This window comes from Macaca nemestrina, chromosome 5 (genome assembly GCF_043159975.1).
Source record: "Macaca nemestrina isolate mMacNem1 chromosome 5, mMacNem.hap1, whole genome shotgun sequence".
Lineage (NCBI taxonomy): Eukaryota > Metazoa > Chordata > Mammalia > Primates > Cercopithecidae > Macaca > Macaca nemestrina.
Genome location: NC_092129.1, coordinates 154,547,423 through 154,618,921, shown reverse-complemented (window position 1 = coordinate 154,618,921; position 71,499 = coordinate 154,547,423). Strand labels below are relative to the sequence as shown.

General features: G+C 44.4%; 2 protein-coding genes, 2 long non-coding RNA genes and 1 pseudogene across 7 annotated transcripts in view; 2 read left to right on the top strand and 3 right to left on the bottom strand.

Annotated features, from left to right (window-relative positions):
- Positions 1-3,701, bottom strand: part of LOC105491564 (ZFP57 zinc finger protein) — a 6,052-nt gene extending 2,351 nt beyond the window's left edge. The window contains exons 1-3 of the mRNA XM_024795965.2: positions 1,879-3,701; positions 936-1,062; positions 388-489 (exon numbers count right to left, since the gene is read on the bottom strand). Coding sequence (XP_024651733.2) covers positions 388-489; positions 936-1,062; positions 1,879-2,301 — 652 coding nt within the window. The 5' untranslated portion in view covers positions 2,302-3,701. The remainder of the gene's footprint in view (positions 1-387; positions 490-935; positions 1,063-1,878) is intronic.
- Positions 3,702-27,853: 24,152 nt separating this feature from the next.
- On the bottom strand, positions 27,854-40,409 carry LOC139355327 (uncharacterized). 2 transcript variants are annotated; one of them, XR_011623890.1, is made up of 3 exons: positions 40,027-40,409; positions 29,774-29,927; positions 27,854-28,969 (listed from the first exon to the last, which is right to left on the bottom strand). It is a non-coding gene; the product is annotated as an uncharacterized lncRNA (long non-coding RNA). The 2 variants fall into 2 exon arrangements; XR_011623891.1 differs by lacking the exon at positions 40,027-40,409 and adding an exon at positions 30,621-36,674.
- LOC105491566 (uncharacterized) lies at positions 31,084-37,238 on the top strand. 3 transcript variants are annotated; one of them, XR_011623892.1, is made up of 4 exons: positions 31,084-31,207; positions 34,307-34,396; positions 34,481-34,631; positions 37,034-37,238. It is a non-coding gene; the product is annotated as an uncharacterized lncRNA (long non-coding RNA). The 3 variants fall into 3 exon arrangements; XR_011623894.1 differs by lacking the exon at positions 37,034-37,238 and adding an exon at positions 34,883-35,003; XR_011623893.1 differs by lacking the exon at positions 37,034-37,238 and adding an exon at positions 34,880-35,001.
- Positions 39,934-43,835, top strand: LOC105491567 (mamu class I histocompatibility antigen, alpha chain F). Its single transcript, XM_071097397.1, has 8 exons — positions 39,934-40,072; positions 40,474-40,627; positions 40,758-41,033; positions 41,280-41,555; positions 42,139-42,414; positions 42,555-42,671; positions 43,123-43,155; positions 43,512-43,835. The coding sequence occupies exons 2-8, from the start codon at positions 40,564-40,566 to the stop codon at positions 43,514-43,516; spliced, it is 1,047 nt and encodes a 348-aa protein (XP_070953498.1). The 5' UTR covers positions 39,934-40,072; positions 40,474-40,563; the 3' UTR covers positions 43,517-43,835.
- A 1,505-nt stretch (positions 43,836-45,340) lies between these two features.
- Positions 45,341-46,415, bottom strand: LOC105491568 (keratin, type II cytoskeletal 8 pseudogene; annotated as a pseudogene).
- Positions 46,416-71,499: the final 25,084 nt, after the last annotated feature.

Genomic DNA, 71,499 nt, shown 5'->3' with positions numbered 1-71,499 from the left:
CCCATCTCTACTAAAAATACAAAAATTATCTGGGCATGGTGGCACATGCCTATAGTCCCAGCTACTTGGGAGGCTGAGGCAGGAGAATCGCTTGAACCCAGGAGGCGGAGGTTGCAGTAAGCCAGGATTGTGCCACTGCACTCCAGCCTGGCAAAAGAGCAAGATTGTCTCAAAAAAAAAAAAAAAAAGAGACCTAGATCTTCAACTTGAAGTCGAGGGACTTGAGCCTATGATCTTAAGCTCTCTTTCAACTCCAAGTCTGACCAGGCTGGACAGAGGTTCACTAGGAGAGCATCTGTAGAGCATTCATCCTCCCCATCAGCTCTCCATCCTTTCAGGGGTTATTCTGGGACCTTTTTACCTTCCTCCCTGCTTGGCAATTCTTACCTGAAAGGCCTTCTGTGTTTGGGAGATGGACAAACTCTCTCCATTGTTCCTCTTCTTGCTCAAGCTTGGTGATTAGCTCTGGCTTATGCAGAAAGATTCTGGCTGATGTGTGGGAATGAGAAAGAGTTGAGTTGGTCCCAGGTGTGGCCCCTTCACATCTGATGGGGACAACAGGTTACCTCCTGTAGCCTTTGTTTAAGAACCATAACCTGGGACATGTAGATGCAGAAAGGAGACATTCAAAAGGTCAGCTGCTAGCAAAGTATCTGGTTCTCAGGAGTGACTTAGTAAATATTTGTTTGATGAATGGAAAAATTTGCATATTTTGAGAACACTGTCATCATGTTACAAGTGTTATCTTTGCCTTCATGCAGGCTATCATTTCTTCTCTTTACCACTGAGCTTAGTGACTCAGATCTTTCACACCTGGAAAGCATAGAACCAGGGGTCAGTGAAACTAACTGTAAGCTGATCTACCTGTCCAGGGAAACCAGATGTTCCAGGGCCCTTAGGACAGGGGGCTTGCTGAGGGAAGCCCAGCCTCTTACCCACAGATGCTAGGTTCTTAAAGATTTCCGACATAACATCCTGGTAAAGGACCCTCTGGCTGGCATCTAGACAGTCCCACTCTTCCTGTGTGAAATTCACTGCCACATCCTCAAAGGTGACTGGCTTCTGGAAGAACAGGAGAGACTCAAAAAGTTTACATAAATATATGTAGGCATGTATATGTGTGCGTGTGTGTGTGTATGTATGTGTGTACAAGATTAACATCCAGTCTCAAGATTCAGAGAATTAAAACCTAAGAGAAAGATAAAACCATGGAAGGAAGAGAGAATTATTAAAAGAGAGACACAAGGCCAGCAACTGTGAAGTATAGAAAGGAAAGGAGGCCGGATGTGGTGGCTCATGCCTGTAATCCCAGCACTTTGTGAGGCTGAGGCAGGCAGATCATGAGGTCAGGAGTTCGAGACCAGCCTGATCAACATGGTGAAACCAGGTATCTACTAAAAATATAAAAATTAGCCGGGTGTGGTGATGCATGCCTGTAATCCCAGCTACTCAGGAGGCCGAGGCAGGAGAATTACTTGAGCCTGGGAGGCAGAGGTTGCAGTGAGCCAAGATCATGCCACTGCACTCCAGCCTGGGTGACAGAGCAAGACTCTGTCTCAAAAAAAAAAAGGAAATGAAAGATGAAGAGAAAGGGAGAAAGATAAGATGTGGGGGAGAGGAAAGAGGATATGCAGAATATAAATAGGAAAGCAAAGCAAAAGAAAAAATGCTGCCACTCTAACAAATTTTAGGAAGTACCACATGAAGGATGCCAGGGTGGTGCGGGAGATGGAGAAAGGTTTTGCGTCTCCTTTTTCTGGATGTCGTTCAGTCTGGAACAATCTGAGATTTCATTTGACCTGCAGGCAGGAGCATGCATGAAAGAGCTCCTGGAGTCTAGGACCTGGACCCCACCTCTCTCTAGCTTAGTCTCCTCACCTTCTTCACCCATGCCTCCCTCCAGCAATCTCTCTTCATGGCTTCCTGCAGGGTGGCAGCTACCTTCCCCACCCATGGGAACATCTTCTGTACAGGTTCGATTGGCTTCAGCTGTTCAAACATCTTCTCTTCTGTGGTGTCTCTTTCTTGCTTTATCCACTCCTGACCTGGCGCCCAGGGCTGACTGGATTCCTTCCTGGGGCTATCTACCTCCCAGTAACTGGGCAGATGGAGAGTCTCAGCAAAGGCCCCAGGGTTTGATGTGGCTTCCTGTGACAAATGTATCTGCTCCAAGAGGCTGTCTTCCTTTTTTGTTCTGCTGTCCAAATTCTCCTCTTCCACAATCGAGAACAACTTTGTTTCCCTCAAAGCCTGGGCCACAGAGTTCAGGGCCCTGGTCACCCTTGGCTCACCAGCTGCCATTGTTTAGTAACACCAGGCTGGGCTAGGTGTCTGCCCTCTGTTCTACCCTGCTTCTGTATACCTGAAGTCAGAGAAAAACAAAACATATCAGCAAGAGGGAGGGTAAGAAACAGCTTCCTTATTTGGTCAGGGAATGCCATTAGTTATTAAACCCCTGCTGTGTGCCATTGGATGCTCTCAGCAATGAGGTAACAATTACTGGCCCTGTCTTAAGGACCTAATGCAGAGATGCTAAATAATTTTCCAAGGACAAGTGGACATTCTTGATCTACAAAAGTTAATGTTTAAACCTAACGTTAATGTTAGACTCAGTACCATTGGAAATCATGTAGCTGGGGTAACCAGGCTAGGATCTGTCACAGATCACCTTGAGTGAGTCTCTTTATTCTTTCTGACTTAGTTTCATCAGAAATGTGAGAATAAAGGAGACACTCTCTAAGATCTCTTCCATGACGAAAATTACACACACACACACACACACACACAATTCTGTGATCTGGATTTTCAATACATGTAGTAGTTCCCCCTTATCATGGTTTTGCCTTCCAATGCTTCAGTTACCCATGGTCAACCGTGGTTCAAAAATATTAAATGAAAAAATCCAGAGGACAGGCACAGTAGCTCATGCCTGTAATCCCAGCATTTTGGGAGGCTGACGTAGGCAGATCATCTGAGGTCAAGAGTTCAAGACCAGCCTGGTCAACATGGTGAAACCCTGTCTCTACTAAAAATACAAAAAGAAAATAGCTGGGTATAGTGGCACACATCTGTAATCCCAGCAACTCGAGAGGCTGAGGCAGGAGAATCACTTGAACCCTGGAGGCGGAGGTTACAGTGAGCCAAGATTGCGCCACTGCATTCCAGCCTGGGAGATAGAGTGAGACTCCGTCCAAAAAAAAAATCCAGAGATAAACAATTCCTAAGTTTTAAATTGCTTGACATTGAGTAGCATGATAGCATGATGAAATCTTGTACCTTTTCTCTCTGGCCTGCCCAGGATGTGAATCATCCATTTGTCTAGCATATCCACACTGCAGACAATACCTGCCCATTAGTTCCTTAGTAGCTAGCCATCTCAGTTATCAGGTTGACTACTGCAGTATAGCAGTTGCCTGTGCTCAAGAACCGCTTATTTTACTTAATCATGGCCCTAAAGCACAAGAGGAGAGATGCTGGAAATTCAGATATGCAAAGAGAAGCCATAAAATGAAAAGGTAAAATTCTTGTTTTAAGGAAAGAAAAAAAAATCATATGCTGAGGTTGCTAAGATTTACAATATACATTATTTTTTATTTTTTATTTTTTGAGACGGAGTCTCGCTCTGTCGCCCACGCTGGAGAGCAGGAGCGTGATCTCGGCTCACTGTAAGCTCCGCCTCCCAGGTTCATGCCATTCTCCTGCCTCAGCCTCCTGAGTAGCTGGAACTACAGTCGCCCGCCACCACGCTGGGCCAATTTTTTGTATTGTTAGTAGAGACGGGGTTTCACCTGGTTAGCCAGGATGGTCTTGATCTCCTGACCTCGTGATCCACCCGCCTCAGCCTCCCAAAGTGCTGGGATTACAGGAGTGAGCCACCACGCCCGGCAATATAAATTATTTTGAGAGAGAGAGATACCATATTCACACAACTTTTATTACAATATACTGCTGTAATTGTTCTATCTTATTACTAGTTATTGTTGTCAATCTCTTACCATGCCTAATTTATAAATCAAACTTTGTCATTAGTATGTATGTACAGAAAAAAAAACAAAAAACCATAGTATATACAGAGTTTGGTACTGTCCGTGGTTTCAAAGTATCCACTGGGGTGGGGCGCGGTGGATCACTTGAGGTCAGGAATTTGAGATCACCCTGGTCAACATGGTGAAATCCCGTCTTTATTGAAAATACAAAAATTAGCTGGGCATGGTGGCACGTGCCTGTAGTCCCAGCTGCTCAGGATGCTGAGGCAGCAAAATTACTTGAACCCGTGAGGTGGAGATTGCAGTGAGCCAAGATTGTGCCACTGCACTCCAGCCTGGGTGACAGAGTGAGATTCTGCCTCAAACAACAACAAAAACAAAATATCCACTAGGGGTCTTGGAACTTATCACCTGTGGATAAGGGGAACCACTGTATACACAGATCTTTGTAAAGAATACTGCTAACAACCCAAGAGCAATCCCTTATTTAGGGCTCACAATGAGCCCAGCACTGGAGTTCCTTGCTCATCCTTGAAAATTTCCTGCTCAGATGCAAAACATAGCTGAATCTTTTCCTGCTGACAGCCACTCACCCACATCTCCCTTACTTGAGATAGAAAGAAAAGAATAAAGACCAAAAAACCCTGTTGGCTATTTTTTCCTTTCACTTTTTGAGAAGTGTTAATAGAAGTGAAAATACCAGCAAGGAAAAACACCCTCGAGGAATAGAGTTAATTGGATCTCCAAAATATTGTCATGAAAGCTGCATTCCTGGGATATGAATTTGATTTCCTTCCTTTCTTCCTCTTTCTTCTCTCTCCCTTTCCTTTCCTATCTTTCAAAACCATTCACACTCCTTTTATGAGGCATGCAGATCTTGGATTATTCTTCCACTTTCCAGCCAACTGCACTTCAAAACAGCCTTAATAAGGCCGGGCTCGGTGGCTCAGCCTGTAATCCCAACACTTTGTGAGGCCAAGGCGGGCGGATCACCTGAGGTCCGGAGTTTGAGACCAGCCTGACCAACATGGAGAAACCCCTCTCTACTAAAATTACAAAATTAGCCGGGCGTGGTGGCGCATGCCTGTAATCCCAGCTACTCGGGAGGCTGAGGCAGGAGAATCGCTTGAACCCGGGAGGCTGAGGTTGCAGTGAGCCGAGATCGCGCCACTGCATTCCAGCCAGGGCAACAAGAGCGAAACTCCGTCTCAAAAACAACAACAACAAAAACAGCCTTAGTAACAATGCCCTCAAGAACCTGGTCTTCCAGTTATCTGGCAGAGAAGACCTACTGCTGCCGCTAGTCTTCAAGATGGCCATTTGCTGGAGGCGGTAGGAAGAGGCCCGAAGTGTGACTCTAACCCCTGTGGGGACTGAATCTCTGCAGCTGTTGCTTGCCCAGGTACGTTTGCCTCCCATGAACTTCCTTCGTCCACGGGGCCCCAGACCTCAGGCCGGCGGGAGGAGGAAGGCGACTGGGCATAACTCATCATACTTTCGACTGTAAGAGCTGGAGGCCGCCTGCAGGCTTATCTGTACCTGGGCCTGTCCCCACCCTTCCAGAATGTAAATCCTCTGAGAGAATGTGTCGTCGCCATCTTTCAGTCCTTTGAGTGCACCCAATCTCTCTCCAACCCAAAACCCTCTATCCACACCACAGCAATTCTGAGAATGAGAATCCCCCTCACCCCTCACACCCCAAACAGCTTCAAGGCTTAGTGGGATTCGCCCTTGTCGTCACCAACCCTGCTACTCCAGCCACGTGAATTTTCCACCTGTCAGTCAAGCAAAATGGCCTTCCTGCAGTCGTGCGGCCCTTGGGTCTCTGCTCAGGGCTTCAAGGACCCTTTCCAGCCATTGCCCTGCCCCTACCCACCAGATCGCGGCCCTGGTGGGCGCTCCTGTTCCGGTCCTCGGCGCTTAGTTTGCCATTGCGCGCCCAGCTCCGGAACCCCAGCCTTGAAGCTTCCGGCGGCCAGGAACAAAGCCGGTTTTGCTAGCTGTTGCCCGGCAAAGCAGGCGCTTGTTAGCACCCATTGAATAGGCTTACGTGCTCAGAAACGGGCCCGTTGGTTGGGATTGCCTTCCCCGATGCGCATCTGCCCAGAATCTTCCTTCTGGGATGCCGACTTTTTCAACACGTGCCAGGAGCCCTTCCTGGGCCCGGAATCCCCAGCGTGCCCACAGTGGAGAGGGCACCTGGCTACACCGCAGACTAACCCACGTTTCCCCGGAGGACCCCAGAGGTTGAAAGCCCCTCCAAGATTAGGGGCGCGGTGCTCCCCTGGCCTGCCGAAGAGTCAGAGGAGTGGGGACAACATCCACCATCAGCCTCTACCACCGCCAACGCGACTCCCAGCCGCCGCGCTACTCACCTGACCCCCGCAGTGGACCGCGATTTAGGGGCGCAGGGTCTCCCGGGAACCAGCGGCTGGAGCGCTCCAGCTCAGCACTCGCAGCCCCGGCGCCGCGGCCCCGCGGCCCCGCCCAGGCCCCGCCCGGTTCTCCTCCCTCCCAGTCCTCAGGCCACCGAGAACCTGCCCCTTGACCCAGCTAAAAGGGTGGGAGATAATTTGACTTACTGTTTTCCAATTTGGATGCCTTTCATATGTTTGTCTTGCCTGATTGCTCTGGCTAGGACTTCCAGTACTACAATTAGTAAGAATGATGAACGTGGGACTCCTTGTCTTGTTCCAGTGGAGGAATACTTACAACTTTTCTCCATTTAGCATGATGTTGGCTGTGGGTTCATCACAGATCGTTTTTATTATTTTGAGGTAAATTTCTTCTTTGCCTTGTTTCTTGAATTTTTTTTTTTTTTTTTTTTTTTTTTTTAGACAGAGTTTTGCTCTTTTTTACCCAGGCTGGAGTGCAATGGCGTGATCTTGGCTCACTGCAACCTCCACCTCCTGGGTTCAAGTGATTCTCCTGCCTCAGCCTCCTGAGAAGCTGGGATTACAGGCATGTGGCACCATGTCTGGCTACTTTTGTATTTTTAGTAGAGATGGGTTTTCACTATGTCGGCCAGGCTGGTCTTGAACTCCTGACCTCAAGTGATCTGCCCACCTTGGTCTCCCAAAGTGCTGGGGTTACAGGCCTGAGCCACCATACCTGGCCTGAAAGTTGTTTTTTCTTTTTCTTTTTTTTTTTTTCTTTTTCACTCTTGTCACCCAGGCCGGAGTGCAGTGGCATGATCTCAGCTTACTGCAACCTCCACCTCCCAGGTTCAAGGGATTCTCCTGCCTCAGCCTCCTGAGGAGCTGGGATTACAGGTACCTGCCACCATGCCCGGCTAATTTTTACACTTTTAGTAGAGACAGGGTTTCACCATGTTGGCCAGGTTGGTCTTGAACTCTTGACCTCAGGTGATCCACCCACCTCAGCCTCCCAAAGTGCTGGGATAGCAGGTGTGAGCCACCACGCCTGATGGAAAGTTTTTTGTTTTTATCATAAAAGGATGCTGAAATTTATCAAATACTTTTTCTGCCCCCCTTGAAATGTTCATTTGGTTTTTGTTTTAAAGTCATTTCATGTGGTAAACCACATTTATTGTTTTGTATATGTTGAATCATCTTTGCATCCTGGACTAAAACCTATTTGCTCCTGGTGTATCTTTACTGGGCTGTTGGATTCATTTTGCTGGTATTTTGTAAAACATTGCATCAACGTTCATTGGGTATATTGGTCTGTAGTTTTATTTTTGTTTTTCTCATGTTCTTGCCTGGCTTTGGTAACTGGGTGATACTGGCTTTGTAGAATGAGCTAGAAAGGAATCCCTCCTTGTTGACTTTTTTTTTTTTTTTTTTTTTTTGAGACAGAGTCTCACTCTGTAACCCAGGCTGGAGTGCAGTGGCACGATCTCGGCTCACTGCAACCTCCATCTCCCAGGCTCAAGCAATTGTCCTGCCTCAGCCTCCCGAGTAGCTGGGATTACAGGTGTGCACCACCACGCCCGGCTGATTTTTGTATTTTTAGTAGAGACAGGCTTTCACCATGTTGACCAGGCTGGCCTCATTGACTTTTTGAAACAGTTTTGGTAAGATTGGTACCAGTGCTTCTTTGTGCATCTGACAGACTTGGGCTATGAACCCATGTGGTCCTGAGCTTGTTGTTGTTTTTCTTGTTGTTGTTGTTGTTGTTGTTGGGAGATTTTTTATTACTGATTCGATCTCACTCCTTGTTGTAAGTTTGTTCAAGATTTCTATTCCCTCCTGGTTCAATTTTGGGAGGCTGTATGTTTCCAGGTATTTATTCATTTCCTCTAGTTTGTGAGTGTAGAGGTTTTCATAGCAGTCTCAATAATCTTTTGTATTTCTGTATTGTCAGTTGTAATGTCTCCTTTTTCATTTCTGATTGTGCTGATGTGAATCTTCTTTTCTTGATGATTCTGGCTAGCAGTCTATCAATTTTGTTTATCTTATCTATTTTTTTGTTTTGTTTTTTACTTTTTCTTTTTGAAACAGGGTCTGGGTCTGTCTCCCTGCATGAAGTGCAGTGCCACAATCTTGGTTCACTGCAGCCTAGACTTCCTGGGCTCAAGCAGCTCTCCCACCTCAGCCTTTCAAATACCTAAGACTACAGATGCATGCCAACACACCTGGCTAATTTTTGTATTTTTTGTAGAGATGGGGTTTCACCATGTTGTCCAGACTGGTCTTGAACTCTTGAGCTCTCAGCCTCCCAAAGTGCTAGGATTACAGACATGAGCCACCATACCCAGCCTTGTTTATCTTTTCAAAGAACCACTTATTTCATTTCCTTTATCTTTTGTACTTTTAAAAAATTGTTTTTGTTTTTGTACTTGAGACAGAATTTTGCTCTTGTTGCCCAGACTGCAGTGCAATGGCACAGTCTCGGCTCACTGTAACCTCCACTTCCTGGGTTGAAGTGATTCTCCTGCCTCAGCCTCCTGAGTAGCTGGGATTACAGGCACACGCCACCGTAGCCAGCTAATTTCATATTTTTAGTAGAAATGGGGTTTCACCTCTCGAACTCCTGACCTCAGGTGGTCCGCCTGCCTCGGCCTCCCAAAATCCTGTGATTACAGGCGTGAGCCACTACTGCACCCAGCCTGTATTGTTTTTTGTTTTTTGTTTTTTTGCCTCAATTTTATTTAGTTCTGCTCTATCTTTCTTATTTCTTTTCTTCTGCTAATTTTGGGTTACTTTTTCTTTACTGATAATAAAAAAAGTACTTGGTGTGCAATGTTAGGTTGTTAATTTGTGATCTTTCTTCCTTTTTTTAAATGTGGACATTTCATTAACCTCTCTCTTAGCACTGTTTTTGTGATATCCCAGATGTTTTGGTATGTCGTGCTACTACTTTTGTGGTATTCCAGAGGTAATTGGTATGTTGTGTCTCCATTTTCACTTATTTCATAAAGCAAAAAGTTTTAAAATTTACATCTTAATTTCATTGTTGACCCAAAGATTATCATTCAGGAGTAGGTTGTTTAACTTTCATGTATTTGTATAGTTTTGAGAAATGCTCTTAAAATTGACTTGATCTCTAGTTTTATTCCACTGTGATCTGAGAAGATATTTGATATGATTTTTTTTTTAATTTATTGAGACTTGTTTTGTGGTCTAATATATGGTCTATCTTGGAGAATGTTCCATGCACTGATGAGAAGAATGCATATTCTGTGGTTATTGGATAGAATATTCTGTATATGTCTATTAAGTCCATTTGATCGAATTTAAGTCCATTATTTCTCCGTTGATTTTCTGTCTTGATGATTTGTCTCCTAGTGTCAGTAGTGTGTTAAACTTCCACACTATTATTGTATTGTTGTCTATGTCTTTTCTTTGGTGTAGTAGTATTTGTTTTATTAACTAGCATGCATCTGTGTTGGGTGCATATTTATATTTAGGATTGCTATATCTTCTTGTTGAACTGCTCCCTTTAGTATTATATAATAACCCCCTTTGGTATTTTTTATTGTTTTTTATTTAAAGGTTGTTTTATCTGATATAAGTATAGCTATTCCTGCTCACTTTTGATTTTCATTTATGTTGAATATCTTTTTACATCCCTTTACTTTCAGTCTATAAGTGTCTTTGTAAGTTAGGTGAGTTTTCTTTTTCTTTTTCTTTTTTTTTTTTTTCTGAGACAGAGTCTCGCTCTGTCACCCAGGCTAGAGTGCAATGGCATGGTCTCAACTCACTGCAACCTCCGCCTCCCAGGTTCAAGCAATTTTCCCACCTCAGCCCCCGGAGTAGCGGAGACTACAGGCGCATGCCACCATGCCCAGTTAATTTTTGTATTTTTGGTAGAGACGGGATTTCACTATGTTGGCCAGGCTGGTCTCGAACTCCTGACCTCATGATCCACCCACCTCAGCCTCCCAAACTACTGGGATTACAGATGTGAGCCACCGTGCCCAGCAAGGTGGGTTTTCTTTAAGCAGCATATGGTTGGATCATGTCTTTTTTAAGCCGTTCCACCAATCTACATCTTTTAAATGGAGTATTTAATTCATTTATGTTTAAGGTTAATATTGGTATGTGATGTTATATTCCTCATAATTTTTTTTTTTTTTTTTTTGAGACGGAGTCTTGCTCTGTCGCCTAGGCTGGAGTGCAGTGGTGTGATCTAGGCTCATTGCAATCTCCACCTCCTGGGTTCGAGTGATTCTCCTGCCTCAGCCTCCTGAGTAGCTGGGATTACAGGTGTGCACCACCACACCTGGCTAATTTTTGTATTTTTAGTAGAGATGAGGTTTCACCACGTTGGTCAGGCTGGTCTCGAACTCCTGACCTCGTGATCTGGCCACCTTGGCATCCCAAAGTGCTAGGATTACAGGTGTGAGCCACCGTGCCCGGCCTGTATTCCTTATAATGTTAATTGTCACTTAGTTCCTTTGCAGTCTCATTTGCATAATTGTTTTCTAAGGCCTATGAGTTTACATTTTTGTGTGTTTTTTATGATGATAAGTATCAATGTTTTTTTTTTTTTTTTTTTTTGAGACGGAGTCTCACGCTGTTGCCCAGGCTGGAGTGCAGTGGCGTGATCTCGGCTCACTGCAAGCTCCGCCTCCCGGGTTCCCGCCATTCTCCTGCCTCAGCCTCCTGAGTAGCTGGGACTACAGGCGCCCGCCACCGCGCCCAGCTAATTTTTTGTATTTTTAGTAGAGACGGGGTTTCACTGTGGTCTCGATCTCCTGACCTTGTGATCCGCCCGCCTCGGCCTCCCAAAGTGCTGGGATTACAGGCTTGAGCCACCGCGCCCGGCCGATAAGTATCAATGTTTAAAACTCGCTTGAACATTTCTTGTAGATGCAGTCCAGTGCTGATGAATTCCCTAAGCATTTGCTGGTCTGAGAAATACTATTTCTCATTCATTTATGAAGCTTATTCTAGCAGAATACAAAATTTGTGGTTGACAGTTTTTTTCTCTAGGAAGTCTGAAAATATGATTCCAATCTCCTCACTTGTAAGGTGTCTGCTGAAAAGTCCACTGTTAGTCTGTTAGTCTGATGGAATTTCCTCTATAGGTTTTTAGGACACTTTTCTCTTCTCTTGCTGATTTTAGAATTTTTTTCCTTTACATTGGCTTTAGATTGTCTGGTGACTATTTGTCTTGGTGAAGTCTATCTTGCAATGTATTTTCCAGAAGTTCTCTGAGTATCTTCTATCCTGGATTTTAAATCTCTAACCAAGGTTAGGGAAGTTTTCCCCAATTATTTCCTCAAGTAGATTTTCCACACTTTTTACCCTTCTTTTTTCCTCAGGAATACCTATGATTCATGGGTTCAAATGTTTTACATAACCGCATACTTCCTGAAGGCTTTGTTCATATTTTAATTCTCTTTTCTTTCTTTTTCGTCTGACTGGGTTAATTTGAAAGACCTGTCTTCAGTCTCTGAAATTCTTTCTTCTTCTTGGTGTAGTCTATTGTTAAAGCTTTCAGCTGCATTTGCAACTACTTTGATGAATTTTTTATTTCCAGGTGGTTTGATTCTTTTTTTAAATATTTATCTCTTGGTACATTTTTTATTCATATGCTGAATTGATTTTTCAAATTTCTCTGTGTTGTCTTCAACTTTCTCTTGGATTTCATTGAGTTTCTTTATAATCATTATTTTGAATTATTTATTTTGTATTTCAAAGATTTTATTTTCATTAGGATCTATTGCTAGAAAGTTAGTGTAATTTTTGGGGGGTGTCATAACATTTTATTTTTTCAGAGTATTTTTTCAAAACATTTTATTGTTTTCAACAGAGAAAGGACTTAAAAAATAGAAAAAATAGAGACTTCCAGAATCATTTCTTTGGTTCCTTCTCATCTGCAGAAACTATCTCTTCTTATTTTTGAATTTATTTCATTTGGGCAGGATTTTTTTTTTTTCCCTTTATGATGTGACTATAATGTATGTTGTATAAGGTCCTTTGCATTTTGTTGTGGGAGCTTTCAGTGGCAAAGACTCTGTAGTTGTTCCTTGGTTATAGATAGACTTTGTGTGGTGGCTTTCTCAAATGCCAGCTGTGGTAGTGATGTACTGGGAGTATGAACAGGCTCACAGCCTCCTGCAGGGCCAGGATGGCAGAGATTTAAGAAGTTTATCTCATTTCCACTTTTGGAAGAGATGAGAAGTTTATTTTGTCAACTGATTTGCATTGAGTTGCGTGGTTCAGCCTCCAGAACAGTAGGTGGGCTTATGCCTAAAGGCCTATGTGGCAGAAGCAAGTGAGTATATGCTTCATCATTGTATACCTAGAAAAGTTCTCTGTTGCCTCAGGAAATGTGCTGGTAAATGGAATGTACAGCAGCCTGGGCTCCCTGCTCAGCACGAGAGAGGGGGCCATAACTGAGTAGAGTTGGATCCCCAAGGCTGCCCCATGATGGTGAGTACAGGCAGCAGCTTTCAGGCAGGAGAGGTGGCATGGGAAGTTTCTGGTGAAACGTGCCTAGGTCTCCACAGATGAGGAGAGGGCTGCCCCAGCTTCATGACCTGGCCAGGCAGGAATGCCATCCATTTTCCTGCCATTCCCCAGTCCTGGCATCGGGACACTCAGATTGACCAGACACTACTCTCTATCTCCAAGCTGCAATGTAGTTGAGACTCATTAAAGATGTCTTCTCCTCAGCTCACCATTTAAATGTCTTTGGTGCAAAGCATCCTCCCTCAGCCCCAAACACATAGCTTTTCAGCTCTCCCTCTCCACTGCAGGAATGCTGGCACTCCCTGTAGAGAGGGGAAAGGGCCCTGTCTTTCATACAAGCCTCACCGAAATGGCCACACCGTCAGTGGAAACACAGTCAACCCCGATAGCCCTAGAAAGGCTCTTGTCTGGCACACGTGTGCCAATTTCCCATGGGAGTGGCCATGCTGTGTCTGAAGCAGTGGTGGAGGGGGAAGGGCAGGAGGAGTTCCCCTTTCCATGCCTGATCCTAAGCACTGGGGCTGCTTGGCTGCTGGGCTGGAACTACACTCCTTTGGCATAGAGCTGAAAACAGTGTCCCCAACTCTGCTGGAAGTGGTGCAGTCACTCAGCCCGCGAACAAGGAGCTCTTGGACACAGAAGAACACATGATCTGGCCTCCTTTGTCCCACATGGTGCCTTTTTTGTGTACTGCAGTCTCCCTTCCTTAGGAGCAGCAATCCCTGCTGGCTAGACCACTGGGAACCCTGCAGCTCCACTGGGTCCAGCCAGCCCTGTGTGGCTGCCACAGTCCAAATGCGCACTGGGGAAATGGCTGCAGGAGCTTCTGTGATGTGAATATAAAAAGGTTGAGGTTCCCTAGGAAGGACACAGTCCCCTGATGGCTACACTCCCAATATGGCACCCTGCCAACACTGCCCAAATCTAGGGGAGGGACAAGTGACCCAGCACAAGTTGGTTGTCTGGTGTGATGCCCTCAAGAAGTTCCCAAATTGCCATGCACATCAGTGTTTGGCTTTGTGAGGAAAGAGGAGCTCTCCGACAGTTCAGATACTGGTGGTCTTCCTTAGGGATGACGGGAGTCAAAATACTCCTATCTTACCTTTCAATGAAAGTCTGTCAAGTCTCTCAAGGTTCCTAGCTGATTTCTTTTTTTTTTTTTTTTTTTTTTTTTTGAGACAAAGTCTGGCTCTGTTGCCCAGGCTGGAGTGCAGTGGCACGATCTCGGCTCACTGCAACCTCCACCTCCTGGGTTCACACCATTCTCCTGCCTCAACCTCTCGAGTAGCTGGGACTACAGGCGCCCGCCACCACGCCCGGCTAATTTTTTGTATTTTTAGTAGAAACGGGGTTTCACCGTGTTCACCAGGATGGTCTCGATCTCCTGACTTTGTGATCCACCTGCCTCGGCCTCCCAAAGTGCTGGGATTACAGGCGTGAGCCACCGCGCCCGGCCTTCCTAGCTGATTTCTGCCAGCCTCTTACTTTCTTCTTTTTTTCTGTCTCAGCTTTTACCCATGAGTTCTGAAACATTCTGATGCGATTCTGACAGCTATTTCCACACTCAGGCTGGGCCCCGGAGGAGTGCCCTCTGCTGGTTCTCTGAGACCTGTGGCTGGGATCATCTCTGATAAGGTTTTGGGGTTTGTCCCCTCCAAATTTCATGTTGAAATGTGATCCCCAGTATTGGAGCTGGGGCCTAGTGGGAGGCATTTGGGTCATGGGAGCGGTTCTCTCATGAATGGCTAAGTACCCTGCCCGTGGTAATGAGTGAGTTTTCACTCTTCGTTCACACAATAGCTGATTATTTAAAAAAGCCTAGCAGCTCTCTTGCTCCTTCTCTCTCCATGTGACACACCTGCTCCTCCTTTGCCTTTTGCCACAAGTAAAAGCTTCCTGAGACTTCACTAGAAGCCTAGTGGACCTGGCACCATGATTGTAGAGCCTGCAGAACTGTGAGCCAAATAAATCTCCTTTCTTTATAAATTACCTAACCCCAGGTATTCCTTTATAACAACACAAATGGACTAATGCAGTCTCCCTCTGCTGCCTCCAAGGTCACGCCTTGATCTTCACTGCTTTAGGCAGCCTTTTATCCTACTTCGTAGTTGGAGCTTCAAGGGCTTAACATCCTAAAAGTTTTAAAAATAAACTTTGGCCAGTCTTGGTGGCTCACACCTATAATCCCAGCACTTTGGGAGGCCGAGGCAAGCGGATCACTTGAGTCCAGGAGTTCTAGGCTAGCCATGGGCAACAATGGCAAAACCCTGTCTCTACAAAAAATAAAAATATGCATATACATATATGTGTGTATGTGTGTATATATGCATATATAAATATATATATAAAAACATTGAAAATGAAAGTAACACATGTAAACAAAATTTCTCAGCTCATAACTGTACAGCCCACAGTCTACTCGAAGTTCTCCACAGTGATAACCACTTCACAGGCCAAGACAGAGAAGGTTGCCAGCACCTCTCCCGTGCTTCCTCCAGACAGGGACTGCTGCCCTCTGAAGTAACCGCTCTCCCCGCTGGTAATGCCATGAAGCAGTTTGTTCTGATTTTGAATTTATATATCTGGAATCATAGAGCATCTACTTTTTCTGTGCCTGGCTTATGTTGCTCAACTTTATCTATCTATCTATCTATCTATCTATCTATCTATCTATCTATCTATTGTGAGATCATCCATGTTTTGTGGATAGCAATAGTTCATTCATTTTCATTTCTGTAGAATAGTCTATTCTCTATTTTTTTTTTTTTTTTTTTTTTGAGACAGAGTCTTGCTCTGTCGCCCGGGCTGGAGTGCAGTGGCCGGATCTCAGCTCACTGCAAGCTCCGCCTCCCAGATTTACGCCATTCTCCTGCCTCAGCCTCCTGTGTAGCTGGGACTATGGGCGCCCGCCACCTCGCCCAGCTAGTTTTTTGTATTTTTTAGTAGAGATGGGGTTTCACAGTGTTAGCCAGGATGGTCTCGATCTCCTGACCTCATGATCCGCCCATCTCGGCCTCCCAAATCTATTTTCAAGTCTCTCTGTGAGTAGAGGCTGCCGAAAGCCCTACCAGCTTCTGGGGTTCTGAGCCTCCACTCTGAACTTGACAAATACTTTGAACCAGAGTGTACCAAATATAGGGCTCACATATCTGGGGATTTCCTCTTTCTCAACTCCGGCTCCATTAAATTCTCACTGCCTGGGCAGCACTCCAGACTTTCTGTGGATGTTCTTACCTGCTGAAGAGCGCTGGTAATTGTTCTTGGAGGGAATTAGTCTGAAATATGCTGGTATGCCATCATTAGAAGTGGAGCCCTGTCTGGTTTATTTGAAGATAGAGTTTCTGAATCTTCACATTCTAGCTGCCTGGACCAACATCTGAGAGGAGCGGAGGAAACCTGCATACATCAACCCATACACTGAATCCAGTAAGAAAGGAGATGTGCCTACAGCTGCAGGAGGGGACTCAGCTGGGCCTCGGGGCAGCTCCAGGCGGCCATGGCCTTTACCCTGTATTCACTGCTGTAGACACCTCTGCTCTGCACCAATGCCACTGCCATACTGCCAGAGGAGCACTTCCTCAAGAACTTCCACTGGGGAACAGACCAGAGAATCGGTGAATTCTGAGAGGAGCCAGGAATTGGATCTCAGCTAATAAAACTTACTCAGTCTATAAGAATCTAATTTTTTGTATTTTTAGTAGAGACATGTTTTCATCATGGTCTCGATCTCCTGACCTCGTGATCTGCCCGCCTCAGCCTCCCAAAGTGCTGGGATTACAGGCGTGAGCCACTGCGCCCAGCCCAAAAGATTTTTAAAAAATAATTACGATGCATAAAATAATGAATAGGTAATTTAGGTAATTTTATTTTGAACTCTTTGGTTAAACATTTTATGTACATATTGTCTCAGCAATCAGGAATTAAAATTTATAACACTATTAACAACAATACTCTCTGACTTGAAGGAGAATCTAATTTGGAAGTCAGTCACATGATCCACCCGCCTCGGTGATCCACCCGCCTCTGCCTCCCAAAGTGCTGGGATTACCGGCATGAGCCACCACATCCAGCCTGGATTTTGACAAATGTGTAGAATCGTATATCCACGACCCTAGTACCATATACAACAGTTCCTTCATCCTAAAAATTTCCCTTTGAATGTTCTTTATCCCTTCTCCCTCCAACCTTTGATAACCATTAACCTGTTTTCTGTCCCCATAGATCTGCTTTTTCCAGAATGGTATATGAATTGAGTCAGATAAAATGAAACCTTTTGTGTCTGACATTTTTTTCACCTAGTAAAATGCATTTAAGATTAATTGATGTATGGATTAATAGCTTATTTACATAGATATATATTTTTTGAGACAGAGTTTTGCTCTTGTTGCCCAGGCTGGAGTGCAATGGTGCGATATTGGCTCCCTGCAACCTCTGCCTCCCGGGTTCAAGTGATCCTCCTGCCTCAGCTCCCTGAGTAGCTGGGATTACAGGAATGCGCCACCACTACCGGCTAATTTTGTATTTTTAGTAGATATGGGGTTTCTTCATGTTGACCATGCTGGTCTCGAACTCCTGACCTCAGGTGATCCACATGCTTCAGCCTCCCAGAGTGCTGGGATTACAAGCATGAGCCACTGTGCCCAGCCTATTTTTCTTTCTTTTTCTTTTTTTTATTTTATTTATTTATTTATTTTTTAATTTTTGAGACGGAGTCTTGCTCTGTCGCCCGGGCTGGAGTGCAGTGGCCGGATCTCAGCTCACTGCAAGCTCCGCCTCCCGGGTTTACTTGCCATTCTCTTGCCTCAGGCTCCTGAGCAGCTGGGACTACAGGCGCCCGCCACCTCACCTGGCTAGTTTTTTGTATTTTTAGTAGAGACGGGGTTTCACCGTGTTAGCCAGGATGGTCTTGATCTCCTGACCTTGTGATCCGCCCTTCTCAGCCTCCCAAAGTGCTGGGATTACAGGCTTGAGCCACCGCGCCCGGCTTTCTTTTTTTTTTAAATAAACATAGCATCTTGGTATGTTGCCCCGACTGATCTTGAACCCTGGCCACAAGTGATCCTTCCACCTTGGCCTCCCAAAACGAGCCACTGCACCAGGGCAATAGCCTTTGTTTCTTTTCTTTCTTTTTTTTTTTTTTTTTTGAGACAAAGTCTCACTCTGTTGCCCAGGCTGGAGTGCAATGATACAGTCTCGGCTCACTGCCACCTCTGCCTCCCAGGTTCAAATGATTCTCCTGCCTCAGCCTCCCGAGGAACTAGGATTACAGTTGCTCGCCACCACGCCTGGCTAATTTTTTCTTTTTGTATTTTTACTAGAGATGGAGTTTTGCCATGTTGCCCAGGCTGGTCTCAAACTCCTGACCTCAGGTGATCCACCTGCCTCAACCTCCAAAAGTGCTAGGATTATAGGTTCACACCACGTCCGGCCTGACAATAGCTCATTTCTTATGATCCATATGGTTATGCCACAGTTTGCTTAGTCTTGCATGGCTGAAAGACATCTTGGTTGTTTACAGTTTTTAATGAACATATGTAAAGCTGCTATAAATATTCATGAACAGGTTTTTGTGTGGATATCAACCTTGAATTAACTTGGGTAAATATCCAAGAGCACGATCGATGGGAAGTCTCTCCTTAACTTTATAAGAAACTTCTAAACTGTCTTTCAAAGTGGCTTGACCATTTTCCATTCCCATTAGCAGTGAGTGGGAATTCTTGTTGCTCTGTATATTTTCAGCATTTTTTATTGTAAGTTTAAAAATTTTTAGCTATTCTAATAGTGTAGTAATACTTTGTTGTGGTGTTTTGTTTTGTTTTTTGAAACAGAGTCTTGCTCTGTTGCCCAGGCTGGATTAAAGTGGTGCGATCACAGCTCACTTCAGCCTCCACCTCCCAGGTTCAAGCAGTCTTGAGTCTCCCGTCTCACCCTCCCAAGTAGCTGGAATCACAGGCGCATGCCACCACACCTGGTTAATGTTTGTTTGTTTGTTTGTAGATACATTGTCTCGCCATGTTACCCATGCTGGTCTCAGCTCCTGGGCTCAAGTGATCCTTCCGCCTCAGCCTACCAAAGCGTTGGCATTGCAGGCATGAGCCACTGCAGCCTATTGGCATTTCCCTAATGACAGATGATCTTAAGCATATTTTCATGTGTTATTTACCACCCATATATCTTCTTTGGCGGTGTCTGTTGAGATCTTTCACCCACTTCTAAAATCAAGAATTTTCCTCAATTATTGTGTTTTAATTTTATTTACATATTGTCTTTACGAGTCCTTTGTCACATCTGTAACTTCCAGTTTTTTGACAAATAGTTTCTTCCAGTCTGTGCCTTGTCTTTTCATTCACTTACCAGCGTTTTCGTAAAGCAAGAGCTATTGATTATGATAAAGTCTAATTGATTTGTTTTCTCTTTCATGGATTGTACTTTTTGTGTTTTATCTTCAAACTCAAGGTTAAGACTTTCTCTTTTATATTCTTCTAGAAATTTTATGGCTGTACATATTATTTTTAGATCTATGATACATTTTGAGTTACTTTTTTATAGGTGTGAAGTATTGTGAAGTTTTTTTTTTTTTTTTTAGATGGAGTCTTGCCGTGTTGCCCAGGTTGGAGTGCAATGGCGTGATCTTGGCTCACTGCAACCTCTGCCTCCCCGGTTCAAGTGATTCTTCTACCTCAGCCTCCCAAGTAGCTGGGATTACAGGCATGAGCCACCACACCAGCTAGTTTTTGTGCCTTTAGTAGAGGAAGGGTTTCACCATGTTGGCCAAGCTGGTCTCAAACTCTTGACCTCAAGTGATCCACCTGCCTCAGCCTCCCAAAGTAGATGGATGCCAATTGTTTCAGCATCATTGTTGAAAGGAGATTCCCTTCTTCATTGGATGACCTTTGTACTTGTATTCAAAATCAGGTGACTCTATTTTTGTCCTTCCATTTCTGGCCTCTCCATTCTATTCTGTTGATCTATGTGTCTGTCCTTTTGCCAATACCACACTCTCTTGATCACTATCCTTTGCAGAAACACTAGAAATAGTATCTCATAAGTTTGAAAGGTATATTTTCATCATCATACAGTTGAAAATATTGTCTAACTTCCCTTATGTTTTCTTCTTTGATCCATAGGTTATTTAGAAGGATGATTTAGAATTTTCAATACTTTTTTTTGCCCCTAGACAACTTATTATTGATTTCTAATAAAATCTATTTTGGTCGGAGAACATATCCTGTATGATTTCAGTCCTTTGAAATATGCTGTTATTTGTTTTATGTCTCAACATGTGACCTATGTTAGTGAATGCACCATATTCACTTTATAAAATATATATTCTGGAGTTGTTGAATACAGTGACTATACATGTCAGATCAAGATGGTTGATAGTGTTGTTCATTTGTATTTTTTAAAAACTAAGAAAAAGTCGAGTGTGGTGGCTCACACCTGTAATCCCAGCACTTTGGGAGGCCGAGATGTGCGGATCACCTGGAGTTTGAGACCAGACTGACCAACATGGAGAAACCACGTCTCTACTAAAAATACAAAATTAACCGGGCATGGTGGCGCATGCCTGTAATCCCAGCTACTCGGGAGGCTGAGGCAGGAGAATCACTTGAACCCGGGAGGCAGAGGTTGCAGTGAGCCGAGATTGAGCCATTGCACTCCAGCCTGGGCAACAAGAGAGAAACTCCATCTAAAAAAAAAATTAATAAAAAAAAACCTAAGAAAAAATAGAGTGTCTTTAACTTCCCACCATATATTTGCCTTTTCCAGTGTTGGTCACTCCTAACTGAAGACTCAAGTTACCATCTGGTATGATTTCTTTCAACCTGGGAACTTCCTTCAGTATTTTTCTTGTAGTAGAGTTATGTTTACAACAAATTATCCTAGTTTTATTTTATCTGGAGACACTTTTTCATTTTTCTTCCCTGAAAATATTTTTACTGGATGTATAATTCTGAGTTAGGTTGTTTTCTTACAGCACTCAAAAAAATGCCATTTCATTGTCTTCTGACCACCATTGTTTCCAATGACAAATTATAAACACATTGAAGGGTCATTCTCATAAATGTTCCCAGGTATGTAAAGTGTCATTTTTCTCTGGTTATTCTCATGATTTTCTGTGACCACAGGCTGCTCAGGGCTGGACTTGAATATGGCCATTAAGTGATACTACAGGAAGTGCGACCCTGAAATTAATTAACAGGGCTGGGCCCCTTAACACCTGCCCTTAGCTTTCCTTTCCCCAGGTCCCTAGAAACACCCTTCTGATCTACACACACACACACACACACACACACACACATATGCACACGCGCACACACACACATGCACACACACGCGCACACACATGCACACACACATGCACACACGCACACACACACGCACACACACATGCACACACACACAACTTCTAACAGGACCCTTCCCATTTTTCTCTCCCCCCTGGTTCCTTCCACTCTCCCCCTTCTCTTATGATCCATTTCTTCTCCCTTCTGCTCTCTGGACCAAGGGCCCAGGGCCAGACTCCAGGGTTGGAGCTCACAGGCTGATTCCTGGGATGAGCAGCCTCCACCTGCAGGAGCAGCAGTAGGAACAAGGGAGGGGACAGGAAGGCAAGGCCCCATTTTGGAGGATGAGGGACTGGGTCATGTGGTAGCAATGGTTTGGGGGTGGATCAGCCCCAGATATGATCCCACTGTTTTGGCCTAGAGGTATCTCTTCCCTGAATACAAAATCCAGAATCACTCAGTGGTGGGAGGAAATGTCAGTGTCAACATGGATTTTGGGAAGCTGGATGGACTCAGAGCCTGACTTGAGACCGGGAACCCCCTTGTGTGCAGAGCCCTGTCAAGGTGCTGGGAGCAGAAGGAGAGCCTGGGAGGTCCTGGCTGGGGAGAAAGGGGAGCGGGGTCCTCGCTCTTCGGCCCTGTGGCCACACGGGGGCGCCGCTGCGCTGCTCTCGGATCCTGACTGAGCGACGGGGCTGCGGGCTGAGTGAGCAAACCGGGCTGAACCTGAGGTTCATCCACGCTGGGATGGAGGTTCCCCCTGAGCAGCCCTGGAATCCACAGGGCTCAGGTTAGATTTGTTTGTCTTGCAACGTGAGGCAATTGTGGTGTAGCAAGATCTGGCTCTAGAATTCTTATGGCAAATAGCTGTCATAGAATCCAACCAGAATGAGAGTCCAGGGCCTGCCTTGACCGCCCTGGGCACACCTGACTCTGATGGGGTTGCCAAAATGTAGCTTGGCATTTACAAAAGTTATTTCCAAAGATTGCATCAAAGTCCAAAAGAAGTATGTACAATTTCATTTCTGATGTCTCTGGCTGTGCTTTCGAAAGGGAAGGAAGAGCCATGGAAAGAGGCTGAAAGGCCCCTGTGGGAATTCTCAAACCCCTTTTCATAGTGGTAACTTGGACCTAGACAGCAAATGCCTGAAAGACACAGGTAGAAGGATCGGGAGGCGCAGTCCTCCCCTCCGATCAGCACGGGCATGGCTGTCTGGGCGTTTTTGCCCCTCTGTGTTCAGCAGGATGGACTCTGTAGTGAGGCGCAGCCCGTGCCTCCCCACTGCCCCACGTCAGAAGCATCTGTTTCCTTATCTTGTTTTCCACACACTCCTTTCCTTTTTCTGTCTTGTGACCACGAATAGAATAGACAGGCAAGGTCCTATAAGACCAGGTAAGAGATGTTACTGATGCACTTTGGAAGGCTGAGGCAGGCAAATCACGAGGTCAGGAGTTCGAGACCAGCCTGGCCAACATGGTGAAACTTCGTCTCTACCAAAAAAAAAAAAAAAGTTCAAAAAATTAGCCAGGTGTGGTGTCATGCACCTATAATCCCAGCTACTCAGAAGGCTGAGGCAGGAGAATCGCTTGAACCTGGGAAGTGGAGGCTGCAGTGAGCAGAGATCATGCCATTGCACTCCAGCCTGGGTGACAGAGTGAGACTCTGTCTCAAAAAAAAAAAAAAAGAAAAAAAAAAAGATGTTACTGATGATAGTGAAACCATGATTGTGAAGGAACAATGGAAAACGGAGAGAGAGCAGAGAGACAGACATAGAGATAGATATCCCTGTATACACACATACAGAGAAAATGGATATCCATCCATCCATCCATCCATCCATCCATCCATCAGTCCATCCATCCATCCATCCATCCATCAGTCCATCCATCCATCCATCAGTCCATCCATCCATCCATCCATCCATCCATCCATCCATCCATCCACCCATCCATCAGTCCATCCATCCATCCATCCATCCATCCATCCATCCATCCATCAGTCCATCCATCCATCCATCCATCCATCAGTCCATCCATCCATCCATCAGTCCATCCATCCATCCATCCATCCATCCATCCACCCATCCATCAGTCCATCCATCCATCCATCCATCCATCCATCCATCAGTCCATCCATCCATCCATCCATCCATCCATCCATCCATCAGTCCATCCATCCATCCATCCATCCATCCATCAGTCCATCCGTCCATCCATCCATCCATCCATCCATCCATCCATCCACCCATCCACCTTTCTATCTCCTTGCAGGGTAAGTTCACCAACACTTTTACATTTATGCCCCAACAAATTTTTTTTTTGGCTCACATCTGCCCTCTTTCATCCAGCCAACTGACGTATTTGCTGAGGTCTTGCCATGTGCCACACTGGGTGCTGAGCATTGGAGTCTGAACAGGAACAGACCCCTGGGATGCACTCCCATGGGGCCCTTCACTGTCCCTTCCCTGGCTGTGAGACATCCTCATCTCCCTGAGGCTCTTCTTTCTGGTCGCTGGGAAAAGTCCCTGGCCCACCTCTCTATAGACACCTGGGAGACTCTGACTATCACTACTTTGAATCAAGCACTGATTTTCAGCCATTTATTCTGTGTCCACCACTTACTAATGCCCTGTCAATGATTTTCTCATTTAGAGGTTGTTACAAACTGGAGGGGTTATAACCTCAGGCACGTTGTTCAAGAGAATTGTAAAAATAAGGAAACATGATGGCAATGGACTTTTCTGCTTTCTCCCAGAACACTTCATATTCATTTTCTTGTCTGGGTTTGCTTGGTTGCAAGGTGTCTTCCACACCCCCGAGTTTATTTCAAGTCACAGAAACACTTGCTTAGCAAACAAGTACTTTGGGAAATGCAGGGTCTCAGGCTCTGTCCTCAGGACTCCACACATCAGAAAGATGTGTGCATCTCCTTCCACAATCCTGGAGGTGCCCATGGACTACAGGTTCGCTCCTCACTGACTTTACTCATGTCCCACTGGAAAAGGATGGAGCTTCTAGAAATGTCCCAGTGGCTTGGAACACTCAATTTCTCTGTGTGCACTGCAAATAAACTGATAGTTTGACTTTTCAATTCTATTCGATATCTGAAAATAAACAGAATTTTCAGTATATTTCCTTCCAGAGAGTAAACTGAAAAGGGAACCTTTCTAAATTCAGAGTTATGATTTCCTGAAACATCGAAGAAGGCAAATGTGGGGACCTTAAAGACAAGAGAATTCTCTGACCTCAAATTTCATGTGGCAGCTGTAAGGTGGAGCTGGCAGCATCTGTCCCCACCTCTGGGTACACAGCAGAATGTGCCGGCTTCGGGGATCCTGGAGGACACAGCCACACTGTATCTGGGGACATCCAGCAAACCCTCAACAAGGACTCAGTCTACGCAGGAGCCGCCTTAAGCAACTTCTCCCTGAAGAAACCCTGAAGTCCTAGAAATCCGTAAAGAAAAAAGATATTCATGTCTCTGATAAAGAAAAGAAATGCCAGCAATCCAGTACCGAGAAGGGAAGCTACGAGACCACATTTTCTGCATGTGGAGGAGACACATCTAACGGAGAAGTGGGAACTTGTCTCAAAAGTGTTGGGCCGCAGTGAGAGGATGTGGTCGTCACTGCCACCACCCGCTGCTTACTCAGTGACCCCTCCCCATTGTAACTAATGGGCCAATGAAGAGAAACCCTTTTCACCTGCCTGTACTGAAATAAGGCTATTACAATCAGTCATCTCTGTGGTTGATTTTTCACTTAAGGATGGGATAACTGGGGTAATTGGTGCCTGTAGTGCAGGTTTTAAAGAAGTTCCCAGAAGCTCTTCTGAAGCCATCTCCAGGAGGCTGCCCCAGCGGGAATGAGGCCTTGTGCTTCTGCCACCCTGTGTGTCCCCGTGATGGAATTTTGGCCCAGCTAGGGATGGCAAGAGACCAGGCCATCGCAGGTGGTCTGCAGGCCTGGTGAGGAAGGACAATGACAGACGGGGAGGCGGAAACGCACGCACACAACCAGACTTCCCCCTGGGTCCTGCTCCCATTCCTCTGTCCATCGCTTTTGCTCTGTCTGCCCCAGGGGAAATTTCCTGAAGGAAACAGGAAAAGGAACCTCTATTCCTGGCTGCATATCTTTTATGTAGGCCTTTCCTGTTATTCAAGCAATCCCCAGCAGATGGCAGAGAAGACATTTCAATTTCATGCCTCTGCGTTTCCTCCCCCTCCTCCGACTGGGAAGTCAGGACCAAGGGAGTGGGTGGAGGCATTAAAGGTATAAATGAGCATGGGTGATAATTTCCCTTTCTCTGAGCTGGGGAGTCCCATTACAAGGGTGGGGATAGAAATGTCCAGTGTTACCATTCAGAGATGCCAGATACCGCTCTGAAAACAGCCAAAATATTAAAACATGATGCGCCTCCCTGGGCTCCTTGGCTCCGGGCTGCTGCTTTCTTCTATTGAGAATCCAGGAGGTGCTGAGCATTCAGTTAAAAGGGGGCATGAGGGTTCCTGCATTGTCCTCTGCCTTAATTGCATTTGAAAATACATTTTGTCAGTTCAATCCTTCTCCCACCCCTCTCTGTTTCTCTTTTTAAAGAAGCTGAACATTGGCATCTTCAAAAGAAAACTGCTAACATGTGAAATAATATATTGTATTCTAGGATTTAGTTGAAAATAACCTGGTGTTGGGTTATGGTTGAGGATGTAGATAAATCAAGAGTGGGTGTGACTGAGTGAAGGGTACAGTGAAGGTCACTGTACTCTTCTCTCTACTTTTGTGTTTGTTTAAAATATTTGTACAAGTTTAAAATAATAAGGCCGGGCGTGGTGGCTCATGCCTGTAATCCCAGCACTTTGGGAGGCCGAGGTGGGTGGATCATGAAGTCAGGAGATCAAGACCATCCTGGCTAACATGGTGAAACTCTGTCTCTACTAAAAATACAAAAAAGTAGCTGGGCATGGTGGTGGGCGCTTGTAGTCCCAACTACTCGGGAGGCTGAGGCAGGAGAATGGCTTGAACCTGGGAGGCGGAGCTTGCAGTGAGCTGAGATCAAGCCACTACATTCCAGCCTGGGCAACAGAGTAAGACTTCATCTCAAAAAAATATAAATAAATAAATAAATAAATAAATAAATAAATAAGTACCAGGGTTACCAGGGGGCATGGTATATGCTGAAGAACCATGAGATACTGATTATAATTTCAAACAAATCTCCAATAAAAATAGATAATTTAAAGTAAAACCACAGGAACAAAATGTTTTTAGATATCTCCAAATTCCTCACTTCCCTCCTCTAAATTCAGGTGGGTCACTTCATACTTTCTCCCATCCGCAGTTCCCAATAGGCAGGTCCTGGAGCCCAACCGTGGTGGGGCAGGGAGTGGGGATTTAAAAACTGCATGATGAGCACTAGCAGGAAAGAGGATTGGCGCTGAGAGGGGAGGAGGGGCAGGCAGGAGACCCCTGGGGAGTTGCTGCTCCAAGGACTCCTTTTTCACCCTCTGAGAGAAAGTGTCACAGGACCACAGACCCTTGGTCTTCACGGGTCCCATAACCTCCCCCAAATTGTATGTAAAATTGTGTGGGAATGCAGGTGAGTGCATTTCATCTGGGGCTGGCTTTGGCAAGGCTGTGGCCTTCAGTAGATATCAAAGCAGTCATCTAGGTCTCGTGCAGATGATGGAAAACATGGTGCCTTGACCCAGAGTCAATGCCAAAGAACTCGGCTAGGGCGTAGAACCCAGTCATTTAATCAAAACCTAATCTATATGTTGCTATGAAGATATTTAGTACATGTGGTTAACATTTACAATCAGTTGACTTTATGAAAAGGAAATTACCCTCAATAATGTAGATGGGCCTCATCCAATCAACAGAAGGCTTTAAGAGCAGAAACTGCAGTTTCCCAGAAAAGAAGAAATTCTGCCTTAAGACTACAATATCAACTTCTGTCTGCATTTTCAGCCTGCTGGCTTATCCTACAGATTTCCTACTTGCCACCCGAATAATTGCATGAGTCAGTTTCATAACACGAATAAACACACACACACACACCCTATTGGTTCTGTTTCTCTGATGAATCCAGAATAATACAGAATTTGGTACCTAGAGTGATTCTAGAGGAAGATAATCCTTTTAAAACGTTTATAGCCAACAATAAAAAATCTTTATTAAAAATGTTGAAATGCATAAAACAGTAATTATAAATTAGCAAACATCCAACAAGAAAAGCAGTTGTTTTCTTTTCCTTAGACAGTACAAGCAAGAGTAATTGGGATCTTACTCACTTTCAGCCACCATTTGCCCTTGATGTCCTTCACTTAAAACAAGCTTTTAGCTTGTGTTTTTGGAGTGGATATTCACATGGCTACTAAGAAACGACTCTAAAAATGTAACTTAGGCACTCAAAATTCCATGTGCCGTGTTAACATGTAATGATGGTTCATATTACAGCCTCTCACAATAGGTAAGCGCGATTTCCAAAGTGAAATAAAGTCACGTTTGTGGCTGCTGGTGAACGCGGCACAAATGGACCCATTCAGGCATCGTTCTGCTCTGGGGCGCGGCTTCTGTGGCTCCGGCAAACTATACAAAGGCTTTTTCCTTTCTTTCTTTCTTTCTTTCTTTCTTTCTTTCTTTCTTTCTTTCTTTCTTTCTTTCTTTCTTTCTTTCTTTCTTTCTTTCTTTCTTTCTTTTTTTTTAGTGTATCTTCTGTGATACTTCAATTATTTTATACCCCATTAATCATTTTCTTTCTTTTCTTTTCTTTTCTTTTTTTTTGAGTTGGAGTCTTGCTCTGTCGCCCAGGCTAGAGTGCAGTGGCACATTCTCGGCTCACTGCAAACTCTGCCTCCCTGGTTCAAGCGATTCTCCTGCCTCAGCCTCCTGAGTAGCTGGGATTACAGGCACCTGCCACCGTGCCTGGCTAATTTTTCTATTTTTAGTAGAGATGGGGTTTCACCATCTTGGCCTGGCTGGTCTCGAGCTCCTGACCTCGTGATCCACCCGCCTCAGCCTCCCAAAGTGCTGGGATTACAGGCGTGAGCCACCGCGCCTGGCTTATTTTCTTGCAAACAAAACTGAAAATATCAGTTCACAATGTGTTTCCATATACTTTGCCCTTATTCAAATGGTTATGAACAAGTGGCCTTCCATTTTCTATTGCCGCTGTAATTATTTGTTCCTGATCTGACAACACCTTCTTCAGCTCCTTTCTCTGGCCACTGAGATTAACAGTCCCACAAGCAGTCTTTTGATTCACTAAGTGGCTTAATAGGGCAAGGTTGATTTGAGCCAATACTTCTGGAATGTTCATTTCGATTTGTAACAGAAGTTTTTTTCTGAATTCATCCCCACAAGGTGAGCTGGAAAACTGCAACCATAACCAAAGCTAGAAAATACTGGAAGTAGCCAATATTTCTTTTCATCACCAAAGACTTGTCTCCAATTTTTACTATTGTTCTATTTTTTCCAGCCAGCCAATAGTAGTAGCTGAAAAGCGAGAGGACACTGATGAAGAACTTTGCAGGCCCAAAGAAAAGGAAAAGTATGTGGAGCTTTGCTGTGTATCTGTCAGTTCATCCTATTCCACTAGGACATGGCGTTCTCAAGACTTGATGTCCTCCAGGCCCCCAGCTGAGGGCAGCGAGCACCCTGAGAGCCAGCTGGACTTACCTCTTGGTGTGTAACTACACAGTCACCGCATCTGGGTGGGGAGTTGTCCTGCACTTCTGGAATCATCTTCCTTGGTCATGGTGGCTACTGCTGTACTGTCCTTCTGAGGTAGGTGAGATAGGGTATTCACAGCCTCCCTTGAAAGGAAACAAGAGACTTGTCAGGTTGATGGAGAGAACAAGCTGTTCGACAGTGCACAAACCATATCCTGGGCTTGTGGTTAGAACATCCTGCAGCAAGGAGGTAGAAGAGGCAAGGGAAACATCCCCAAATCTAAGCAAGCACAGAAACCCATGATTAGCATCCTTGGGCTGACCTATGCTCATTATCATAGTAGAAAACATACGCCTGAGTGGGAAGTGAAGATGCTAATGAGACATGAGATGTATGTGCTGGTATGTACAACCACAGTGCACGCACGTCCAAGAGAGCACAGAACATGCTTAAAACAATACCCCTTCCCACCTATTCATGAATAATCATGTAAGACTCCTGTGAGGGAAGGGTACTGTCTCACTTTTGAGCAGCCTGCTCTGATCAGCTGTCAGAGTATACTTTCACTTTGCAATAAATTCTCCTGCTGACTTTTACTTTGGACTTGCTCTCAAATTCTTTTGTGTGGCAAGTCCAGAGCACGCACCGGCCCATCGGCTACATATCCTACCTTTTTTCTTTCTTTCTGTATCTTGTTGCTAGGGATAACTTTGCCCCTGCTGGCAGCATGCCCCTGAGGATGGTGTGCTGTGGCAGGTGTCCTCCTCGGCTTGGCCTTAGGTCACTAAGCATAGCCCATGGTAGGAGGTTCTGAGAATGAGTGGAACTGCCTCATGCAATGGTCCCCATGGGAGTGGCCCACAGTTGCTTGCATCTGTGGCATTTTCACAACTGTTTAAAAAGACTCAAGAATGTACTGTGGGAGGAGAGCAGGTCTGGGGCCTCACCTGTGTCCCCCACCTGCTCATCTGCATGGCCGTGTGCTTGATGTGGTCAGAAGTGAGAAATGCTGCTGCCCCTTTGCAAAGCACTACTTAGTTTTTCTCTTCTTAAGGGTGGTGGCACGATGCCCAGGTTGAGATGGACGCAGGAGTTGGCATCCTAAAGTAAAAGGAGAGACTTTAATAGAAATACCTGAGCTTTTCAATGCGCATGAACAGGGCCTTTTACCCTCTGGCAACCATGTGTTTCTCATTGAGATGTTTCTTGTCCTCAGAGTGATTTTTCCTTTTTGCAGGTGGTTTATCAAAACAGGAAAGGACAAAAAAGAAAAAGCAGGAGAAGAAAAAGTATGGGGAGCTGGGACCCTGGCCCTGAGCAGGTGACATACAAAATGCTTCTGGGGAGGCTGCCGCCATCTGGGGCACTGGCACATGGGGCACGGCAGGGCCCGCCTTCCTGATGATGCCGCCTGTCCCAGTTGCTCGCCGGAAGTTGCAGTGCCCAGATCAGTTTTGTATTGATGGGAATTTAAAAAAAATATTATATTACATAATTTTATGCTTTTTGAAAATAAGTAATAAACTTTTCTGGCTAAGTTGTTAGTAATGGTAATCTCTCTAATGTGCTTAAAGACAGTCAAATCTACAGGGTTCCCATCTTCACTGGATGTCCGTGCTTCCTGCTTGGTCTGTTTTCAGGTGTCTTTGCCTGTTTGTTGCCCCTATGACTGCTGACATCCTGCCTTTTGGTGGAAACCACACTCTTCCTTGCCCATTGAGGGTTGGAAAATTGGATGACTAAACTCAGTGAAGATAGAAGATAACACTTGTTCTACACGGGTGCCTTCATCACCTGCACTTGAAAGCAAGGCTGAGGTGCAGAAGGCACAAAATGTGGCCATGTCCCTTGGCTGGCAAGTGGCCCATGAGCAATGTGAGCCTGAGTGGATGACACTGTGACACAGTTCAGGGTGCATCACAATGTTGCCCTTTGTGACTGCAGGGCCAAAAGGAACCAGGGCTGAGAGGAACCTGGAGACATGCTGGGGTGGGGCCAGATGAGGGCCTGGAGAGAGCCTCCACCCACCGTCACGGGGCCGGGGGAGACAGATTGAGGAGAGGCACCTGCCCCTCTCTCTTTGCAGAGTGGAATGACAGCTGATGACATCATTGTGAAAGCCACAGTACTACAGAGAAGTTTGGACATTCATCAGAGGCAGGCCTGTTGTGGGAAAGTCAGGGCTCTGGTGAGGAAACCTGAGATTCTGCAAACTGGAACCGGGTTATCCTATGGGTGCCCTTTCGAACCCTCTGGGCATGCAGAGGAGGCTCGCTCTTCTCTGGTAATAGTTCCCACTTCCTACACTGGAATATGCTGCAGAAGCCTCACCCCTATGATGCAATGGGAATCCCACTCAGTAGTTTTGCAGTAACTAGCCGGTAGGTATGCCCCCGTAGGAGCCTGAGGAGCAGTTCTGGGATTGGAATTTGAGGGTGTTTGATCAAAGGGCCAGAATCAAGCTGGGTAAATAAAAAACACCTTTGGCTTGGGAGCACTTTCTCAGGGTATGGGTTTATCAAGGACCTCAGGGCATGGGGCAAACCCACTGCTAGGGTGGACCCATGTAGACTGGAAAAAATGATGCTCAACTCTCAGTAAGTTAGACATGACTTAGTTGTAGGAACATGTAGTGGATGGATAAAGAGGCCGAGGGAAGTTGGTGTGTGGGATGGAGACATCATGTGAGACCAGAAGGCCCACTAGGGCCATGCTCCACAGAGGACCCAGAGGGCACACCTTCCACCAGAGCCTCAGGAATGTACCGGTAAGAGGGACCTGTATTCCTAAGAGGCGTCAGGGTGGTGTCCTCTGCAGGCTGGGTGTGATGGCAGGAAGGAGGTCCTTAGTTGGGCTCATTGATATTCCTGGGGAAAATGTGGCCCTGAAAAGATTGAGAACCAAATGGTGGCAGTGACCTGCAAAAGCCAGAGGGCACGGTTACCATGACAATCTCAGAGGAGCATCTGAGGCAGCTTGATCTGCAGGGAGTTGTGGGGAAGGTTAATAGAGGGTGGTGTCAGAATAGACAGGCAGCCAACAAGGGTGCTGCTTGATGTCCATGATAAGAAAGCAAGAATTGATGAGCAGGAGGCTGAGGGTGTTTAACTCAATACAAAGTCATGATCCCACTCTCAATTCCTAAACTTCAACCAAGTTTCAGATTTAGATCCCAGTTCTAGAGGAGTCCCTACCCCAGGAGGAAGGACCCTGGAACCTCATGGCAAGTATATGCTGGAACAATTCCTTCTGTCTTTCTGCCAAGGAGTCTACGGCCATTTACTCGGGGGACTGTACACTGCGAAAGGGAAACAGGCAGAATTTGGGGGAGTATTGACACTGGGTGTGAGCTGATATTGATGCCTATAGGCCTACAGCACCATCATGTCCCCATCACAGTGGGACTTACAGAAGCCGGGAATAAACCTGGACACATCACAGTGGAACCACTGGGTCCACAGACCCAGCCCTGTTTATCTCCCCATTCCCCAAGTGTTTAATTGGTATTGATGCACTGGCAGCTAGAGTAACCCCCACACTGGGTCCCAAGTCTCTGGAATAAGGGGTCTCATTGTCTGAAAGCCAAAGGGAAATCTCTGCAACTGACTTCATTCTGGCCAAATAAAAAATGATATTGAGTCCCAGGGTGGGTCTTATGAAAGGTACTGTAGTTATTGTAGGTGTAGCACCTCCATTAGAGAGCTGAAGGATGAGGGGTGGTGTTGGGGTTGCCTCTTATTTTCACGTGACCCAGCAATCTGTCCCCAAAGAAGCCTGATGGCGCCTAAAGAATGAATGGGATTACTTCAGACTTGACAGAGTAGGAGTCATAATTGCAGCTGCCATGCTGGCTGGATATCACTGGTAGAGCAGATTGATAAGGCCTCAGGCACACAGTGTGCAGCTGTGGATTTGGTCAGTGTGTTCCTTTCCACTCCAATGAGAAAAACTGTAAATGAAGTGATTCATGTGGGATCCACAACATGTTTCTTTATAGTTGACCTCAGGGTTATTGTCACTGACCTGCCCTCTATAGTAGAGTCTTCAGAGATCTGAAGAACCCGGCATCCTATAGAATAGTGAATCAGCTCATTTCATCAACAACATCAGGTTGACTAGGATGGATGAGTAGGAGGTGGAAAGTATGCTGAAGGCCTTGGCAAATAACGTGCTCTTCAGAAGATGGAAGATAAACCATACAGAGATTCAGGAGTCGCCACTGTGGTGAAGTTTTATTTGTCCGGTGGTTGAGGACATCCAGGAGTTTCTCCTCCAGAGTAAAAGACAAACTGTTGCATCTTGCATCCTCACGACAAAGAAGGAAGCACACTGCCTGGTGAACATCTTTGAGTTCTGACAACACCGCATCCCACATCTATTGCTTTGGCCCATACTCTAGGAGAAATAGGAGGGGACTTACTTCAATTGGGCCTACTGAGGAAAGGACACTGTGGCAGATTCAGGCCATGAGGCAGCACCATCCCTCAGACCCACCTGGAGGTGTCAGTGGTGGGGAAAGATGCAGGATGGAGTTGAAACAAGCAACAGTGGGGAAGTCACATAGAGGGCCTGGGATTCTGGAGTAAGGCCGTGCCATCCACAGCAGAGCCGTATGCCCCTGTTAGAAGCAACTTTTGGCATGTTACTGGCCCTGATAAGAGAATACTTGCCATGGGACATCAAACAACCATGTGATTTCAAATGCCCATATGAGTTGGCTTCTGTAACTCAGGAAGTCATAGATTGGACAGACCCCAAAGCATTCATCATGAGATGGAAATGGTCCATCTGGGTTGAGCATGAATCCTATGTTGACACCTCCAGAAAATACCCGAACCTGAAGTGGCACTAAACAACCAAGCAGACAAATTGAAATTAGCCAGCCCTCAGCATGGGTCAGGTCAGCCCAGGCCTGGCAGAATCGGTGCATCAGTGGAGCAACCACAGCGGCAGGGATGAGGCTAAATATGGGTCCAGAAGCACTGACTGCCACCTTCCAAGACAGATCCAGCTGCTGCCACCTCTGAATGTCCAACTCATTAGCATTTGAGGCCAATGATGTGCCTCAGTGGGGCTACATTTCTTTAGGTGACTAACTCGCTGATAAGTGATGAGTTGACTACATTGAGCCACTTCCATCCTGGAAGAGCCAGAGGTTCATCTTCACAGGGTTAGGCACCATTCCATGAGTGGGTTTTCCTGTCCTGCTCTCAGACCCTCAGTCAGCACCATTCTCTGGGGACTGTTGATGTTCCTGATCCACAGGCTTGACATTGCTCTTAGCACACTGTCTTCCTGGGGGAACCCACTTGACAAGGAAGTAGGTGCAGCATTTTCACGGCTGTGGGATCCACTGGTTCTATCATCATCTGTACCACCAAGGGTCTGCCAGCCACAAAGAATGCCGGACAGGTCTTCTACAGGCACAACTCAGTGCCAGTCTGGAGGAAGCACTTTGAGGGCTGGGTGCTGTCTTTCAGGACATGGTGCATTTATTAAATCAGAGACATGTCTACAGTGCTGTGTTCTCAGTAGGAAGAACATGTGGGTCAAGAAACCAAGGAGTGGAAGTGAGTATGGCTCCATGTCTCATTCCTTAGATTCACCTGCTGTGGAATTTTGCACTTCTCATCTCCCAAACCTGTGCTCTGCAGGGTAGAAGGTCCTGGATTCTAAAGGAGGGTACTCTTCAATCAGGACAAATGAGAGCCCACTGAACAGCACATTACTATTGCCCGCAGGGAGATTTGGACAGTATGTGCCCAGAGACTAGCAAGTGAGGAGTCCCCTCCTCTCCAGGCACAGGTAATAGATCCTAATCTCCAGGAGGAGGTTGGGCTGCTGTCACACAATGAGGGCAGGAGGAATGTGTGTGGAACCCAGTGATCCACTTGTGGGGGGTATCCTGGTTCAATTTTAATTGTTAGTGGAATTGTCCAGCTACCAAGCCTGAGGGAATTTGATTTCCAAGGGCCCAGAAACCTCAGGAAGGGTTTGAGCCATGCTCCCAGATAATCTCCCAAGGCCCTGCTCCTGTGCTCTGACATCCTCAGCAGCATTGGTGCAGATGCCCTGCTTCCCACGGGCTGTTCCCAATCAGTGATGGGTAACAAGAGGGACACTAAGGGAGACCCATTTCTGGAAGACAAGGGCCAACTGTGGCTAGAGGACTCCTCCATGGCCTTGCTCAACTCTCCTTAGATTGCCTGTGATCTAGGATGTGTCCAACAAACTTCCTCTCCTTCTGTCCTTCACTTGGGGGTCACACTTGCATCTCAGTCTGCTGCCTTTCCCAGGGTTTCCTGGATCTTTTCTCATATTGTCTGGCAGGTGTGTCCTCTAATAAAATACTGCAACTTTAACCTCATGTCATCTGCTTCTTGGAGAATATGGACCAACAAATCATTTCAATTTACACAACAGTGACCTCTTACTTATTCCAGTGTGTAAAATCCTTTTGTTTATCCAACTTCTTCCACCTGCAGTGGCTCCAGTTTTGCTGCTATTTGTATTGTTTTCTTTGAGTCAATCGATGTTCATTGTTTCAAGTCATTAAGTCTTTGGGTAGTTTGTTACACAGCAACAGGTAACTAATAAACCTCTCTTATGTTTCCATTATTCCATAGTGGTTATCTACATCTGATTAATTTCCTTCTATTTTTATAATATTATCCATACATGATGTTTCCCATTTCTCTACACCTATTCTCTTCTTGATTTTTCTCTTCCTTCCCACCACTTTTTCCTTTTTCTCATGAAATATTCTTAACATATAAAATAACCCTATGTAGTTATGATATAGAAAGCATTTTCTGAATCTGTATGTTAAAAGTTTAACGCCACAGTATATAGGATACAAGTAAAGAACAGGAAGTTATTAACAGAGTCTGAGTAAAAAGTGCCTGTTGTAATTCTGCAGTCAAGACAGTGACTTAATAATTGCAGTTTTTGCCATTACAAGAATTCTTAGCAAGAACTATTCACATTGGACCAAAGCCAATTGTAATTATCCATGTGATGGAGAGGACCAGAATGCTATGAAAGTGGCCTTGACTAGAAATAGGTCATTTGATCCTTGGCTCACTGGCATCTCCATAGATTTTCAGTGTACAATGTTCAGTCTGATGTGCAAGGTAATTCCATCTTGCAAAGGATTTGATGTGTTGCATTTTACCACACATACACCTGAATTAAACTTTTACAGAATTGGAAATGCACATTACTGATCAAAATAAATTAAATGGAAAAGATGATATATGAATAACCAGTGATAGAATAGCAAATAGGAATGGAAAACACAATAGCATTGCTTAAAAAATACTGTAGAAGCACAGAATAGCAGTGTTATTTAGAATCATAGTGATGCCCAAATCATGTCTACCACATCTCATTAAAAACCAGAGCAAAAGATATCAGGTTTATTATGGAATTCCCACCCAATAGCCAGTTTTTGAAAAATCTTTTTCCTAGATTGGAGCTAACCATTTTGGGCTACTGTATCCAACCAAAGTTACTCACATCATGCTCAGCTAGATGTGTTGGCTGAGGTATGAGACTCATATTTTTTCTATCTTAAAAGCAATCTGATTTGCAAATATTTTTAAAGATGATATTTGAATGGGAAAATTGGCATTTGGGGCATTCTTAAACTAAATTTGAGACATCTTAGGCAAAACAAATACTTATTTTTAAGGCACTATTGTTATGGCACTGAAGTCTTGGAACTATTTGATCTAATTACCGTAAGTTCTCAACTGTGTTGCAACTCATTCAAGAGAATATTGTTATTAAAGGTATTTGCAAGAAAAACTCAGAGATACTATAGTATCCTCTTTCTATGTCTCAAACATTTTTCTCCTCAATACCCAAGGCTCTGCGATATCTCAAATTTTAATCATTACTTTAAAAAGAGAAGTTTAAAGCATTAAAGAATTATAATCAGATGAAAGAATATTTGGATTTATAAAATTCTGAAACAATAATTTTAATTTTGCTTTTAACATATATGCAAATTCTTTGATACTCTCCACTTTCCAGAGGTACAGCTTAATTCCCTCCCTGTGAATGTGGCCTGGACTTAATTATTCACTTCTAACTAATGGAGTAATGTTGACATAACAGTTTGTGACTCTTGGTGTAGAACAAAAAACTTACCATAGCTCCACCTTTGCTCTCTCTGTCTCTGGGATCATGAACTCTGGGGGAAGCCGGGTGCTGTGTCATAGCAGACTTGTGGAAAGGTCCATGTGGCTAGGACCGAGGCCTCCTAGGACCAGACAACAAGGAACTGAGGCCTTTTCCAACAGCCATGTGAGTGAGCCATTTTTCATGAAAATCTCCAGCCCAGTTGAGCCCTCAGATGATACAGCCCTAGACTGACAACTGGACTGCAACCTTGTGAGAGGCCCTGAGCCAGAAGCACCGCGGGAAACCTCTCCTGGATTCCTGAGCATTGGAAACTGTGGGAGATGATCCATAATTGTTGCTTTGAGCTGTTACATTTTCAGTAATTTGTAATGTAACAGTAAAAAAATGAATACAGCTTCACAAGAGAGGATGAATAATTGCACTTTAATTTTCATTTGCTCTAAATTTATTAGTATTATTGTTATCATCATTATTATTGAAACAGGGTCTTGCTCTGTCACTCAGGCTGGAGTGCTGTGGCAGGAATGACAGCTCACTGCAGCCTCGACCTCCTGGGCTCAAGTGATCTTCCCACCTCAGCTGTCTGAGTAGCTGGGAGTACAGACGTGCACCACCATGCCTGGCTAAAATTTTTATATTTTTGGTGGAGACAAGGGTTTTGCCATGCTGCCTAGGCTGATCTTGAACTCGTGCAATCAAGCTCTCTGCCTGACTCTGCCTCCAAAAGTGCTGGGATTACAGGCATGAACCACCACAATCGACCTAAATTAATTATAAAATATTAAACATGTCATTTGGTTTTAAGAGGTAAGAAGAATTTCCATGGCTAAATAGGATATATTTTATTATCATTCACAATTATTGCTTTATTTGAACTTCAATTTCCAACTGTGTCCCAATTAAACTCAAAAGAAAGACCCAAGCCATGCTAGGCTGACTCCATCATCGCCCCCATGATAGGCATGTGCCCCTAGTCATTCTTCTGACCCCAGTTAATCAACCAACAAAAATGTAGGTCTTGCCTTGAAGGGATTTTTACATATATAATTAAGGTCCTAAATCAATTGACTTTAAGACAGGGATTATCCTTGGTCGGGCTGTCCTCATCTGGTAAGACCTTGAAAGGACCGGTTTCTTCCTGATCATAGAGATTGACAGTGTGAGATGGATTCAGTGTGAGGGAGTTCCTCCACTGTGGGTTTTAAAAATGAAGGGGTTGTGGGGCAAAGAATGATGGTGGGCACCAGGAATTGATAGCAGCCTCTCTCTACCTTGACAGCAGGCAAGGAACAGGAACCTTAGTCCTACAACTGGCAGAAATTGAATTCTGTCATCTCTGTATAAGCCTGAAGGAGGTCCTCAAAATGAAAACATAATTTTGGGAAACCCTAAACAGAGAACCCTCCAATCATGCTCGGATTTCTGACTGAGGAACTGTAAACAAATAAACAAGTGTTGTGTAGTCAGGCGTGGTAGCTCATGCCTGTAATCCTAAGGTTTGTGGGAATGACACAGGAGGATTACTTGCAGCCAGGAGTTTGAGACTAGCCTGGGCAATTTGAGGAGACCTTCCTCTCCACAAAAAAATTTTTCTTTTTTTTAAATTTACCTGAGCATGGTGATACTTGCCTGTAGTCCTAGTTACTATGAAGACTGAGGCAAGGGGACCTCTAGAGGCCAGGAGTTTGAGGCTGCGGGGAACCATGATCATGCAACTGCACTTTACCCTGGATAACAGAAGAAGGCCATGTCTCTAAAAATAAATAAATAAAATAAATGGGTGCTGTTTAAAGCCAATGTTTGTGGTAATTTGTTATGCAGTCATATAAAATTCATACACAGACTCAACAGACACATGGAATGACTTTATAAATTGATATGCACACTACATGCATAAAATAAAATATTTCCTTTTTCCAGTATTTTTCATTTTATAATTTTCTGTGATGCAATTAAATTTTAATACAATCATATTTCATTCAACCAGTCAATAAAAATTAATTTAGTGCCTATGCTGAACCAGGTATGCCCTCATATGCTCAAGTGCCTGACATTCTAGATGCTTCACAAGACCGAGGTGGAGCCACTGGAGTGTTTTAGGTGAAGAAACGACACACTGTGGCTCGCAGTAGCAGGACCACTCAGGTAGCAGGTCATGGGACAGTGCTAGAGCCACAATTCAGGAGTGACAGGGTGGTGGGGACTAAGGGGAGAGGAGGGCCTGAGGGATGAGAGGGATGGAGGGAAGGGCTGGAGAAGCAGGAGGTGAGGAAAAGGAGCAGAGGGACAGAATTTGAAAGCGGCAGAATTCTTAGGTTTAAACACATTGTTTTATAAATTTTTAATACATCCATCTATAGAGCCTAGCAGGGTGTTCCTTACATTTGGCCTTTAACACCACATGCGGGACTGCCAAAAAATTAATTGCTTTTTCTGCTTTATTTTTCAGGTTTAAAAAAATACTAGGTGTTCCAATAAAATATGCACACCACTTAGATGCAGATACCTCCTAAAAACAGGAAGTGCATGAGCACTGGTGAGGGGCATTGTGACTGCATTGAACACTTGCAACTTTGAGGTGAATGAATGCACTGGCTCCTGGTTGCAACATACAATAACACATTGTGCTACTTTGTATTGAGGAGATGTCCTGGACTCACACAGAAACTCAGGGCTATAGAATGAAGGTAATTTTAGAATACAACAAAATACAGATACATAGTCTGGGAAAGCAAAACTTAGGAGCTCTGCGAGTTGTCAGTTGTAATGCATTTAGACACATTTACATATCAAGGGGACAAAGTAACATTTTTTACACATAAGATTCCTGATAATTCAGGGGTTACCAAGGTTCTACTACTCACTGCAGCTAATAAAAAGGAAACTGGTCTCCGTTCTATTTCATATGCTCAGCTACGACTTTTCCAGAGAAGGAGGAGGAGGAGGAGGACGAGGAGGAGGAGGAGAAGAAGGAGAGGAAGAAGAAGGAGGAGGGGGGAAGGAGGAGGAGGAGGAAAAGAAGGAGAAGGAGAAGAAGAAACTGTCTCTATACCTTCATTCTCAGGACAAGTTCATTCTCTGGCACCAAGCTCCTTGGGGTGAGTTTTCTTCCAAAAGAGTCCAGGGGAGTCCAGGTATGGTGTGGGAGGCAGAAAGTTCAGTCAAGGGACGGGGATTTCGGAATGAGAACTAAAGGGAGATGGACTCGGTCCATGCCGACGGTTTCTCACTGGTTTCTCAGTCCCCGGGCGAAGACCCCGGGAGACATTGAGATACACCCTGCACAGTAGGAGGAGGGTGAGGGCAAAGTCTCAGGGCCCCAGAAGTGGCTCTCAAGGGCTCAGGCCCCGAGGCAGCGTCTGGGGTGGGGAGGGTCAGTATTGAGAATTCCCCATCTCCCCAGAGTTTCTCCTTCTCTCCCAACCCGTGTCAGGTTCTTCTTCCTGGATACTCATAACGCGGCCCCATTTCTCACTCCCATTGTGTGCGGAGTTTCTAGAAAAGCCAATCAGTGTCGCCGCGTTCCGGTTCTGAAGTCCCCACGCACCCTCCGGGACTCAGATTCTCCCCAGACGCGGAGGTTGGGGTCATGGCACCCCGAACCCTCCTCCTGGTGCTCTCAGGGGCCCTGGCCCTGACCGAGACCTGGGCGGGTGAGTGCGGGGTCGGGAGGGAAAGGGTCTCTGCGGGGAGAAGCGAGGGGCCCTTAAGGCGGGGGCGCAGGACCTGGGGACTTGCTCCCGGCGGAAGGTCGGGCGGATCTCAGGCCCTCCTCGCCCCCAGGCTCCCACTCCTTGCGGTATTTTAGCACCGCTGTGTCGCGGCCCGGCCGCAGGGAGCCTCGGTACAGGTACATCGCGGTGGAGTACGTGGACGACATGCAGTTCCTGCGGTTCGACAGCGACGCCGCGATTCCGAGGATGGAGCCGCGGGCGCCGTGGGTGGAGCAAGAGGGGCCGCAGTATTGGGAGCGGACCACAGGGTACGCCAAGGCCAACGCACGGACTGACCGAGTGGCCCTGAGGAAGCTGCTCCTCCGCTACAACCAGAGCGAGGCCGGTGAGCGACCCCGACCAGGGGCGCGGGTCATGACCACTCCCCATCAGCCACGGACCGTCCGGGTCCCCCAGAGTCTCCGGGTCCGAAATCCACCCTGAGGCTGCGGGACCCGCCCAGACCCTCCACCCAGGAGAGTCCCAGGCGCCTTTACCCGGTTTCATTTTCAGTTTAGGCCAAAATCCCGGCGGGTTGGGCGGAGAGAGGGCGCGGCTAGCTAGACGGGGCTGACTGCAGGGACCGGGCCAGGGTCTCACACCCTCCAGGGAATGAACGGCTGCGACATGGGGCCCGACGGACGCCTCCTCCGCGGGTATCACCAGCACGCCTACGACGGCAAGGATTACATCTCCCTGAACGAGGACCTGCGCTCCTGGACCGCCGCGGACACGGTAGCTCGGATCACCCAGCGCTTCTATGAGGCAGAGGAATATGCAGAGGAGTTCAGGACCTACCTGGAGGGCGAGTGCCTGGAGTTGCTCCGCAGATACCTGGAGAACGGGAAGGAGACGCTACAGCGCGCAGGTACCAGGGGCCATGGGCGCCTTCCCCATCTCCTGTAGATCTCTTGGGATGGCCTCGCACAAGGTGGGGAGGAAAGTGGGACTAATGCTAGAATATCGCTCTCTCTCGGGTCCTGAGTGGGAAGAATCTTTCTGGCTTTCCAGATCCTGTACCAGAAAGTGACTGTGAGAGTCCACCCTGCTCTCTGGGACAATTAAGGGATGAAGTCTCTGAGGGAATGGAGGGAAGACAGTCCCTGGAATACTGATCCACGATCCCTTTTGAGCCTTGGGCCCCGTGGCTTTTCCTCTCAAGCTTTGTTCTCTGCCTCACACTGAATGTGTTTGGGGCTCTGATTCCAGCTCTTATGAGTCCCTCGGCCTCCACTTAAGTCAGGGCCAGAAGTCCCTGCTCCCCCCTCAGAGACTCGAACTTTCCAAGGAATAAGAGATTTTTCCCAGGTGCCTGTGTCCAGGCTGGTGTCTGGGTTCTGTGATCCCTTCCCCACCCCAGGTGTCCTGTCCATTCTCAGGACGGTCACATGAGCACTGCTGGGGTTCCCAATGAGGAAGGCAAAGTACCTGAATTTTCTGACTCTGCTCAGATCCTCCAAAGGCACACGTTGCCCACCACCACATCTCTGACCGTGAGGCCACCCTGAGGTGCTGGGCCCTGGGCTTCTACCCTGCCGAGATCACACTGACCTGGCAGCGGGACGGGGAGGAACAGACCCAGGACACGGAGCTTGTGGAGACCAGGCCTGCAGGGGATGGAACCTTCCAGAAGTGGGCAGCTGTGGTGGTGCCTTCCGGAGAGGAGCAGAGATACACGTGCCATGTGCAACACGAAGGGCTGCCCCAGCCCCTCACCCTGAGATGGGGTAAGGAGTGAGATGGGGTAAGGAAGGGGATGAGGGGTCGCGTCTCTTCTCAGGGAAAGCAGGAGCCCTTCTGGAGCCCTTCTGCAGAGCCAGGGCTGAGGCCTGGGGTCAGGGGCCCTCACCTTCCTCTCCTTTCCCAGAGTCGTCTTCTCAGCCCACCATCCCCATTGTGGGCATCGTTGCTGGCCTGGCTGTCCTAGCAGTTGTGGTCACTGGAGCTGTGGTCGCTGCTGTAATGTGGAAGAGGAAGAGCTCAGGTAGGGAAGGGGTGAGGATGGGAGTCTGAGTTTTCTTGTCCCACTGGGGGTTGCAAGCCCCAGGTAGAAGTGTGTTCTGCCTCGTAACTGGGAAGCACCGTCCACACACACAGGCCTACCCAGCCTGGGCCCTCTGTGCCAGCTCTAACTCATTTGTAAAGCACTTGTGAAAATGAAGACAGATTCTTCACTTCAATGATTGTGGTGGTGGGGACCTGATTCCCAGCAGTCACAACTCACAGGGGAAGGTCTCTGCTGATGACAGACCTCAGGAGGGCAGTTGGTCCAGGACCCACATCTGCTTTCTTCGTATTTCCTAATGAAGTAAATGTGTAATCTGCAGTTACATATTTCTGGAAACTTCTCTGGGATCAATGACTAGGAGGTTGCTCTAGGACCTTATGGCCCTGGCTCCTTTCTGGCCTCTCACAGGACATTTTTCTTTCCACAGATAGAAACAGAGGGAGCTACTCTCAGCCTACAAGTAAGTATGAAGGAGGCTGATCCCTGAGATTGTTGCGGTATTGGTCAGGAGCCCATGAGGGAGCTCACCCACCCCACAGTTCCTCTAGCCATATCTGTGGGCTTTGACCGGGTTCTGTTTTTGTTCTACCCCAATCATTGACAGTGCCCAGGCTCTGGTGTGTCTTTCACAGCTAATAAGGGTGACACTCCAGGGCAGGGGCCCGGATGTGAGTGGGGTGTTGGGAGGAACAGAGGGGACTCAGCTGTGCTATGGGGTTTCTTTGACTTGGATGTCTTGAGCATGAAATGGGCTGTTTAGAGTGTGACCTATCACTGTGACTGATATGAATTTGTTCATGAATATTTTCTCTATAGTGTGAGACAGCTTCCTTGTGTGGGACTGAGAAGCAAGATTTGTTCATGCCTCCCTTTTGTGACTTCAAGAAGCCTGATTTCTCTTTCTGCAAAGGTGTCCAAATGTGTCTTCACCCCTGTTAGCATAATGTGAGGAGGTGGGGAGACCAGCCTACCCCCATGTCCACCATGACCCCCTTCCCCGCACTACCCCGTGTTTCTACCCAATTACCTTTCCTGTTCCAGAGACATTGGGGCTCAGATGTCTTTATCTCTGTCTCAACTTCATGGTGTACTGAGCTGCAACTTCCTGCTTCCCTATTAAAATTAGAATCTGAGTATAAATTTACTTCTTTAAATTCTTGCCATTAGAGGTTGATGAGTTAATTAGAGGAGGAGATTACTAACATTTGAAAGACAAAATAAATGGAAGACCTGAGAACCTTCCAGAGTCTATGTTTCCTGTGCTGATCTGTTGCAGGACAGGAGAGGAGATGGGGCTGTGCCCCGTGGGTACTCAGGCCACTGTGAGCTTTATCTGGTCACTGCTCAGCCAGGTCATCTTTGCTGCTCTAGTGGCCTTGGTCCTACAGCAGAACCTTTTCCCAGCAGGACCTGCGATCTCAGGGACTCGAATGTTATTTAGGGCAGTCCCTGCACACAGAAGTCCTTGTGGTATCAAGAGACTGATTTTTCAGACCTGTCCAGCACTTGCCCTCCTTCCAGGCTCTTTCCTGGATTGTATTTTCCATCTTTTCACCAGCCTTCTCATAGGAACCAGATTGTGACATTTGCAGAGGAGGGGTCCCATAATTTCTCATCGTTGGAGCTCCTCTTCTGCTCACCTACTCTTCTTCCTGCCCTGAGTTGTAGTAATCCTAGTGCTGGCTCCAATCCAAACTCATGGATTTGTAAAGCAGAGTCTTAATTTAGATTCATATGTAGTTGGAAAATTGGACTTATAAGCCTAAGATTATCTTTCCTGAGGACAGAAATATGGTTGTGTGCTGCAGTGTGCACGAGGGTTGGTGTGGGAGGAGGAATGTGGGGAGGGAGGGCACCCAAGCAGCACTGGTGACAAAAGCACCGGTGGCACTGATGTCAGCGTGAGAGGATGTTGTGCTGTAGCTGCCACAAACAGCTGTAGCAGCCACAAAATAGCATTTGGCTCGAGGCTACATAAATAAAGACATTGCCTTTCTGATAGGGAGGTACTCTACGGTGAGCTTTCATTGAACTGACATTTGTTATCTGCTAGGTATATGACTGTTTTGCATTTGGAAAACATCTTTAAACTAAAAACAGAAGAATTTCTGGCCTTGTGGCGCATATGTATAAGCAGAGTATGGAAGGCAAATTCTTGTGTTAGAAGGTGGCAAGTGCTGTGGAGTGAGTCATCCAGAGTGTGGGCTGTGGGGACAGGGAAGGTGGCTGTTGTACTATGTAGTCAGCATGGGCCTTGTTGCAAATGTGACCTGCAAGGAAAGACTTTTTTTTTTTCACAGTTGGCAGAGCTAACTGTGGCTTTAATTTGGGGGGGAGAGGGGGAAAAGAAAAGAAAGAAAAGAAGAGAAAGAGAAAGAAAGAAAGGAAGGAAGGACGGAAGGAAGGACGGACGGACGGACGGAAGGAAGGAAGGAAAGAAAGAAAAAAAAAATTTACTTTGCAGCTGAATGCATATGCAAGTGGGAGTACCCCGGGCAGTAAACTCCTGCCATGGGTGGGCTGAGGGCAAGGACTGAACCTCAGGTGGGTCTCCTGTTCCCTATGCTCCCCTGCACAGCAGCCTCTCCTACAGGCCCTGGGGCAGTCACAGGAGGGGGCAGGCTGGGAGTGGCTGCTGTGGCCATTCACTTAGGCAGGACATCCCTGGTCTTGGACACCAGCTTTCTATCCTGGGTCTCAATTTTCCTCATAACCACGACCCTGGAGGAGCTGGTGTGGCTGAAGGAGCTGGAGCCCCTGCCAGAGCCAAATCTGGAGCCCGGGCTGTAGCTGAGGCCAGGGCTTGTGAGGGCCCCATAGGCCAAGCTCAGCCTACCTGAGTAGCCACTGGTGGTCTTCGTGTGGATGCTCATGCTCCAGCCAGCTTTCCCTGCCCTGCAGCAGCTTCCTGTAGGTGATGATCTCGATGTCCAGGCCTGCTTGATGTTCATCAGCTCCTGGTACTCGCACAGCTGCTGTGCCATGTCCTGCTTTGCCCACTGCTGGGTGGCCTCTAGCATAGACAGCTTGGCTTCCTTAATGGCCAGCTCCCGATGCTGCTCTGCATCCATGATGGCGGCCTGCAGGGAGGCCCACTGGTTTTTGAGGCTGTCAGTCTCAGTCTGGAGCCAGCTGAGGTTCCAGGTCATCTCTGAGATCTCCGTCTTTGTGTGACATAAGTCGTCCAGTGCTTTCCAGCCAGCGCCTGCAGTTCTTCCTACTTGACCTGGTGCAGGCTCAGCCCCAGTCCAGCTTCGGTTGATGATCTCTTCTTGCTGGGCCTCAACCTCAGCGATGATACTGTCCATGTCCAGGGAGTGACTGTTGTCCATGGACAGCACCACAGATGTGTCCGAGATCTGGGACTGCAGCTCCAGGATCTCCTGTTCATACAGCCGCCTGAGGAAGCTGATCTCGTCATTCAACCCTTCCAGGCGAGAGTCCTGCTTTACCTCATTCATGTTAGCTTCAGCCACATCCTTCTTGATGAGGACAAATTCATTCTCCTTCTCTGTATTAATATTGATCTTATCCTTGTACTAGTTCTTGAAGTCTTCCACCAGTCCCCGTGTGTTGCCAAACTTCGCCTCCAGTTTCAACTTCTCCTGGCCCATAGTGTCCAGCTGCTGCCGAATGTTGATGTAGCTGTCAATCATGCAGTCCATCTTCCTCTGAGCCATCTTCTGCTGCTTTAGGAGGCTCCACTTGGTCTCCAGTATTTTGTTCTATTGCTCCAGGAACTGTAACTTGTTGATGAAGGAGGCAAATTTGTTGTTGAGGGTCTTGATCTGGTCCTTCTCCTGGGTGCACATGGCCTGAATGTTGGGGTCCACCTCCAGCTTAAGGGGCCTCAGTAGGTTCTGGTTGACCATGATCGCTGTGATGCCCCCCATACCACGAGCCCCACCATAGCCTCCACCCAGACCCTTGCCATGCCCAAGCTATCCCAAAAGCTGCTGCCACTGCTGCCCACTTAGGAGAAGCTCAAGGAGCTGATGTGGGCACCAGGCCCACTCGTGTAGGAGCAGCTGCTGAAAGCCTGGGGGCCAGATTGGAATACTTTCTAGGACTTCTGTGTCACCCTAATGGACATGGTGGGGGCAAGCGGGCTGAGCCAGACAGAGATTCAAGAAGGAGCAGAGAAGCTTCTTCTAGGTCTTGAAGAACAATTTGAAGGACATGAGGAGATACCTACGAGGATATCTAGGAAAGTTCTTTCCAGGCAGGGGAGCCTCCCGTGAAAATGCACTAGGGCAGGAAGGTATCTGTCCTTTGGGAAGTGAGAAGAATCCAGAAGGGCTGGACAGAGAGTGACTGAGATGAGGTCAGAGGTGTGGCCAGAGCAGGTAGGCCTGGAGAGTGTGGCCAGGGTTTTCACTTTTGCTCTGAGTGAGATGGTGAGTTTCAGTACAGTTTTGAAAAGTGGGACATGGTACGACTTACTCTTCAAAAGCTTCTCTCTGGCTGCCCTATTGAGAATAGAATTGAGAGGTGGGGGACAAGTGAGGCAGTAGAGAAAACAGTGGGAAAGGCATGTAGCATTTCAGGATAGAGACATCAGTTACCTTGACCTGGATGTGACCAGTGAAAATAATGAGAAGTGATGGGATTCTGGATGCATCATAGCATTTGCTAATGGATTGTATCTGTGAAAGACAGCCATGGTTTTAGACTATGAGAGTAGAAGGGTGGAGTTGCTGTCAGTGGAGATGGAGAGACTCTGGCAGGAGTATATAGGGGAGAGGGCATCTCAGGTATTCATTAGAGGAGATGTCTACAAGGAATGCAGGTGAGGAACCCAGATGGTTCTGCAGCTACAGATTCATCATCAAATTACTGTCCTGCTTCCACACCCCTGATCTCCTGTATCTCAGAGCCAGAGCACCAATTATATACACACACACACACAGACACACACACACTTTTAAGTTCTAGGTTACATGTGCACAACATGCATGTTTGTTACATAGGTATACATGTGCCATGTTGGTTTGCTGCACCCATTAACTCATCATTACATTAGGTATTTCTCCTAATGCTATCCCTCCCCCAGCCTCCCTCCCCCCGACAGGCCCTGGTGTGTGATGTTCCCCTCCCTGTGTCCATGTGTTCTCATTGTTCAACTGCCACTTATGAATGAGGACATGTGGTGTTTGGTTTTCTGTCCTTGAGATATTTTGCTGAGAATGATGGTTTCCAGCTTCATCCATGTCCCTGCAAAGGACATGAACTCATTTTTTATGGCTGCATAGTATTCCATGGTGTATACTCAGAGCACCAATTCTTTCCTGGGCTATCTGCACAGGTACGTGAAAGGGAAGTTATGATTTCCAATTTGTTATAATAAGTCACAGATTAATATTGTTCTTTCTTGGATAATATTGTTCTTTCTTGGATAATTAAGGGAATAATAAGATAATGGGTAACTAAAACACTTATTAAGAATACTACAATAATGAAAATATTTTGATTAATCTAAAAAAGGCAAGAAAAGAAAAATAATGGAGCAAATAAAGAGGTAATATTAGAAAACAGCAAATGACAAGGTGGACTTAAACCCAATCAGGGCAACAACGACATTAAAGATAATGGACTCAAGCACCCCAATTACAAGACAAATAGTGCAGAGGGGTAAAAATAAATAGATAAATAAATAAACAAACAAGCAAATAAATAAATAAATAACCATAGGCTATTTATAAAAGACATACTATCAGTGGAAGATACAGAAAAGTTGAAGGTAAAAGGATAGAAAAGAAATACCAGACAAACATTCATAAAAACCACATGGAGATGCCATTTAGAAAAACTACAGGATGTGAATCTCCTGAGACATAGAGTACATGTAGACAGCTTATAACACATCTGTTTTCTTTTTTTCAGAGACAAGGTCTTCCTCAGTTGCCGAGACTGAAATGCAGTGGTGATCATAGCTGAGCTGACTGTAACCTCCAACTCCTGGGTTCAAGCAATTCTCTTTCTCAGCCCCCCAAGCAGCTAGGACTACAGGCACACACCACTACACCTGGCTATAACGTCCTTAATGTAGTTTCTTAGTTGCTATGGTGTGATCCATGAAACAATATCATGCCATGTATTTGTCATGCAGTAGGTACACAACGAATACTAGCTGAATGGCCGGGCGCGGTGGCTCAAGCCTGTAATCCCAGCACTTTGGGAGGCCGAGACGGGCGGATCACGAGGTCAGGAGATCGAGACCATCCTGGCTAACACGGTGAAACCCCGTCTCTACTAAAAAATACAAAAAACTAGCCGGGCGCGGTGGCGGGCGCCTGTAGTCCCAGCTACCGGGAGGCTGAGGAAGGAGAATGGCGTGAACCCGGGAGGCGGAGCTTGCAGTGAGCTGAGATCCGGCCACTGCACTCCAGCCTGGGCGGCAGAGCGAGACTCCGTCTCAAAAAAAAAAAAAAAAAAAAAAATTATCTCAATAGATGCAGAAGAAACAGTTGACAAAAATCTTAACACCATTCATGTTCACAACTTTCAACAAAATAGGAATGGAGGGACGTTCCTCACTTGATAAAGGACATCTGTGAAAAACTCACAGCTAAAACAATGCATAATGATGAAAAACTGAATGCTTTCCTCCTAAGATGGGGATCAAAGCAAAGATATCCACTCTCATCACTTCTTTTTAACATTGTTCTAGAGATTCTAGCCAATACAATATGGCAAAAAATGAAAAATAAAAAATTAAAGTCATTCAGATCAAAAAAGAAAACATAAAATTCTATTCACATGATCCTGCCTGTAGAATTCACATGCAGATAAAAGCTTATAGCACTAAGAAAAGAGTTCTGAAGAACCCATAGGATGTAAAACCAGTATCCAAAAATCAATTCTGTTTCTCTATACCAGCAATGAAAATCTAGAATTTCTTTTCACAGTAGCTATAAAAATCATGAAATAGGAATAAATTTAGGAAGAGAGCAGTGTTTGTACACTGAAAAATACAAAACATTACTGAGAGAAATGAATGGTCTAAATACATGGAGAGATGCGGGTTGGAAAGCTCAATAATATTGTCAAAATGGCAATTCTCCACAAATCAATCTATGGATTCAACACAATCTCTATCGAAATCCCAGCAGGCATTTTATAGAAATTGACAAAATAATTCTAAAATGCTTATGAAAATGCAAAAGATGCAGAAGAGCCAACATAAATTTGAAAAAGAAAATTGGAATATAACATAAAACTATAATAATCCAGATAGTATAGAACTGAGAGACATAGAGATAAATGAACAGAAGTGAGAATCTAGAAAGACATTCTTACACTTTTTTCAACTGACATCCAACAAAGTTGCCTAGGTAATTCAATGGGAAAATAATAGTCTTTTAAATAAATGGTTTAGACACAACTGGACAACTAAATGTAAAAAGAGATGGCAGTGTTCAGTGGTTTGTGCCTATAATCTCAGTGGTTTAGGAGACTGAGGCAAGAAAATCACTTAAGCCCAAGAGTTGAAGCTGTAGTTAGCTCTGATCAGGTGCACAAAATGATACAAGAATCAAAAAGAGGTGGATTTAGACATCTCATATCATATAAAATATCAACTCAAATTAAAGAGCTAAAATATATGAGTTTAAACTGTGAAATTTCTACAAGAAAATATAGGAGAAAATTGTTCTTACTTTGGGTGATTAGGCAAAAGATTCTTAAGTAACATACCACAAGCATGATCTACAAATGAAAAAAGAAAAGATAAATTGGGCTTAGTTAAAATTTGAAACTTTAGTGCTCCAAAAGACACCATTAAGAAAATGAGAACACAAGTCATAGACTGGGAGAAAATATTTCACAATTCATCACAAATCACATTTTTGATGAAGAACTTGTATCTAGAATATGTGACAAGTTCTTAACCTTGATATAAAAAGATGAATATCTCAACTAAAAATGAACAAAACACAAATATGCTCAACCGACTTTCACAAAAGCACAAAAACAATTCAATGAAGGAAGGAGAACTTTCCCAACAAATGGTGCTGCAGCAACTGGACAACCACAATGGAAAAATTAAAAAACAACCTGGCCCAAATCTCACACCTTATACAAAGAATAACTCAAAACGGATCATGGGCTTCAATGTAAAACATACATTTAAAACATCGAGCCAGGCGTGGTGTCACAAGCCTGTAGTCTCAGCTACTTCTGAGACTGAGATGGGGGGCATCCCTTGAGCCCAGGAGTTCAAGGCCAGTCTGGGTGAGATATTTTCTCTAAAATAAATAATAAATAAATTAATTAAAATTAAAAAATTATAAACCTGTTAAGAAAAAATCATCAGAACTAGAACTGGACAAAGAAGTCTTAGACGTAACACCAAAGGTATGATCCATAAAAGAATAAGTTAATAAATAGGCTCTTATCAAAATTAAAAATTGTTGCTCTGTGCGAGACCTATAAAGAGCATAAAAAGACAAGCTGCAGCACGAGAGGAGATATTTGCAAACAACAAATTCTGTAAAGTCTTGCACTCAGAATATACAAAGAAATTTAAAAACTCAACAGTAAAAATGAAATCCAAATACAAAATAAGCAATGAGCAAGACATGAACAGACGTTTGTCTGAAAAGGATAAACACAAGGCTAAGAAGCCCATGAAACGATGCTCAACATCATTAGTCATTAAGGAAACACAGATTAAAATCACAATGAGATATCACTATACACCTGTAAGAATGGCTGAAATACAAAATAAAGTTAACATAAGATGCCGGCAAGGTTGCAAAGGAACTCGACCACTCAAATATTTCTGGCAGGAATGTGAAATGGTACAGCCACTCTGGAAATGAACATGAAATTACCATATGACCAGCAATTGCCCTTCTGGGTGCTTATCCCAAACAAGGAAAAACTTTATGTTCACAGCAAAACCTGTACAAAAATATTCATAGCAGCTTTATTCATTATAGTTCCAAACTGGAAATAATGCAAATGTCTTTCAGTGGGTGAATGAAAAGATCTGCTGGTCGAACTCATAACTCAGTCACACAAGTGTCCTTCCTCAAGATTACCATCGTGCAATAAGTGTTTTATGCATACTTCCCATTTTCTCACAAAGAATACTAAAAAAGTATGTAGTCAAGGATCAAAATTCAGTGAAAGTAGAACTTTTCCTGCTCCATCAAAGATATCCTTAAGTGAGAATGCAGTCTGGTGCCACTGCCTTGGTTTGGCTGAAGTGTTGGGTATGTTACCTATTTTGTCATTTGCAGCATTAACGAAAAAGTCAACATAATGAAATAGGCAGATGGCATCTTGGTATTACTGTGAAAACAGGTTTCCCTCCTGGACTCTCTGAAGGCAGCTTAGGGGACCACACTTTGAGAATCACAAAGGTCAATTATGTTCTCTGCTGGGACACAACCCCTAACCTATTCAGATTCAGCTGTCTTTCTCTCTCTCTCTCTCTCTCCCTCATTGTTCCAACTTATATAAATTTTCAGATGTACAGAAAAGCTGAAAGAATAGTGCAATAAAATTCGACAGTTATCATTGTGCATATTTGCTTATTATCTCGTTATATACATGGAAGTAGGATGTGGAATGGTGGACAATCGACTCGGAAGGGTAGAGGTGGTTGCAGGGAGTGTATGAGGGGAGGGGTTGCATGGTGGGTACAGTGTGCCCAGCACATCACTTCAGTGATGGATGCACCGAAGGCCCTGACTTTACTGCAACACAATATATCAATGTGGCAGAACTGCACTTGTGCCTCATGAACACACACAAATTTTTAAAATAAGAAAAATGTATCTTTTTATAGATACAGGTAGATGTGTTTGTATAGCATGTATGTAAGTGTGTGTATGTGTGTGTGTGTGTAGAGACAGAGTGAATAGAGATTAATATTTTTTATGTTAAAAAGATATACGTATATTTAGAATTAGGCAGCTGGACTCAGTTTAGATTATCCCAATTTTGTTGGCAACAACCAGGAGCCAGACGAACATATGCCTTCTTCTCTCCATCAGGCTGAATCAGGGTGTTGACCTTGGCCACATCAATGTCACGAGCTTCTTCACAGTCTGTTGGATCTGGTGCTTGTTGGCTTTAACATCCACAGTGAACACAAGTGTGTTGTTGTCTTCTATCTTCTTCATGGCGGACTCAGTGGGCAGCGGAAACTTGATGATAGTGTGGTGGTTAAGCTTATTTCTCCTGGGGGTACTCTTCCAAGGATATTTCGGCTGCCTCCAGAGTCCCGGTGTCTTGGGCTGCTGGAAGGTGGGTGATGTGTGGATCTTCTTTTTTTTTTGTGGCTGTGGACATCTTTCAACACTGCCTTCTTGGCCTTTCAAAGCCTTCGCTTTGGCTTTGGCTTTAGGAGGGGCAGGAGCTTCCTTCTTGGTTTTTGGCGCCATCTTATGAAAAGGGTCCAGATAAGATTTTTGCTGAGTCATTCTAAAGTAACTTGCAAGACCCGTGATACTAGACCACTAAATACTTCATCGCGCACCTCCTAAGAGTAAGAACCAACATTATCATACCAAAGAAAATAAATAATTCCATAATATTATTTGAAGTCCTTTTATGTTCAAATATCTCCACTTTTTTCAGTACATTTTTGATCCTATTTTTTATAACTTGCTCTCTTAAAATGTCCACTCGCTGCCTTTGGTTATGTTTCTTGAATTACCTATAATCTATAACAATCAACCCATCTTTTTTCTTTTAGAATGGCATTACCTGTTTCAGAGATGATGCCAAATACCTGTGGAATCTTCTCCACACTGGATTTATCATATTATTTTCCCTGATGCCTTTTACTTTTTTCCTCTATCTGCTGTGCCTCCTAAGGACCTATGTAGATCTGGGTTAAACAATTGGGAGCAATGTTTACAGGAGGAGCTGTGACCACACATTCATCATCAGGAGGCACACAAAGTCTAGGGTTACCAGGACTCTTTCTGACCCCATATAGCCAAATTTATCCTGACTTTCCAGAGATGCAGAACCATGGGCTGGGCGTTTAGTGGGTATGAGTGTGATATTCTGGCAATAGGAGGTTCTGCAACTCTCCCCATTCCTCATGAGCTTTAGTTCCCCATACCTTGAGGTTCTGAGCTCCAGACCTGCAACCATCAGACCAGGCCCCTCCAAGCCTAGACTCTCTTCCTCTCTTCCCCAGCTCCATTCTGCTTTGTATCTACTTCCTGATCAATTTCCCTCTACAGGCCCAGCTCCTGCGTGTCTCTACCTCTCAAACGAGTATTCTCACCCAGGAGCAATTTTCCCACCAGAGGACATGAGCTATATCTGGAAAAATTTTTTGTTGCCATGACTGGAGTGAGGAGGAGGTGCCACCAGCATCTTGTGGGGAATGACCAGGGATGCTTAACATCCTGCAGTGTACAAGTCAGCCCAATCACCCATATAACAGATAATTATCCAGCCCCAATATCAAGAATGCCAAGGATGAAGAGGCCTGCCAGGACTTTCTCTTCCTTAAGTACAAACTTCCTTGAACTGAGGGACACCCTGAAGGAAAAGTATGGTCCCACCCCAGTGATCTCTCCCGTCCTTGGAGCTCTATCTGTATGCCTGTAGTGCTTATGCCCTTAACCTGGGGTCCAGGAACCCACCTTCCCATGAGACTGCATGCAGAACTGATGATATGTGCACACATGACTTCATTACAGGGCATTGGATATTGATATTCATCAGGTCAGTTGGGGCCCAAGACACCACTCTTCTGCCAACAGGCCACAATCCTCTACATTAGGCAGAGGGTAAAGATTGAGGGAGGCCCTAACTTGAAACCTTCTACCACTGCTAGTGAAGTGCTGAAAAGAAGTGCAACGTCATTTGCCCCTGTAGGAAACACAAAGGAAAGCAGAGTGTCCACGAATGTCAAATTCCATCAAAGAAATAACATTTTGACAAAACATGTAAGTCACCTTTCTAAGACCCAGACAGCAGCTCAAAATAAAAAGCATGAACCCCCCCAAATCTTAGCCCAGGTGAAATTATTGAAGCTGCAGTAAGGCCTTGTGGGACCTGCAGTTAGAGAGAAGGGATAACTCAATTTGGGACTGCAGCAGAAACCCCTACATCGTGGGGTTCCCAGAAGGTACCCTCTCCCTTCAGGGACACATTATGAGGCCATTTCTAGGTAAAAAGGTAGAATCTTCTTAGATTCCTGAGGTTTATTGTACACTTACTGCTTATTCTTTGACTTTACAGAAGCCAGCTTCAGTTTGAGCATCTTGCAATTAAATTTTTTTTTTCTTTTTTTTTTTTTAGCTCTAAGTGGAGAATTGGAACTTGTTTCTGAAGAAAACCAGGGACTTGTTACGTGAGCAAGCACCCTCCCTGTGGCTCCCTTATACAATAAACATAAGCCATTGTGAGCCAGCAAAATTTATAGCAAGAAAAGCAGTAAACCCTCCATTTCAGCATGTTTCAGCTTGTCTAGTGATGTTCTAGTCTTGCCTCACTCTTAACATTTTTTTTTTTTTTTTTTTGAGACGGAGTCTCACGCTGTTGCCCAGGCTGGAGTGCAGTGGCGCGATCTCGGCTCACTGCAAGCTCCGCCTCCCGGGTTCCCGCCATTCTCCTGCCTCAGCCTCCTGAGTAGCTGGGACTACAGGCGCCCGCCACCGCGCCCGGCTAATTTTTTGTATTTTTAGTAGAGACGGGGTTTCACTGTGGTCTCGATCTCCTGACCTTGTGATCCACCCGCCTCGGCCTCCCAAAGTGCTGGGATTACAGGCTTGAGCCACCGCGCCCGGCCGACTACATTTTAAAATTTATAATTTTATTTGATTTTGATTTCATAAGAATTCATATGTATTCATTTCTTTTGGGTTTGTTACCAAAAGCCTTCTCCAATCAACTGTGGAGTAAAGACAAGTAAACAAATGCATGGCGTTCACATGTATTAGTGCTCACTGCATCTTACAAGTATGTCAGCCCCACTTCAGCTGATGGTACCAGGAAACCTTAATATCCACATACAAAATAATGATGTTGGACAAAATTCGCAGCATCACCTTACACCATATTCAAAAATTAATGCAATTAACTCAGAATGGTTCAAGGAACTCAACTTAGGAGTTAAACCTATAAATCTTTTAGAAGAAAACATTGAAAAAAATCTTAGGAACGTTGGATGTGGCAATGGCTTCTTGGCTGATGAGCAAAAGCAAAACCAATAAAAGAAAAACAATAAATTAGACTATCAAAATTTAAAAACCTTTTTCATATCAAAAGACACTATTAAGAGAGTTAAAAGAAAATGCACGGAATGGGAGGAAATATTTGCCAATTATATACCTGGTAAAGAATTAATATCCAGAATGCATAAAGAACTATGACTCAACAACAGAAAAACAATCAATCTCATTCAAAAATGAGTGAATGACATGAATAAGCAATTCTCCAAAGAAGATACACAAATGGCCAACAGGCACATGAAAATATGCTCAACTTCACTAGTCCAAGTGTTGGTGAAGATGTGGAGAAGTCATAGCACTTGTACACTGCTGGTGAGAGTGTACAATAGTACAGCGACCATGCAAAACAGTATGATGCTTCCACAAGAAAGTAAAAACAGAATTTCCATATGAGCCAACAGTTCCACTTTTGGGCATATACCCAAAAGAATTGAAAGCAGTAACTCACACAGATAACTGTACACTCATGCTTATAGCAGCACTATTCCCAATGGCCAAAACGTGGAAGCAACCGAGTGTCCATTAGAGGATGATTGGATAAACGACCCACGGTGCACATACACATGGAATATTATTCAGCCTTAAAAGTGAACGAAATTCAGGTTGGATGAACCTTGAGAACACTATAAGTGAAATGAGCCAGAAACAAAAAGACAAACATAATATTTCACTTATATGATGTAGCTAAAATAGGCTGATTCATAGAAACAGAGAGTAAAATAGAATTTACCAGAGTTTGAGGGTAGGGAGAATGGGCAGCTTTGGTTTAATGGGTCTAGTTTCTGTTGGGAGGATGAAAATGTTCTGGAAACGCATATTGGTGGTGGTTACACCACATTGTAAATGTGTTTTAGGCCACCGAATTATACACTGAAAAAAGTGGTTAGAGGGTAAATTACACGGTATGTATATTTTGCCACAATATTAACAACTATATCAACACTAAATCCAATCACTTTTCACCCCTCTCCTACCACAACCCCAGAGCCACCCTCTCAATAATTGTAAACCAGAAGGGCCTTCCAGCTGGGCTGCCGGCTGCCTCTCATGTCCACTGTCCATTACCCACACAAAAGGCAGAGCGAGCCTTTCAAATGGGGATTAGGACATATCTTATGAACACCTCAGCCTTTTTCTTTCTTAGGCACAGTGAAACTTCAGTCTCTCACTATTTCCTACAAGCCCCTCATCATACGACACCTGTGGCCTCATCCTGCCACTCTCAGCCCAGCTTACTCGTCTCCACCCACATCAGCCTCTTGTCACTGCTCCATCCTGTCTCTGCCATCTACCCCTGCTGTGACTCCCACATGCACCTGCTCCCCTGTGATCCACATGGCTTGCTCCTCACACCATTCAGGTGTCTGCTCAAATGTCCCATGGTCAAGTTCTCAGAAATGTCATGCCCAGTTACCTTTTCTGAAGTCTATTCCCTGGCATTCTCACCACTCCCATCAATCTTCTAGCCCAGGTGTATTTTTTATCAATGGCAATTATCACTGATACTATGACAGATTCTGTTTGCTTATTGTCTGTTGGTGTATCGGGATCTGCACCAAGACAGAAAGACCCATTAGATAGATAGATAGAGAGATAGATAGATAGATAGATAGATAGATAGATAGATAGATAGATAGGAGGGGATTTATTAGTGGAAATGGCTCGCATAGTTATGGAGGCTGATAAGATCCATGAGAGGCCACCTGCAAGCTGAAGAACCAAGGAAGCCTGTAGCCTGGCTCAGTCCAAGGCCAAAGGCCTGAGGGGCCAGAGGAGGAGGTAGGAGGGTTGACTGGTGCAACACTCAAGAGTCCAAAGACCATACAACCTGGAGTTCTGATGTCCAAGGGCAGGAAAAGAAGAGTGTCCCAGCTTGAGAGAGAGAGAGAGAAAAAAAAAATTTGACTCCTTTCTGCCTTTTTGTTCTATTTGGGCCCCTAGGTGATTGGATTGTGGCTGCCCACAGTGAAAGAGGATTTTCCCCACTCAGTCACTCACATGCCAATCCTTTCCAGAAATACCCTCACAGGTACATGCAGAAATAATGTTATACCAGCTACTTAGGCATCCCTTAACCCAGTCAGTAATTTTACAATTCCTTAATGTAAAATTAACCATTACAGTCAGTATCACTGAAATATATGTTCTTTGAGAAAGGGATCTGATCTGTTTCCTTACCATTGTTTCTCACCATCATAGTCAGTAAATAGCGCTCAGTAAGTATTTATTAAATGAATAAATATGTCAGTACAATCACAGTATGACAGTATAATAAGGCTTTAAAATGTTTAAAGCAGTCTCTGGTTTAATATTTATCACTTGAGTAGTCTATGAATTTATTTATTTTGGAGACAAATTCTCACTCTGTAGCCCGGTCTGGAGGGCAGTGGCATGATCACAGCTCACTTCAGCCTCAACCTTCCAGGCTCAAACAATCTTCCCACCTCAAACACTGGGGTACCTAGGACTACAAGCTCATGCCACCGTGCCCAGCTATTTTTTTTTTATTTTTTTGTAGAGACAGGGTTTTGCCATATTGCCCAGGCGGGTCTTGAACTTCTGGGCTCGGACAATCCACCCTCCTTGACCTCCCAAAGCGTTGAGATTACAGGCTTGAGGCACCACACCTGGCCTGAGTAGTCTATGAATTTTTAAAATCCCAACCATAGGAGAATCTTTATGCACAAACATGCTTGTCAAAATATTACCTACAAAAAGACAAGATGAAAGCAGATGGATCTAAAATAACTCTGGTTACATCATCTCCTTATTTGACATGGGATGCAGCTTGTAAAAGTGTGTTAACTTTTTAAAGCTTGTAAAATTTTTTAGATGGAGTCTCAGTCTGTCACCTAGGCTGGAGTACAGTGGCAGTGATCTCGGCTCACTGCAACCTCTGCCTCCTGGGTTCAAGTGATTCTCTGGGCTCAGCCTCCTGAGTAGTTGGGACTGCAAGCACGTGCCATGACTCCTGGCCAATTTTTTGTATTTTTTAGTAGAGATGGGGTTTCACCATGTTGGCCAGGCTGGTCTTGGTGATCCACCCACCTCAGCCTCCCAAAGTGCTGGGATTACAAGCGTGAGCCACCATGCCTGGCCAAGAAACATGTAAACTTTATACAGAGTTTACAGCATGGAAAACTACTTGTATAATAATACATTCAAAAAGCAATATTCAAGCTAACCCATAACATATGAATGCAACTTTGTACAATAAAGGTATCTATAAAATATATATACATAGAGAACAACAAAATGGGCCAGGTGCCCTGGATCATTCCTGTACTTTGAAAAGCTGAGGTGGGCGGATCACTTGAGGTCGGGAGTTCGAGACCAGACTGACCAACATGGCAAAACCCCATCTCTACTAAAAATACAAAAAAATGCTGGGCCTGGTGGCGCATGTGTGTAATCTCAGCTACTCAGGAGGCTGAGGCATGGAAATTGCTTGAACCTAAGAGGCAGAGGTTGCAGTGAGCTGAGGTCGCACCACTGCACTCCAGCCTGGGTGACAGAGTGAAATTGTGTTTCAGAAACAAAAACAAAAACAAAAACAAAAACAAAACTACCACCAACAAAATGGAAATCAGCACCACTGCAAAGGACAGCTCCAGGGACCAACATTCACACTGAGTTCGGGAAGGTTCAACAAGACAATAGCAGTGATATTTTTGAGGGGAGACTTAGGTGGTATTTCTTTCTTCTATGCATTTTATTTTTTTTAATTCAAGCAGGCATTGATCTGTGTATTCTAAAGTCTTCTGTGATCAAATAGATTTTCTCATTTCTAATATTCAAAATAAAGCATTTGAAGTAAAATAACAATGAAAAGTGGTTGAGTACACACCTGTAGTCCCAGGTACTCAGGAGGCTGAGGTGGGAGAATCGCTTGAGCCTAGGATTTTGAGGCTGTCATGTGCTATTATCACACCTGTGAATAGTCACTTCTCTTCAGCTTGGACAACATAGTGAGACCCCATCTAAAATAATAGTAGTACAAAGAAGTTCAGATCTCCTTCCAACCTCAGCCTAAAGAAAATTTCTCATTTGAAATCCATAGGACAGAAATGCCGATTATGGCACCTCCAGAGAGTAGAAAAACATTCTTCCTCCACTCCACGACTCATCCTTTGGTTACAGCGTTTAGCTGAGCAATGAAGTCAAGGCTGAGAATACCATCAATTTATAGAATACTGATTATTTCATTTATAGACATAAAAATTTTAATTATATATATATTTATGTAAAAGTACCATCACACCTAAGACAGTGAGATGGATTTTTTCCTTCCACAGATGAAAATATGAGTCCCTGAGAACATAAAGCCTTGGTCTGGGTTCACTGAAAATGTTGGCCTTGAGAATTAGGAGACACTCGGCCTCCTGCAGGCCACCTGGGCATGAGCCACATTGGTGGAGGCTGCACAACAGCAGGAAGAGCAACTGAGAACCCTGGAAGGTTCACACTTGTAGAGGGTGCACATCCAGTTGAAGGATGGGCCAAGGTGATAATCCAGCTCCTTCCTTCAGCTGGGGGCGGGGGGGGGGGGGCAGATGGGCAAGTCAGCTATGCATGCAGTGTGTGGTGTTACTAGAGCTATTGTTAGTTCCTCTGCTGTGAACTCCACCCTGCACACACAAAAGCTGTATACTCACTGGTAAGCAGGATCCTTTTATGGAAAGCAAATGACTTTCCTAAAATAAGGTCAAACATTTGCCTCCAAATGAATCATCCTAGTTGGGTAATCTCTTCACTCCCACTGAAATTGCCCCAGAGTTGCACCTGAGCATTTGGATCGAAGACAGAAAGTCATTTTGGGAGTTGAGTCTGGCTGATCTGGGACTGTTGTGAAGAAAAGCTTTCTACTAACAGAAGAACAAGGGTGAGCTCTGAGTAGGAGATGACATCCTAAGGGGAAAAGACAGATGGGCAGATGCTCAAGCAAACTCAGGAGTTTACCATATAACAGATTTTGGAAGCTATTCCTCAGCCTCTTTTTTATTGTGATAAAGTATACACTTACACAAAATTTACCACCGTACCCATTGTAGAATGGGTGTACAATGCAGTGACAATTAGTAGGTTCACAATGTTATGTAGCCATCATCACTCTCTAGTTCCAGAATATTTCACCACCTCAGGGGAAATTCTGCACCCATTAAGCAGTCACTCTCCATTTCCTCCTGCCACCAGACCCTGTTGCCACAAGTCTGCTTTCTTTCTCTATACATTGGTCTCTTGGCTGAAGATTTCACAAAAATGGGTTCATAAAATATGTATCCTTTTGTGACTGGCTTCCTTCACTTATCACGTTTTCAAGATTCAGCAATGTTGTAGCATGTATCAGCGCTTCATTCCTTTTATGGCCAAATCATATTCCATTGTAGAAATATACTACATGCTATTTATTCATTCATCGGTCAATGGGCATTTTCTTTCTTTGTTTTTTCTTTTTCTTTTTCTTTTTTTTTTTTTGAGATGGAGTCTCACTCTGTCGCCCAGGCTGGAGTGCAATGGCGTGATTTCGGCTCACTGCAACCTCCGCCTCTTGGGTTCAAGCCATTCTCCTGTCTCAGCCTCCTGAGAAGCTGGGATTACAGGCACTGCCACCACGCCTGGCTAATTATTTTGTATTTTAGTAGAGACGGAGTTTCACTATGTTGGCCAGGCTGGTCTTGAACTCCTGACCTCGTGATCCACCCGCCTCAGCCTCCCAGAGTGCTGGGATTACAGGTGTGAGGACCGCACCGGGCAGGCATTTTCTTTTAAACCAAATAGGAAAAACGAAAGAGGAATTAAACACCAAAAATATACATTATTACTACTAGCTTTTATAGTAGGACTACCATATATAGTCATATATATATGATTACTATATACATTTAAGACTACTATATATAGTCCTGTATATATATGACTACTATATACACATAGGACTACTATATATAGTACTCTATATATAGTACTATATATACACATATAAATACCAAAAATATACATATTACTACTAGCTTTTATTGTAGGACTACTATATATAGTACTACATATATAATTTCATAGTAGTACTATATATAGTTATATTATATGTAGTACTATATATATAGCACTATGTATAGTCCTACTATACATATATATATCCATTATTTCTGAAGGAGAGTTTTTCCAGACACAAAATTCTTGCATGGGAGTCTTTTTTTTTTTCTGACCTCTAAATTTGTCAACATTCCAATGCCCTCTGAACTCTATGATTTCTGAAGAAAATTGGGCTGCAATCTTATTGAGGATCCATTGAACCTGAAAAGTTCCTTCTCTGTTTTTCCTTTCAATATGCTCTGTTTGTCATTGGCTTTTGACAGGTTGATTATAATGTTCTCTCAGTGTGGACTTTAAATTTAAATTTTTTTGCTGCTTAAAATTTGTCAAGTTTGTTGGATGAATGATGTTTTTCATCAAATTTGGAAGGTTTGGAGTTATTCTTTTAATAGTCATTCTTCTCCTTTCTCTCTCTCCTTACTTTGAGGACTCCCAAAGTGCATGTGCTTGACGTTGTCTCACAGATCTTAAAGTTCTGTTCATTTTTCTTCATATATTTGTTTTCTTTCTGCTGCTGAACTAGAGAATTTCAATTGTCTTACCTTCAAGCTTGCTGATTCTCCATTCTGCATGGTGAAATTTGGTCTGGAGCCCCTCTAGTGAATTTTTCATTTCAGTTATTGCACTTTTCAGCTCCAAACTTTCTATTTGGTCTCTTCGTAAAATTTCTACTTTTATTGATGTTCTCTATTTGGGGAAACCTGCAACCACTATCTTCTCAAGCTCTGCCCATGCCAAGAGGTCTGTGCATACCTCTCTCTTCCATCCCCTAGTTTTCCAACTTTATTTTGCCCAAGTTCCTGACTGACCAAGCAACCCATGAGCCACTGCCCGTGACTCATTCATTCACGCACTACTGGGGCATCATTTCACACCGTCCACCTTGCATGGGCTTTTTTGGGTTTTGATTCCTAGTTCCTGGCCTGACAGCCATTTCCAAAGCTGTTCTTGTGTCAGCTCCCAAGCTGACTGCTCTTGTTGTAGATTCTCCTCTTAATGTCTGAGTCATAGCATTTATTTCATGGATTTCTAATAATTGGACTAATTTTTTTCCAATGCAGCATTTCTAAGGACTTTCAGTAATGGAGATTCTGTATTATCTTAGAGAGAATTGTTTCAAAACATCAGAAATGAATACTTGAATGAAGGACAACATGCATGGAGAAAGGTGGACAAACCATAAGTGGGTCATGGATTTTCACAAAGTGAACACTCAGGTAAATAGCGGCCACATCAAGGAAGAGCATTGCCAGCCTCCAGGAAACACCACTGGGTTCTACTTGGTCATAAATTACCCTCCCCAACCCTAGAGCAGACACTCTCTTGATTTCTAATACCACGGATTAGTTCTGTCAGTTCTGGATACGGTCACTGCCATGTCCCAGGTCTTGCTGTGTGTGATCACTATTCACTCCCGTGGCAGTCAGGTGCTCAGCTTTATAAACAGCTCACACTTCTTATCTCTCCACTGTTGACAGACATTTTTGTTGTATTCAGATTCTACAAATCGTTTTGCTATAAACAATATGTTCATATATTTTGGCACACAAATGCATGCATTTCTATTGGTATATAACCAAAAGTGTAATTGCTGAGTCATAGGTGATTGGAAACTTGGTTTAGTCTCTCAAAAAACATGTTTCTACTGAATAGACAACTGGTGGAAGAGGGTAAATCTTTTATTTTAGAAATTATTCAGCCAGTATATGAGAAGAAATGAAAGACTAAGTCTTTTGCAATTCGTGATGAATTAACAGATTTAGCCACTGAACAGCAGTGGCAATTAAAATCACAAAAAAGAAATGACTAGTATTGAATTCTTCCTCGTGATGAAAAACATGATATAGTACCATCAATCCTCATGGAGAAAAAACACCCAGAACAGACGCAAACCTCTGTATCAAACTACCAATTTCTAGAAAATACAGGTCATAGAGATACATTAAACCACACCTTGGGGTGCAATCTGCAAAATGCAAAGAACAGGAAACCCTACCAGACAATATAAATTTCAAGGAGGAACCTATAGAATAAATAAGGACAAAAACATATTTTTAAAGGTAAAACTAAACTATAATTTTAGATGAAAAAATATAAAATTGAACAAAGAAGTGATGACCATATAGGTGAGGACGTGCTTTTATTTGAAAAAGGGAAGAGTTTATCATTGAGCTGGGCCAGTTGATGGGGCTTCTAGGTCAGCTGCCAAACTTCTCTCTCTCTCTCTGATGGTTAAAGGGAGTTTACTTTTGATTAAAGGGCACCATTTTTAGATCTTTTATCTTTGATGGTCCCTGTGTTCTATTTTACGACAAAAACACTAATAAAGAATAAAATAATGTGTGAGGTACGGTTCTTGTTCTGCACCAAGCCTCCTTCCCACCCTCCACTCTGGACACTGAGCACCCAGAACTACCGGCAACCCCAGGATACTTGGCAGGGCTACCTTACATCTGGGTGTGTGTCCAGCTCACGTTGCCGGAGGCAAGGTCCAGGGTCTATTCTTTGAGGCCTGGATGAACCTGACAGGACACAGCTGAGGGAAAGCCTGGCCTCACTCTGCAGGCTCTGGCCATCAGTGTAGAGGGGGCAGGTCCCCACTTCTCCACAGGTGCGGTTACAGCCAGAGCCTCCTCTTTGCATGGGAGTGAGGCTTGGTCCTTCTCCCGAACACGGAGACAGGAATCTCTCCAGAAGTGGAGATGACACCATTCCTCCTCTAACATGGTCCAATCTCGTGCTTGTTCTGCTTTACAGGAAAGTTGACTCACGCTGGTGTCCAGTGAAGAAATCCCGGGCACAGAGGAGGGACAGGTGGATTTCAGGGCTGTGCTTGATCTGGGAAAGGAAGAGCACAGACCACCAGGTGGCGCCGCTGCACTGCTTCTGCGCCCAGGAGGTGGATGCTGGGGCTGCTGCTTGAAGGTGGGGAGAGGGATGTCACAGCTCATCACACAGGTTCCAGGTAAAAATCCTCCTGCCCAGCCCAGCGGCCTCTCCCTTAAGCAACTCTAGCGAAAACTGTTGCCTTCTCACCTCCCTGGAAGGTGCGTTTTGGTCACCATGTCCTAGTTTATTGTGCTGCCAGTAAAGTGAAATCAAAATACACACTTAACAAATAATAAAATAATCCATAATAAGCCAATGTTTATAATGTACTGATACCACTGAACCAGTGTTTATAATATACTGACACACTCCAAGTGTGGGCACAGCTGCAGACATGCCTTGTCTTTTGGGTCAGGAATTGGGGTAGAGTGAAATGGGAAGAAACCCCAGTCACTGCAGAAAAGGGCCCCCATGGAAGAGGCCGGGCAGGGAGCCAGCTGTCCCAGGGCCACCATATTTAGGGATGACTCCCCCTTTCTGGACAGCACTGTTTTTTGTTCTTTTTGTATTCACAGTAGTTCTGAAATTGCAGGATGCTGAGACCCAGCACTGGTCAATTACACTGTCTCTTTCTTCACCATTAAATGCTGTGCCAAACAGCACCTTCATACATTTCCATCCTCTTCCAGGAGAAAATCAAAACAACAATGGACACACTGAAACATGTAAACATGCTTTAAATATGTGCTGTCACAAGTAGCTACTAAAATATTAATTCCACCGAAAAGAGGAAGGTGTGAAAAAGAAAACATTGTATACCCATATTCACAGCAGCATCACTCACCATAGCCAAGATAAGGAAGCAAACAAAGCAGCCATCAACACATGAATAGATGAAGAACATGTAGTCTGTGTACACAATGGAATATGATTCAACCTTAAAAAGAAGGAAATTCTGTTATATGCTGCAACATGGATGAACCTGGAGAACAATGCTGGGTGAAATAAGCCAATCACAAGGAAATTCCAATACTGCACAATTCCAGTTATGTGAGACATCTAAACTCAGAACCTGAAAGTAGAATGGCGGCTGCCAGGGGTTTGGTTGGGGATTCATGAGGAGTTTTGGGGCATAGAGTTTCAGTTTTGCAAGACAAAACATTGTAGAGATCTGTTGCATAACAATGGGCTTGCAGTTAATATTATAGTACTCTATACTTAAAAATGGTTTGTGATACCAAATTTTACATAATATGGATTTTGGCACAATGAAAAAAAATAATTAGCTGTCTTACTAACTTAGGAAAAGAGCTTATGAATTCATTGAAAATATATTTGTATGTGCTTACTATGAAAAAGAGATACAGAAAACTTTGAGACAAAAAGAGAGATCCTTGCTACCCCAGCTACCATCCATGAACCAGAGAATCAGCATCTCATGAAACTAGACAGAAAGGCTCACAGGCCCAGCCTTGACATCTTGAATCATTCTGCATTTGGAAGGACCCCAGGTGGCTCCACTGCATGTAAGGCACTGCCCCAGATGCTGGTGGAGGGACATCCTAGGATGGTGACTCTGCCCTACAGGTAGGAGCCTCCAGTCCAGATGGGGGCAGCCAGAAGGGCCCAGGAGGGACATTTCCAAGAAAGTAAAATTAATAGAATGTCCAAAGTCTCTAACTTCTTAAAAGAGTCATACAAATAGATGAGATATCAAAGTTAAATCAATGAGAGAGTTATGTAGAAAATAAACAGGCTGGGCGAGGTGGCTCAAGTCTGTAATCCCAGCACTTTGGGAAGCCAAGAGGGGCAGATCACGAGGTCAAGAGATCGAGACTATCCTGGCCAACACGGTGAAACCCCGTCTCTACTAAAAATACAAAAATTAGCCAGGCATTGTGGCGCACGCCTGTAGTCCCAGCTACTCGAGAGACTGAGGCAGGAGTCTCACTTGAACCTGGGAGGCGGAGGGTGCAGTGAGCCGAGATTCCACACTGCACTCCAGCCTGGTGACAGAGCCAGAAAAAAAAAAGAAAAAAAAAAAAGAAATGAAAAGAAAAACAAAGGCAAATATTAACTTGAGGAAAAGCAAATACTGTGAAGCAAATGAAAAGTAGTCAAGCTGTCATATGAGAAGATTAGTCATGGAAAAAGAAACAAGGAATGTCTGAACTAAGCATAATTACTATATAAATATACCAGGAAGAGGAAGGAATGGGAAGAGTGAAAGAGAACAAGTGATGGATGTGGTGACGTCATGTTCTCCCGGGCGGGGCAGGAGGTACCACACATGAGGGACTGACATGGCTAACGTGACCACTCTTCCCCTTCTGCCTGCAGCCCATAGTCTCTCCTCCCTGCCCATGGGTGCTGCGTGGGAGACAGGGGTGCGGAATCCGGCCGACATCGCTGTCCCCGCCCTCTGCCTCCGTCGGTGGGGTTGGGGAGATGAGTCCTACCCCTGCTCATCTCCTGTGGTTGTTGCATTTTGGGCAGCCCCTCTCCGCGGCGGTGGGACTGTCCTGCCCGCCTGTCGCGCTGCCCTTCCCTGGGCCTGTGAGGGTTGGCTCTGCCTGGACCTTTGCTGTGCTCCTGGAGCCCTCTAGGTTGTCCTTCAGGTGCCCGAGGTCAAGTGGTGGTGTCCTGCCTGTTCCCAGCACCCTCTTCTCCAGTCGCCGCTGCAGTGCCTGCCTGTGGGTCCTGAGGAGTTTTGGGGAGGTAGAATTTTTATTTATTTATTTAAATTTAAAATTTAAATAAATTTTAAGTTCAGCATCATGTGGGAAGGGTGCAGTGATTCCACTCCTACACGCATATCCTAGGGGAGCCTGCATATTCCTGGAACCAGAAAGCAATGTCCCAGCATGCTCATTGTAGCAATGTCTCTACTAGAGACTATGTAGAGGTCAATGAAAAGGGGAAGAGATAAATTGTAGCACATTCCTCTCATGGAATACTATACTGCAACCAAAGCAAATGAACTATTTGTTCATCTGAACATTGATACATCTCATAGACCACGTTAACTGAAAAAACAAGCAAAAGAATTGTTGGGAACAGGACCCCAAATCTGGCCATAAGCTGGCCCCAAAACTGGACATAAACAGAATCTCTGCAGCACTGTAACTTGTTCAAGATGGCCATGACGCCCACGCTGAAGGTTGTGGGTTTACCGAAATGAGGGCAAGGAACACCTGGCCCACCCACAGCGGAAAACCGCTTAAAGGCGTTCCTGAATCACAAACAATAGCACTAGCAATCTGTGCCTTAAGGACATGTTCCTGCGGCAGATAGCTAGTCAAAGCCCATCTCTTTGTTTCAGCCCATCCCTTTATTTCCCATAAGAAATGCTTTTAGTTAATCTATAATCTATAGAAATAATGCTTATCACTGGCTTGCTGTCAATAAATATGTGGGTAAATCTCTGTTCGAGGCTGTCAGCTCTGAAGGCTGTGAGACCCCTGATCTCCCACTCCACACGCCACATTTCTGTGTGTGTCTTTAATTCCTCTAGTGCCGCTGGGTTGGGGTCTCCCTGACCAAGCTGGTCTTGGGAATGAATTATAAGATCAGCAAGATATAATTTATAAAAGGTTTAAAAGCAAAGCCAGGTGTGGGGACCTACGCCTGTAATCCTAGCACCTTGGGAGGCCAAGGAGAGCAGGTTGCTTGACCCCAGGAGTTTCAGGCCAGCCTGGAAAACATGACAAAACCCCATCTCTACAAAATGTACAAAAATTACCCAGGTCTGGTGGTGCAAACCTCTAGTCCCAGCTACTCAAGGGGCCGAGGTGGGAGGAATTGCTTGAGTGTGGCAGGTCTAGGCTGAAGTGAACTGTGTTTATGCCACTGCATTTCAGCCCAGGTGACAGACAGAGACTCTGTTTCCAAAAAAAAAAAAAAAAAAAAAAAAGACTGAAAGCATGTCAAACAAAGAGACTTTTCTAAAACTTAGTAAGAATATAAGAACATCAAATTCAAGACAAACATTCACCAACAGTTCTTGGTTTGCTCAGTACAGTATTGACTGAAACACATGCATATCAGAACTGTGTAAAATCAGGGCTATCTACATGTATTTCTATTCTTTTCTGTGTATTTCTATTATTTTCTGTATACATAGCTCATAATGTTAAAATGTCCCGAATTGACAAAATTGAGTGGCGGCTTCACAAATATTTCTTATAATTCTCTATTTTTTCTTCCAGCTAGAACTAATTCATAGTATAAATTTGTGAAGTGAATCCATAGAAATTGAGCAAAATAAAAAAGGATTTATTGAGTGTGAGGAAAGCTGCAGAGAAGTAAAGACAGATAGAGAGACGACAATACTGAACATGTTAGTGACCTTCACAATAACAGATTTCCTGGAGAAGTGTGAGCTGGAGCCTGAATAAAGTGGATAGACCATGAAAGAGGGATGAAGGAGCAGGAACTTCTAGAGGCAAATATGGTGTGTGGTTGGTCAGATTGGGAGGTGTGGATGGATTCTGAACATTCTGCTTTATGTCCAGCACTAGAGAAAGAGAACTCATGTTTATTTAACACCTTCCACAATCTGTAGAGAAATCTGAAACATTACAAAAGAAGATATATGAATGGCTAATTGTCTTCAGGAAAAAACACAAAGTAAAACCACAGTGAGAAACCACTAAGCAACCATTCAAAAGGCTAAATTTAAAATGATTAATAACTATAAATGTTGGCAAGGATGTTGAACATCTGTACTCTCATCCATTACCTATAGGAATATAAAACAACCACTTTGAAAATCAGTTTTGTATGATGTAATAAAGTTAAACAAGCTAGTACCGTATGGCTACCATTTCCATTCCTAAGTATTTACTCAAGAGAAATGAAGATTTTGTCAAAAATCCGTCTATAAGAATGTTCACAGTTTCTTTATTTATAATAGCAAAAAATCAAATAACTGCCAATGTGCAACAATCATGATCAAATCACACAATGGAATATTATCAGCAATAAAAATGAACTACTGATACATGTACCAACATGAATACATCACATAGACATTACCCCAATTGCAGAAAGCCAGGCATGGGGGAGGCCGTAAGGGATGAGTAGATTTGTATGAAATATTAAAACAGGAAGAATTACGGTATCATGATAGTCATCAGATCAATGGCTGCTGGGGACAGGGAAGCGGAGTTGAAGGGAGAAAAAGGGGTCTTTGTGTACATTGATAGTGGCAAGAGTGATATGGCTGTATTTGTCAGAATTCATTGATAAATTTGATGAAGATCTGATTATTTTGGTATATGTACATTTTATAAGTTTAAAATGCTTATAACAAAAATTGTAGTGTCGCTGACATAAATAGTAATTAAAAATATTAGCAACCAAATCCAACAATGCACCAAAAGAATAATAAAACATGTTACGTCCATATATGACAAACATATAGCTAACATTATTCTGAATGGAGACAAACTTACAGTCTCTCCTCTAAGATCTGGAACAAGACAAAGACTCCCACTTTCATCACCTTTATTCCACGTAGTGCTAGAAGTTCTAGCCAGAGCAATCAGGCAAGAAGAGGAAATAAAGGGCATCCAAATAGCATAGGAGAAAGTCAACTGACCCTTATTCGCAAATGACATGATCTTTTACTCGGAAAAACCTGAAGATTCCACCAAATAAATGGTTAGAACTAATAAATTTAGTAAAACTGCAGGATACAAAATCAATGTGAAAACTTTCATAGCATTTGTATATACCAGCACCATACAATCTGAAAAAGAAATCAAGAAAACAACACCATTTACAAATCACAAAGAAGATAAAATACTAAGAATCAATTTATCCCAGGAAATAAAACAAAAACTATAAAGCATTGATGAAAGAAATTGAAGAGTACACAAAACTGAAAGAACCAGGCATGGTGACACACACCTGTAATCCTGGCACTTTAGGAGGATAAGACAGAATAATTGTTTGAGCCCAGGAATTTAAGACCAGCCTAGAAAACAGTGACATCCTGTCTCTAAGTGGGGGGGAGAGGGGGGAAAGAAACATATTTCATGCACATAAATTGGAAGAAATAATATTGTTAAAATGTTCATACTACCCAAAGCAATTGACAGATTCAATTCCATCCCTATCAAAATAGCAATATCATTCTTCACAGAAGTAGAAAAAAATATGAAATTCATATGGAAGTGTAAAATTTCCCAAATAGCTAAAGCAATCATGAGCAAGAAGAACAAAGCTAGAGGCATCACACGACCTGAATTCAAAATATACTATGAGGTTATAGTAACCAAATCAGCATGGTACTGGCATAAAAACAAACAGATAAACCAACAGAACACAAAAGAGAACTCACATAGAAATCCATACATTGATAGCCAACTCATTTTTGGCGAAGGAACCGAGAATATACAATGGGGAAAGAACGAGTCTCTTAAACAGAGCTGAGAAAATGCTACCAGATTCAGAGGAATACCACTAGACCCCTGCCTTTTACCACACACAAAAACCCACTCAAAATGGATTACAGATTTAAATGTAAGTCCTCAAACTGTAAAACGACTAGAGGAATGCATACAGGAAACACTCCAGACATGTGTCTAGGCAAAGACTTTATGGCTAACATGTCAAAAGCACAGACAACAAAAATAAAAATAGACAAATAAGACTGTATTTAACTAAAT

What these genes read in the sequence shown, in the direction of transcription:
- LOC105491567 (XM_071097397.1), top strand. Translation starts at nt 40,564, where the DNA reads ATGGCACCCCGAACCCTCCTCCTGGTGCTCTCAGGGGCCCTGGCCCTG. An exon ending in CTACAACCAGAGCGAGGCCG is followed by an intron (nt 41,034 to 41,279) that starts GTGAGCGACCCC and finishes GGACCGGGCCAG; the next exon opens with GGTCTCACACCCTCCAGGGA. An exon ending in GGAGACGCTACAGCGCGCAG is followed by an intron (nt 41,556 to 42,138) that starts GTACCAGGGGCC and finishes GACTCTGCTCAG; the next exon opens with ATCCTCCAAAGGCACACGTT.